At 44.1% G+C, this 72,089-nt stretch overlaps 2 protein-coding genes across 3 annotated transcripts; both read left to right on the plus strand.

Annotated features, from left to right (window-relative positions):
* The first annotated feature begins 8,437 nt into the window (after positions 1-8,437).
* LOC142589027 (cystatin-1-like) lies at positions 8,438-13,464 on the plus strand. The gene is made up of 3 exons (XM_075700821.1): positions 8,438-8,747; positions 10,369-10,476; positions 13,168-13,464. Exons 1-3 carry the CDS (start codon positions 8,550-8,552, stop codon positions 13,249-13,251), a joined length of 390 nt encoding a protein of 129 aa, XP_075556936.1. The 5' UTR covers positions 8,438-8,549; the 3' UTR covers positions 13,252-13,464.
* An 18,178-nt stretch (positions 13,465-31,642) lies between these two features.
* Positions 31,643-60,427, plus strand: LOC142589028 (uncharacterized). Of its 2 annotated transcripts, XM_075700822.1 has the most exons (6): positions 31,643-31,748; positions 31,881-31,990; positions 53,201-53,266; positions 53,487-53,528; positions 55,061-55,114; positions 60,125-60,427. In XM_075700822.1, the coding sequence occupies exons 1-6, from the start codon at positions 31,664-31,666 to the stop codon at positions 60,200-60,202; spliced, it is 435 nt and encodes a 144-aa protein (XP_075556937.1). In that variant the 5' UTR covers positions 31,643-31,663; the 3' UTR covers positions 60,203-60,427. The 2 variants fall into 2 exon arrangements, with proteins under 2 accessions (XP_075556937.1, XP_075556938.1); XM_075700823.1 differs by lacking the exon at positions 55,061-55,114.
* The last annotated feature ends 11,662 nt before the right edge of the window (positions 60,428-72,089 follow it).

A 72,089-nucleotide genomic window follows, 5' to 3' on the forward strand; every position in this document is an offset into this window, starting at 1 on the left:
ACGCACTGCTTGTATCTGAGCTACTATGTCTTACCTTGCGACCACACTGCTTGCCTCTAAACACGAGAAAAATGTTGAAAATGCATTGTTACATTGCATTGTTGAAAATGCTCTGTTACTAAGGGCTGCGTTTAGTAGGCACTCTACACTATCGCTACTTCATGTATTTATGAATTGTTGCGCATATAGTAAATAACGTTTAGGATTGGAGTGCAGGTCGGAAAATGAAACTTTGTTGCCATATTGCGGTGTTAACAATAGAATGTTCTCGCTTTGTGCGAATCAAGTTACGCTGCCGTGATACGGTAATTAGGGCGATATTGGATTGGATTGAATAACTTTATTGAAAGGTCCTGTGAGCTACGGAACGCAAGGTCCCGTAGAGCGGGCTATCCCACGTTGGGACCGGGAGTTGTTACTCCCTGGCCGCATCGTGGGCTCGCTGGACGGCCCAGAGTTGCTCCGCCAGGTCCGTGCTACGTAATGCTTCTTGTAGCTTGGCGGAGTCTTGATCCTTGTTTGCGTGAGTCTGACCACACGGCCAGAGCAAGTGACGTACGTCTAGTGTGCTATGGCAATTTTCGCAATATGATGTTTTGCATAGGTCAGTCATATAGTGATGTTGTCTGTTCTGCGTGGGGTACGTGTTTGTTTGAAGCATTCTGAACGTGAGGGCTTGAGGCCTGGTTAGCTTATTGTGAGGTGTGCTGTATATTTTGCGGTCTGATAAAAGTGATAAAAGTCTAGATTGCTAGGGGCGTCCTCGATATCTCCGAAGTGCTTAGCGCGATGTGCGCCAAGCATATATGCACGCGCTACTCGAGTATTTCCACTGCATTAGCGCAACCAGGGCACCTGATTGCATGAAAGTATGGGAGCGCCAAAACCAATTTCTTTTACTGCAAATCACCCCTCCTCTTCTGAGTAGGTAAAGCAAGATATAAATGACAAAAACAGCCTACGGTTGCTCCCCATCTCTCACTGAGCACTTGGATTTGGCGAATATTGATCCTAATATTTAAATAGCAATAACGATTAATAATAAACACTCCAACGAATTGGGAAATTGTTTTCATTTCAATTTGTTGGTTGGCACCGAATAATTATTTTCCAATTCACGCCGACAATTCGACACGCTCTGAAAGACCAATGCTTGATAGTTTCAATTATTCACCTCTCAAGTGAACGGCGCTATCCCATCAAGCTGTACTAAAATATCGATGTCGAGGTATGTCTATGGTGGTTCTATAAGCTCGTGGCGCTTGCAGAGCTGACCAAACACACCGCGTACCACATAAATAAAAAAGCACTGCATCGCCGGTGCCTGTGCACTTGTCGCCACCCCTGTATGTGTCACAGAAACTCATCCTCCTTTACTGCATTTTTCATTTATTTCATTTTATTTCACTTATTTCACTTTAATCGCATTGCTTGCCACAGGAGTGATAATGGAATGCAATACAAGTAAGCATATGTGCATGTTTCCTGCAGATTCAGCAGCGGTCATGCAATGAACTGTACCTCTGAACTGTACTTCGCAGCCTCACACCCGTAAGTTCACTTTTTGTGGTTCTCTTACCATATATGTTTTTATTCATGCGCTCATTTAATGTTATTGAAGGGTCGTGTATTCCGCAGACAGAGCCTTTTTGGTGACTAAGGATAAATATCTCCGATTGCCTTCACTTATCAGTGAGTGTGCGAGCACTGAGATTGTTCATAAATGCATCTTTACCGGTTTCAAAATACTGTGGCTTAGTCATCGGACACATCTAATGTAGACGGCGGTTATTCGCCCCTAACGCACGAGCCAGCACATAGCACAATGAACATTGCCTTCGTATGGTTGATCCAAGTACAAGTAATTGGCTGGTGTAAGGGTTGGCCCGGCCCGATGCTTCCTTTGGGAAGATTTCTTTCGTCCAACCAAGATATAGGGGAATGAAGCAGGCACGAGGAGGGACGAAGGCACGCCTTTTCTATTGGAGATTATATTCTCGGCAAATGAGAACTGAGCGGGGATTACAGGGGAAATAATTTAAAGGAGTTGCAAGTAGCAAGCAAGATTGAAAATTACAGGACAAAAGTGTATTGCCATGTTCACGACCATGTGCATTCACGGTGCTGGCGGCGATCATCACATGTGAGTACTTGAGATGTTTTCGAATTTCTTCACAACTACTCAGCGTACTTGTTACTTGTTTGAGCTGCTAACTGCATTGATGCTTTAAGTATATAAGGAAGGGAAGGCATGTGGCACATGGCAGTAGGTCATTTGGAGGCCTGTGTATTATTGAAATAGTTGCGCGAACAAACAAGAAATAATGAGCGCAACAAACAACACATTGACCCAAGGAATAAAACTGTAGACCGCAATCAGCCACTGCACAATACATCCAATGAGCTTGTTGAGAACAGAAATTCAGTAAAACGGGGAAAAGAGAAACAACAGCTGTTACAAATGAAACACGATTAGAAGCTTTCATGCCACACGAATGTTCACAGCTAACTGACGTACGAACTATTCCTCTTATATTATGACTAACAATAGGGTCTGACGCACGCGACCAGCCTTGTAACTACTCAAGTTCGCTTTGCGGTATAACTATGCGCATGTTCATTCACCTAACCTACAGCAGTCATACAACGTTTCAAGAGATTGCTGCTGTTTGGCACCCATACCCCTCTTCCAAGCTGGCAACGCGTTTCCTGGCCGTTCTGGTGCGTGAAACAACAATTCTAATTGAGACCTCTACCATTTCAAAAATTTTACTACGTATTATACAGTCACATGTCTCACAATGCTAAGATATCTATTATCTACGTACGCTCCTGCGTACGTGTTTTGGGTTAAGATTATCTTCCAATAAGAGTTAATTTTATTCTTTCTTTTGTTGTTATGCATGGATGCCATATTCGGAGGACAAATATCTCGGGTGACCTTCACTTATAGGAAAGTGTTGAAGCGCTCAGATTGTTTATCAACGCTTTTTCACATCCTTCGCACTACTGTGTGATTTAATGTGTTAACATGAACAATTATCATCCGGAGATTTCTCGCAAGACACAATCACTTAAAAGCTGCAGTGCCTAATATAGGTTTTCGTTTCAGAAACATGATGTTTTAAAATTTGAAATCAATATAGCCTTATCGTGCTATGCTGCAATGGACAGACGCACATTGGGTTCAAAGATGAAGGGTAAAATTGAAATGTTAGAACAATGGGATCTTGTTATCGTAGGGAGTATTTTGAGGTATGATTGCCTTGTTTTAAGCATCTGCGTCCTTGCCAAAATAAATATATATTTGCAGGAGTTATTGCAACACCAGATAAGGACGTTTTCCACTCAGCGACATACTTCGGAATATGAGGGTTAGCACATTATTTAAAATCGATAGGAAGAAAGAATTTTCCATCACGCCTTTTAGAAAGACTTAAAAAGAACGTTGAGATAATATGCACTTATACAAACGGAAAACAAACTTTATATCGCAACATTGCACCCGGCACGTTAATTTCAAAAGGGAGCGGTGACATTCATGCCTTATTAATAAACGTAGAAATTCGCAATTAGAATATCATAATATAACGACCTTTTTCTTTCGTACAATTTATACAAGTGGCAAACTCACGCTGGAAAAAATGTACAGCAAGCCGGTCTAAACATATAGGGGTCCCATATAAAAAGAACTATAGTAACAAAAACCAAATCAACTGATCACATTAAACCAAATATTTGCTATTAGAGCCTCTTAAAGAAGTCACCAGTGTCTTACTATTATTAGAGAACAGTCCAGTGTCGTTATTTTTATATAAATAAGTACTGAATAAATAAGGAACATTTTAACTACTGCTTTTACGGAAGCGATGTAAATGTAAAATTTACAGATAAGATTTAAAAAATCCCTTGCAGCTGTTAGCGATGCACACTACTATTTGGGGAGCTCAACTATCATTATTGCGGTAACTGTTTTACTTCAAATTTATTATCTAATTGCCGCAATATTCTACATCATTCTTTGTATGCTAGAACTTTTGAGTAGGGTATGGTTCAGTAAAGGTAATCTTTATCATTTACCGTAAATGTTGATTACTTAATCTTTCATTCTGGTTTTTCTTCAACTTGCTCTTTATGTCGGGAAGATCCGGGGCAAAGCCTATGGAGAAGAAACAAAATGAAAACACAATTGCGAACTCTGCATTGTGCAGACACTTCAGCAATGTCTCCGCAAACGTATCGCCTGTCGCCCAATAGATGTTGTTATCAGGGACGTGGGGCATCACTCTGGCTAATCTTAAAACCCTAGGCGAATGACAATCAGTAACCCTCAGAACGCCCTCAGTAATAGCGGCATTTGGCGACGAGTGCCGACGACATACATTATTTGAAATAAATCGCTGCCCATAAACTTGCTCAGAATAACTCCTCTCGCTTCATTCTTACTACAGTCGCACTGCTAGCATTACAACCATGATAGCCAGCTATTCCCTTCGGTCTCTAGCAGCGTGTCCAAAAATTCGCCGATGGAACCTATTTCATACCGTATACGGCCGTACCGTTCTTTACGACAAATTTATTATATCACCGCAATATATATCTCATCGCATTTATCATCGCCATAAGATGGGTATTCGGTTTTGTAAAACAAAAACATTTTCGGAAGCTTTTCTTCCGCGCAAAGCAACAGACTGCAATCACCTTCCTGCTGAACATGCATCAATGCAATGCTCCCTTTTGTTTTTAACGCCTCATGGACAGTGTTTTAAGGGGTTGTGAAACATTTGTCTTGTCCTACCTATATGACATCTGTCTTTTCAATTCTATTCAGTCTGTATTTTTCTCTTGAACAGAGAAAGAGACAGGACTAAAAGTTCGTAAGCTTCACAGACGTCCGGCCCCCTTTATCAACTTGGCAGTACAGTACACATGTAGAGAATTTCAATTTTTCAGATAAACACTGAAACAAAATAACAAAACACTTTGTAAAATTATATGGTGCATCTTAGAGCGGTGGCCAGCCGTGTGCGTCAAGCCGGGCTGACCGTAAAGGCCGAGACGTGTTATATAGCCAGGGCGACGGTGGACTATCTAGGTCACAACATAGGTCAGGCTTTTTTGGAAGCCTAGAGAGGTTAAAATATCAGCGGTAGCATACTAGCCTCAACCGAAAAGTAAGACGGACATCGGGCATTATTTGGGCTCAGTGAATATATTAATTATTAGATCCGGGAGTTTTGAACTTTGGCAGGCCGCCTGACTGATGCTGTCCGCAACAAAGAGCCGAGAGACGTAATCTATTACGAAAAGAAGCTGCCGTCTTAAGCCTGAAGGCTGTATTTATTAGCCATCCGCTAAAGCCAGCTCCTGATTTTGGCCGAGAATTCGCGGTCCAATGTAATGCGAAAGATGGAGGGCTAGGTGCCCTTCTCTGCCATGTTGATGACGACAGTAACGAACATCCCGTGCTCTATTTGAGATTAATAGTGAGCTCTCGTGAGATGGCATATACATAGCGTCAGAAAAAGCATACATATTCTTGAATTGTGTGGGCCACTCCGAAATTACAATGCTATCTTGGGGGCGATAAATTTAGCGTTGCGTAGAGACGGACTATTGTCCCCTGGCATTGCTGAAAACCGCGACATCAAAGAATAGTCGCCTCCTGAGGTGGAGCTTTATACAGAGCAATATCATTTTGTCCCCAAGTACAACAAGGGCAAATTGAACGGAAACGCAGATGCTCTTTGTGGCTTTTTCTAAGCAGTGCGGGGTTAGTTTTCGCCATTACTGAAAATTCCTATTTGAGTTTTTTTTGTGCGAATGTGGTTGTTTATGCTTAACGTAGCACGTCTTGTTTATCAGCATAAGCGAGTCCAGAGAGTATGGAGCACGTGAATTTCACGAACAGGTATTAAGAAAGATTGCTCGTCCCAGCTCTTTTGACCTGGTTCGTTTAGAGCGGCTGAGTGTTTGCTTACGTGCATATTAGGGTTTCACAAATAACTCGAGTAATCTGGTCGGCGGCATACCCGACAATGTGGCAGTCGAAAGGGAGTTTCTGATGTTCATCTGCAGATGTTCTCTCACCGAGCAGCAGCGGTGACTGCTACGCTCCGTGACTACTGGCGAGGGAGGAAGCTATTATGACTGCAGTAGACAATGTGCTGCTGGCCAGGCGTCAGATTACAATGCGTGAGGCACACTGGGAAGATTATTAGAGACCAGCTCCCACGCGATGCCAGGCGCTGCTATTTTCCCGTAACGAGCTCGCCTCGTCAGAGACGAAGCGCCACAGAGGGAAGAATGTTTTGCCAATCCAGGGGAGGCCCAGATGACGCGAATGGCTCATGAAAGTTTCCCGCAAGAAAGTTGCGCCGAACTGGTACCTGGTGAATTAGGGTTAATTCATCGAACCTGCTGTAAAACCACCACTACATTTGGAGAAGGGAATATGCAATGCTTTATTATTGGTTTGGATGCTACTGAAAAGTAGTTGAGAACTCCGGTTGGGAGTAATAGATCTCCTCCTTCATTTCCACGACAGGCTTCGCAACCGCGGGAACTTGGTGCGGCGGCCGGTACGATATTCCGTCTACAAGAGTGGTATTTGTGCTCCTTGACTGGCTGTCATCCTGGTGGGTTATGGCCTGTATGTAATTTGCTACCTCCACGAGGGAGGGTTGGAACAGATCTCTTGAAATGAAGACGCAAAGAAAACAAGCAGCTATGGGCCATGGAAACGAGGCTCACCCTGGCGCTTGCTGCTAAACAGTTTATTTTCTGTGTTTTTTTATTCAACGATGTCTATAGGCTTTGCTCAACTGCCAGTAAACCTGTTGTTTTTCGATTTCCCAACTTGCGAGCTTCTGATTGCTTCAGCCCGAAGCCTTCGCCATTCTACCATATGGACACGGCTTCGAGAGATAACATTGCGCCGCAACAGCGTAAGCTTTGGGCCACTTGCTTATCTCCCCCCGGCTCAGTGTCATTATATATGTTGTGGAACTTAAACCGACTACTATTCAGCCTTATCAAACCTAATCGGTCGTTAACTTATGCTAGATGGCGAACATTATAAGGGAGGTTTCGTTAGGACAGAGTTCACCGCACTCGAACTCACGATCACTGGTGTTCGTCAAGCTGAAGTTAGCCACAGTTAAGTTGGATATAGCTAATTAATACACTCAAACCCTCGATGTTTGGTGCGAGTCGAACACATGACCTGAGGTGTTAATTAGGGTGAATTAGGGTTAATTCATCAACCTTGCTGTAAAACCACCACTACATTTGGAGAAGGGAATATGCAATGCTTTATTAATTGGTTTGGATGCTTGTTTTGAGTTTGCTCTTCATTGAAACGGATGAAGTTATCTGTATTCCATATGAGGTTTTAATGTATGTATGCACATTTTGCTTCACTTTGCTGATTGCTTGCATCCTCTATACGAGGCTGGTATGAGCAATTTAATTTTTTGCTTGATTACGGGGCTATGAGCCATTGCTCAAGGGGGTATGAGCCAATAATTACTTTGCTTACAGACAAACTTCCCGTTAGGTAGGCACAAGATGCCGACCCATTGTTAAAACCTATGTTATTCTGTGTGTTTTATGGCTGATTTCAATGAATGTGAGCGTTGTTCGCTTCACTTTGCTGACCGCTTATAGCCCATGCTTTACGTGGGTGCGAGCCAACTGATTTTTTTTCCTTGCTTACGGGGGTATGAACCAATGCTTAAGGGAGTATGAGCTGTTCATCCTCCTACTGGACGGAGAACTTTCTCGTTGGGTAGGCATAGAAATGCTTGCCCATAGAATGACTATTGTAGTTCATGTGCTTTGGTTGCTTTCTGCTTTGACTACGCCACATTGCTTTCTGCTTGACTACGCCACGTTGTCTTGCACGGCGCGAATGTAGGCGCGAATCCGCTTAATATACGTTACAATTGGTTTCAAAGTGGCAGCAAAACCATCATGGGAAAGACTTCAAACTTTTGGTAATCCCCTTGGTGGGCCGGGAACCAGTCCGGGAGAGCGCATTGCCTGGTGGGCTCATCACAAACGGTATTGCGGTGAATAAGGTATTTCCCTTATATTGCTAGTGAGCAATGCAATATAGAGGCTTCTTTGTCAATACATGGAAAAATTGTTGCAATCACACCAAACCTTGTCTATAGAGAGGATGTATTATGCACAGCCAAAACAGATTTTTTCTACCAGAGGAAATGAAAATAGAAATAAACAATACCATTGTTGAGGCCCTTTATCTTTCATGTCAACCATGAAAGCAGCAGTTATTATCAGGTCATTATCTCGGCCATCCATGGAGACAATACTTTTTTTTTTCTCTTGGTTGCCACAGGTTCATGTCATCGCACGTGTAGTTTTATCGAAGAGCAAGACCAGGCACCAAAATATTCTATCAGTTGGGGGTGTACTTCAGGAAGGAGACTGCTATAAATCTAGCGCACCTTTTCGCACTTTAGCAGTGGTCGACGAAAAGAATAAAACATTTTCTGTATCACCACGATTCCTCCCACCGTATCGTGATGAAGGCAACGGCCGTGGTTTGTCTTCTAGCCATGATCACTGCACAATGTTCTGCACGCCTGACGGGCGGCTGGACCGAGCACGATCCGTCCAGTGATCCAAAATATCTGAAGCTGGCCCACTTTGCGATATCACAACAAACAACTGGTCTCGCCCATTACCATACAATCTTGAAACTGCTGAAAGTAGAGACACAGGTAAGTGATTTTTTTTTCTTGGAGAAAAATAATTTGATATTGCCGACTTGTTGATGCCCTTTAGCTTTACGTCAACGGGGAACTTCAATTATGCAAATTAGAACCTGCTATCTGGCATGTCATCTTGTTTTGGGGGCACTAAACACAAGGTTGATATTTACACGTTTAGATGTTTATCTTTCTTCGGTGGTCACTTAAGACCGGCTAACACTTATTAAACGTAATAGCTGGGCGCAGGATCCACTTGCATGTATCAGAAGTTTCTCGAATGGTATAGATTGTTCAATCCATTATCTGTTGTCACCAAAGCTTGCGTAATGTGTACGTATGAGCCCCGAGAATTGACTATTACTATCTGGAAAGTACGCGGGCACGAGTGATTACGCTGGAACCTCGCACGAGTCGTGTATAAAAGCCCACATCCTTGATGCGCTGATCACATTTTCGACGATCGCCGACTTTGCTCGCTTTTATCGTTCTGCTCGAGGGTAATATTATCTGTTGCGCACAAGTTCGTCCAATAATGAGTTAAATTTGTAACTCTCAATTTTGACACTGCGTCGTTCTTCACTGTCACTACAACGTGACTACTGTGATTTTGACGCCATGAATCGGAACCGGGCCTTCAGGGTAAAATCCAGACGTCCTAGTCACTAGACCACGCCGGGCTACGCCGAACTATGCCGCAATTTTACCAGATGTCACATAGCAGTGAATTTGAAGAGCGACGCAGGGTCAAAGCATGAAGTTACAAATTTAATTCTTGAGTGGGCGAACTTGTGCCCACTAAAACAAATAACACTCAAGCACAACGTTAGCGGCGAGTAAAGTCGGCGATCGTCGATAATGTGATTAGCGGGTTGAAGGTTCCAGTGTCATTGCGGGTGTCCGCTTGCTTACCAGAAAGTAACATACAATTCGCGTGGCGCACATTGTCGCATTACACAAGGCTTGGTGACAATAGAAAATGGGTAGAACTATCCATAACACTAGAAACTTCCAATACATGGAAATGGGTCCCTGTGCCTGGCAATTGCGTTTAAGATGTGTTAGGCAGTGAAAAGCAGTCAACAAGGAAATATAAACAACTGCAGGTGGCAACACTATTTACGTATGTCTGCTTTTCATTTTCTTGAATATTGTCTGTCATTCTTTAGATTTTCAACGTTGAGCAATTACTCTCTAACTGAGAGGTCATTGCACCTTTATATTACACAAGAAGTTCCTTCTGAAACGCCCATTTTAAGTTATCTCCCTTATTATCTGTCTACTGTCTCTTAGGAAGGATGCGCGACCTATAGTTTCGCGTTTATTTGTTCATGCCATTAAAAGCACCGAAACACTTTGCCTACGAAGCTTTCAAAAAAAGTACTGAACTAACAGTAGACGTCACCTTCAAAAAAATAATAGGCGCATATTATTTGCCATATTTACGGTGTTCATGAACGTCTTGTGAGTGCGAAACCGGAAACCGGCGTATGGATAACAATCACGCCAATTTATGTGTTTTTGAAAAATTGGAACAGTGTAAATATGTGTCACTACAAACAAATGCCATAATGACTTAAAATACGCAGCTCTGGTAACTGTAAGGAACATATGTTTTATTCACCCGCCACAGGTTGTCTCAGGAATCAACTACAAATTGATATTCGAGACTGCTCCATCGAACTGTACGATCGCTGATGGTCCATACTCCAGCGAGCGCTGCAAGCCTACAACTAATCAAGTAAGTATACTTGGCTTTTAGGAGGCTGTGAACACATCTCATATTCGCGTTTCTCTGATTACTTCGGTGATATACCTAAATATTTCACTGCCAGCTGCTTTATGAGTTTCTAGAAATGAAATTTCTTGCTTGAATTCAAATAAATATTGTCTATGCAAAAAATTTGTGCACTTTCACTTTCCTACACATTGGCAGAAATTAAGGCATAGGAATGATACCGTGTGATACGGATTACTTAGGTGGGGTGTAAAAGCAGAAAACCCGGAAACTGTTAACGCGCAAAATCTCTTCTAACTTCTGGTGCTACAAACGGCGCCTCTGCACAGTCATTTGAACTACAGGTGTTGGCTTCAAGAGAAAAAAATGCACAAAGGACGAACCTTGTAATCTGTAATCGACCGCTTGCTGTGCTGTACTACTCGTAAATTCACATGCTTTTCAAAGTCTGCATACTGCTTACCTTGTACAAACGACGTTCTGCCTCCGCACGGCGCTGTTTACGCTGTTCCAGATCCGTGGGAGAGTCCTCCTTCGGGCGACTCACAGAAGAGGACTTGTTTCGCGCTAATTTTAGCTATAATTTCCGCTATGTTGTACTTGCATGGCGCCATTGTGTCTGGGCACCTTATGATTTGACAAATAATAATCTGGCCCTTCCTGCTCACTTCTTCTTTTTCGCTATGTAGTGAGAGTCTGGAATCCGGCAGCTTTGACGCCTTGAGGAAGCCTCTTTAGGTTTAATGGCAATTTGGCCTTACCCAATAGGTTCACGTACTGTGTGAAGCACGCTGCAGATACGATTTTTCATATCCACTGTCATGGCCGTGATTCGTGGAACTGACTCACACTCGCATGCTTAGTTCTAGTACACACACGTATACACCAGAAATTTCGTTGGGAAAGAGCAATTGGTAAGAGCGTAGTATGCGCAATGCATAGGGGTTCGTATCCCATCTGCGGTCAGCTGTTTTTTCATCCACTTTCATTTCACATGTCACTGTTGTAATTCAGTTAAGAATTACAACAACGTCGTTCCTGTCTGTCACGCTTCTCCCATCTATATACAGATTTTAAACAGTCACTCGATGAGGCGTGGAGGAGTGTTGCTGCTGGGGGAGCACCAAAAGAAATGTGCAACAGGCGAAGAAAGCTTCGTTTAATAAGCGAGTGGGCATTAGATGTTACAGTCTTCAATTTCCCTTTTATAGAACTTCCCCTAAGGCACTAAAGAAAAGCAAATAATGAACTTTTAGTAATTAAGTCTATCGAAGGTCACGTCATATATGGCAAGGTACAATCACCTCATCTAAGAATTCTTCTGCGAAAACGCCATGTCCGCTACGCTTATAGCATGTTCTAAAAAAGCTTTATGGTTTAAAAATAACACTCTGTATGTGGCAAAACCTTTACTGAAGAGCTTGTTAATTATTTACTTATATACCCGGGTGGGAAAGCATTTGTAAATGTTACAATAACAGTAAGATTAATGACACAGTAAATAACACGATATTAAACGCACTACAAGTGTTATGAGGGCCTTGAGGGATATATATTTCCCTTTTTCCACGAAGACAGTTTTGTTTATATTTGAAGACTGCAAAAACAGGTGAAATATAAAAACGAAAGACGTTCAGTAGCCACTCGATAAAAGGCAAATCAGTGGCCTCAATGATTACTCGGTCAAATTGCATGTGATGTCGTTAGACAGAGTGTGGGAACTGCCAGGAACCAACGTCGATGGATTGCTGGCAATGTTCTTGGATTATGCTTTTCTAAATATATGTTGTCTTTTTAAGGAATGCAGCCAATTATGCATCGCAATATACCCATGAAGAGCGTATGTGCACGTTTCAAGCTCTGCAACCATTATGCCTAATGACCACCTGAGTAAAGACAGAGCAGGTTTTGGCAACCTGTGATGATGCACCCTAGCCGACGCTCGCAGATACGGCGGCTCGTGATGATTTCTTGTAGTGAAGATAAATAATAATTTCTGCATGTATGCAGCACGACGTTCAATATCATTAAAACAACGAATCGTTTATTTTAACGCATAATGATGCTGAAAAGTGGTTGCAGGCGAGTGTACCAAGCTATGTGTTGTCGATTTCCGAAACATGCTTAATTTTATTATAAAGTCAATGTGGTTACCTTGGTGTGATAAAATCTGTTTGCTCCTTCTCATTCTGTTCTTTATTCTTTCAAGGGAAAGGTTCTAGGTCCAAAATAATATTCACATGCTGCTGTATAAATATTTTATTCCGACCTATAGTCACAGCAAAAGTTTTTGATTTCCTTGGAAAATTCTTCAAAAATGCGTTGACCTTCAATGGCTTAGCACGGACCAGGTTGTTAACCCTTTAGTGCAGTTAGCTAAAACAGCCTGTAAGCCTATTATTCAAAATCAGTTCGAAATTAAACAACGCCGTTAAGCCGTGGCTAAAAATACTAAATGTATTCTTGCCGAGATTAAACGCAGATTTAGCTAGAAACATACTGCAGGATGATATCTGAGCTATTGATGCATTTATGTGCAAGTTCTCTATGGAACCTGTCTCTTCCAAAGATAGCGCTCCGATGTCTATGAATGAAAACTTCATTACATGTACAATTTGTTGCACACGACTGTTCTACGATAGTTATAAAGGGTGTTTTTGGAATATGACCTGTGCGCTGTCTTTGTCATTTCAGGCTTCAGCAGCCTGCACTGCAATCATTTACGAGCGTCCGTGGGAAAACTACAGGGAGGTCACATCCTTCAGGTGCCACAAGTGAAATTTCAATGCCCGCCTGTGAAACACAAGGCCGATTCGATGAAATTCGAATCCATGTAATCAGTTGTGAGAAATGACTTGAATATGAGAGCAAAAATATTTTTCTAGGACCTGATGTGCTTCATTGAGCTGCGCTACAACATTACGTTGTGTGTACGGCCCAACTTCCGATTAAAAAAAATATATGATGTTTTACGTGTCAAAACCCCTTTCTGATTAAGAGGCACGCCGTAGTGGGGGACTCCTGGACATTTCTACAACCTGGGGTTCTTCAACATGCAGCTAAATCTAAGTATACGGGTGTTTCCGTATTTCACGCCCATCTAAATGTGGTTGCCGCGGCAGGGATTTGATCCGGCGAAATTCCCGATCCGATATTCAATCCTGCTAAAACCGTGTCCATCACGCGCTGGAACGTTGCAGGCGCCGAGCACAGTCCGAATGGCATAACCTTGAACTCGTAGAGGCCGTCTGGGGTGATGAAGGCAGTCTTTTCGAAATGCCTTTCGCCGACTTCTATTTGCCAATAGCCAGACTTGAGGTCCATCGACGAGAAGTATTTAGCGTTGCAGAGCCGATCCAATGCGTCGTCTATTTGTGGGAGGGGGTATACGTCCTTCTTCGTGATCTTGTTCAGACGACGATAATCGACGCAGAAACGTAGGGCTCCGTCCTTTTTCTTCACCAAGACTACAGGAGATTCCCACGGGATTTTGGACGGCTGAATGATGTCGTCGCGCAGCATTTCGTCGACTTGGTGCCTTATAGCCTCACGTTCTCGCGTAGAAACACGATAAGGGCTCTGGCGGAGTGGTCGAGCACACTCATCGGTTATTATGCGATGCTTGAACATACATAACATTAACATTTAACACTTAACATTTACATGAATGATCTTGCTTGCTTACCACTAAAATGAAAAATTTATTTATACGCTGATGACACGGCTTTGGTTGTATCAAAGAAACTTTCGAACGAAGCCGCTAGAGTGTTACAGTATGATGTCTGTAAACTACTTCATTGGTTCATTAATAACAAAATGTTCATTAATAAATCGAAGACTAATATGATATGTTTAGAGAGCCCATATAAAGCAGTCGCGCATATTTCCCCTGGTTATCTCCACACCAGTCGCTGCCTTGCATGCTCATGTCCTCCGGTAGCTCTGGTAAATAGCACAAAATATCTGGGGCTACACTACGACGACACATTGTCATGGAATGTCCACATTGAAGAGGTCGCAAAGCGCTTACGTGCTGTGTGCGCTCATTTGTATGCCCTAAAATCTTTCGGTGATGTAAATATTCGTAAAATGGTTTACAAGGCACTTGGGGAATCGATCATAAAGTACGGAATAACAATTTGTGGCTTTGCTCCTTCTAGTAGACTTAAGATAATTAACCGCAACTTAAAAAAATTCCCTAAAGTCTCTTGTACGGCACACTGGGTCACAGGGCGGATCTCTTGCTGAGCATGTACCAGTCAGACATGTTGTTTGTCGAGCAACAAGTTTTGTTCGACGCCGTGTGTAAAAGTTAATTTTCTACTAAATTCAAAAACTTGAACGTGAAATCTCGCAGCTTACGTCAGACAGAAAAATATGTGGTACCTCGTGTGTACACAAACTACGAGAAGAGAACTCGTGCTTTCTACGTGCCGGCTAATTTCAATAAATTGAATGAGAACGATATCGCGGGGACATTTAAACAAATAAAATCACATTTAGGTCATGGGTGATACGTAATGCTCATATTCTTTGAAGTTTCCTTCGGGATTTGAAGCATGCGAACCTGATTGCGAAGTCATCTCTAATGTCAATGTGTATTTTTTTCCCTGTTGAAGCAATAATCTTTTGTTCACTTTTGCAATATCATTTTTTCCTATATTCTTTTTATTCATTTATTTATTTGTACACATATCAGTACTACCAGCTGACTGCTCAGCCTCGCACACAAGCAATGTTGCTTATGCCGGCTGGATCTGTACCATGGCATGACTGGATGTAACAAAGAATATTATTATTATAATGATCATTATTGGCGACTGGCGTTTGTCGAATCCTTGATGACGCCGAAACGCACTCTTTGTATCGTCGAAGTAAGCTTCTCAGCTGTTGTTGCTCAATCATGGGAAGACTTGGATTGGTGTCGAAGTCTGGTTCCGGAACTATGGTCGTCGGGGTACATGCGGCAGAGTCCGAGAGGACAAACGCATTGCTGGTTTTCAGAATTTCCTCGATGTATGCGATCGTCGCGCCCTTGTTGATCTGCTTCAAGTCCTGGCTGAAATTTGTCAGCAACACTTTCGTGTTTTCTCCGTGCAGTCGAGCGATTCCTCTAGCGACGCAAATTTCACGGTCGAGTAGTAGACGTTGGTCGCCTTCGATGAGGCCTTCTACGTCAGCGGGTATTTCGGTGCCGACAGAAATAACAATGCTCGAGCGAGGCGGGATGCTCACTTCATCTTGGAGAACACTCAAGGCGTGGTGACTGCGAAAGCTCTCCGGCTGTATCGCTTGATCTTCCGACAGCGTTATCGATTTTGACTTCAGGTCTATGATTGTGCGGTGTTGGTTCAGGAAGTCCAAGCCGAGAATGACGTCTCGTGAACACTGTTGGAGGATAAGGAAGGTGGCAGGGTAGGGGTGGTCGACGGAATTGCGGCGTTACGGGGCCCTGGCCCGGTCGTGCGGGGGGGGGGGATCTTGACGGCGGGTGACGGCGGCGTAGCTCATCGCTTACGGCTGAGACTGCGGCGGTTCAGGGGCTAGTCCGAGTTGTTGTTGGAGCTGGTCACGTATGGCGTCGGCAATCGAAGCCACTTGAGGCTGTGATGATGGGTACAGCTACTGTAGCTCCTCCCGCACGACCGCTCGCATAGTCTCGCGTAGGTCGTCGGTGGCCAGTGACTGAACTCCGGCGTAATTTGTCGAGTTCGTGCGGTGGTCGAATTGCCGGTCTCGCATCTCGAGTGTCTTCTCTATGCTGGTGGGCTCGCGAAGAAACTCGTCGACGGTCTTCGGTGGGCTTCGTACCATTCCGGCAAAAAGTTCCTGCTTCACACCACGCATGAGTAGGCGGACTTTCTTTTCCTCGGACAATTCCGGGTCGGCGTGGCGGAAGAGGCGGCTCATTTCTTCTGGAAAAATTGCGGTGCTCTTATTTGGTAGTTGCACCCGGGTTTCCAATAGCGCTTGCGCTCGTTCTCGGCGTACGACGCTTGCGAATGTTTGAAGGAAGCCGCTTCGGAACAGCTCCCACGTCGTTAAAGTGGCTTCTCGCTTCTCGAACCACGTCCTGGCTGCGTCTTCCAATGCGAAGAAGACATGTCGCAGTTTGTCGTCGCTGTTCCAGTTTTTAAAAGCAGCGACCCTCTCGTATGTCTCAATCCAGCTTTTCGGGTCCTCGAACGTTCAACCGCGGAACGTCGGACGCTCCCTGGGCTGCTGCAGAACGATGGGGGACACTGGGGCTGCCATTGGGGTTGCCTTGGTCACGATCTTCTTGGTCTTCTCCGGTAGAAGTCCGTGCTCCGGGGGCAGTTGTTGAAGACGGTGGCTTGCTCGATAGTCCGGGACTACGTTAGTGCTGTCTTTGCGGTCCGGGCTTGGATTACGGCTTGTCGGGGGCGTCCGGTACATGAACGAAAAGCACCTCCACCAGATGTCACGTGGGGGTGACGTTAAGAACACAGTAGCAATACTGTGAAAGACAAAACTAACGTTTATTGGGCGAACCTGTGCCCACAAAAACAGGCTACACCTATAGTACAACGATAGAGGCGAACACGGTCGGCGATCGTCGAAAATCTGATCAGCGGGTCAAGTGCATCGGCTTTTATACAGCAGTCATCGAATGTTCCAGACTAATTGTTGGGACCCGCATGCCTTCCACAAAGTTCTACAACATTCGAGTCGCGCGATGAAATCAGATAACACAAGGTTCGGCGGCAACAGACAGCGGATAGAAGCGTCGATAACTTTCCAGAAACTTCGGATACATGCAGATGCGTCCCGCGCTCAGGGATAACATTTGTTAGGCGGCGAAACGTGGTCGCCCGTTAAATATAAGTACACGTGTCAATATGAAACGTTAATGTAATGTACGCTTGGCGGGCCACAATAATCCTTCTGTAAGGGTCAGTGTCAAAAAGCTGTGTGCTAGGTAAGTAAAACTAGAAAGACTAAGCCATTGGCTCTCGGGGGTCTTTCAATGCGTTTGGCACGGCTAGGCAATGTGTCAGGGCAAAACGGCAGAGCGGACGTGAACCGGCGTTATGAGCCCAATACGGCGTCTCTCATACCCCACCGTCAAGCTTCAGTGCCAATGAGCAACGAAATATAATTTATAGTAAAACTAGAAAATGTTTCCGGCCATGTCCTTTTGACGTTTTTCATGAACGAGCAGAACTTAGCGGAATACAAATAGCTCGCGTATGCACGCGCTAACTACAAAACTTGGAAAGGCGAATACTGCAGTGCCATGCTGTGATTTTCTTCGCAATCGTGACGAGCTGCGCTGGCCATCACCCCGAACACCTGCAACTCGGCTATATCTTTTCCCTGTGACCCACAGCGAAGTGCCCACCATATTATTGATTTTGTACAATCAAAGCAAGACTACCATCCAGAAAGCATATTAGTGTTTCGATCTTGTTTGATCCAACTAAACGTTAACCACAAAAAGAGTAATGCACTTCTAATCTGTCACCACATTCCTCCTAGCTTGAATTTTTGTTGTCTGTTTTTCACCTTCACTAGACGCCTTCGTCTTCATTAGGCGCGATGACCTCATATCCGGTGACAACAGTCGCTGGGCGTGCGCGAACCAATTTATTAGTTTTCCCTTGCGACTCAGGAATCACAGCAGGATTGATATATTTATGTATACCTCACAAAAGGATGAGGTTAACGGCTTCTGCTTCATACATGCAGTATACTCATGTTCAAAGAAAAACACAAAACTACACCAGTGTATCCAATGACCATTATCAACTGCGGTACATAGTGAATTGTATATGTGCGTTCTCCCTAAGAGATTTTCTTCCAAGTAAGCTTACGATAGGTCGTAACATCACATAAAGAACGCTCGAGGTCTCGAACCTCAGGAAATGCGTCCGTGGAGAAGAATGACGAAGCACCGGTCAAATACTCTGTGCCTCTCTGAGGCGCAGCTTAATGTTACTACAGCGCAATACAGCCGTGCTCAAGCCGACAAATAGCAAGCTTTCCAGCTGGCTAACGTAAAAAGTACTTGCAATTACAATCCAGAAGCGCCCTAGCCTTATCATCATTATTGCAGTTTGACCAAACTACGCTAAAGAGCAATGTTCGGTTAGGGTGTGTTGTTATAACCTATTCCTTCAAAGGTAAACGACCACTATTACCGTGAGAGTACGAGAGCTAAGGATAGAAAAGACAAACAGCGCTCTCCTTCTGAAGCTTTACCAGGAAGCCTTGACGTCGGGTTTTTGACAGATTGTGCTCACACATAAATTGCAGTATATCACTAAAGCTGTCCTGCGTGGAAACTCTAGAACAAATGGTAACTTTGTAACCTTTGGCTATTTCTGGCTTTTTTGAAAACAGCTTCAAATTCAAGAACACACTTCGAAATTCGGCGGGTCACACTGAGCCTAATGCCGGCGATCTCAGGAAAATATATGGAGAAACATTTTTGTCTTCATTGTCAAAGTTTTCCTTCGAATATATGCAAACGAAGTTCAGGAATATCAAGCATTACCAACCTAAAAATATATCATATTCGCTTTGGTGTGCTCTTGACGGCATAACATTTCCTCGTCTGCGAAATTAGTGGTAAATATATTAATGTGTAATATTCCTTATAACCAATGTGAGCACGTAACCGTAGGACAATTTAAAAGTTTTGGGTTCTTTACTCCACATATTACCCCACAACACATTCATTATCAATCTTGGATACACTTCACCACATTGCATCTAATACACTCTAACGTTTTCTCGGGAATTCCACGTCACAATAACATTGGCAATAACGGTGGCAAAACAACTCCACTGCTTTCTTCTGCCAGAGCGTGAATCCACTATGTCATAGTGCAACAGCAGTTGAGAAAAGGCAGAACCTTCTTAAGCATCACCCGGGTTCCGGTTCATGCGAGCTTTGCGGGCTAGTGCGCTGGCTCCTGAGCCCATCTTCGGATCCCGCTCTGTGCATTATTGCTCTTGCGCGCCGGTGCTTATACCTCCTGGAGACCCCACCCAATGTTCAGCAACTTTCGCGGACCTAGTTTGCAACTTAGGTACTGCTTCAACCAGCTGCGCCCATTAGCAAGCCATGGCGCCACGGTTACATTGCCCTTACAATATTTTCAATCGATGATATTGTTTAAACTGCGAATTGAACTTGTATCATTTATATAAATATATCTATACTCGTGGACAACTTTCTGTGGCATTGAAGGGAAAGTTAAAGAGGCCAATGCGCGCAGGTGAGGGAGCTTCTGAAAAAAGTCTGGCGTGTTAATCCACGTTAGTTTAGACTGGGAAGGAGAAAACGTAAACAGCTTATTAGCAACAATGACATAAGGAAGAATACGCATCTGTGTGTAAAAATTTACTTATATTTCTGCTTTTCACTTCCGCGTCTCGGCAATGGAAGCTGCGTCGATTGAGCGTCTGTCCCTATCAACTGAAAGCACTGTCAACGTTCCCGGCCTACATGGCGCCGTCACAAATGTGCAGCAGCCACGCGCCCGTAGATTTCCCTTCGTTGCCACAAAAAGGCTGTACGCGAGCGTTGGTACTGGTGGCACAGCGTCCCCATTGTAATTTTTGCGGCGTTACTGCTGAGCTCGCGACCATCGTGCCAACGTTCAAGTTCCAACATATCAGTGTACGAATCCACAAACATTTTCGTTGTAAGCCTTTATGCGGCTGCCTTCGCTAGCACTAAGTCCGGCATCAGGATGGACTCAAATTTCTTCTGAGAAGCCATCTTTGCATAAGATATTATTTTTAATATGGGCTCAGGGCCTGTATTTAGAAAAGCATCCTTTGCTGTAACTGTTCATCAGAACAAAGGCTAGCCACTCCTGATGCTGGATATATTATTATCAAAGGCCGCTAGCCAATGTTTGACAAAACTTGCGAAAATAAAGCTTTGTTAATAGTGCCTCCAATTGTTATGTTGCCAAACAAAATTTTTACTTAGAACTATAGAAGTGTCAAGTCTCAACGCGTTCTCGGTCAACTTAAGCAGGATCCGCACTATTCCTCAACGAGCTCCGCTATTCTATGGATCACTATTTCTAAAGAATATGCTGAGTATTAGGGAGACTAACAATGGGCACCGCATACGTTCGCCAGCGCACTCGTAGTTATTTATGATTTGGTACATCAACTGTGACACTCACGTATACTAAAGCAATATATGACAGATTGAAGCTAGGCTAAAATTACTGTGCTGAATTATAATGAATGAGTAAACTGTGATTATTTAAAACTGATACCATTATTGCTAGGAATATTGCAGCCAGTTGCGCATACAATACAATTCATAATAACAAGTCACCATGCGTCACCATGCTTTTCAACAATTTGTGCACATTCAAAAAGGGTTTTCAAGTAGGGCCTTATGTGCAGCTTTTGTGTGGTCCTTCCGGTAATGGTAGTAAAAATTGTTGTTGGAAAGTAGTTCACCGAATGCTGTCGATGCTGTCATTGAGACGCTGCGGCTCAGGTCGCTGCGTATGCGATCAGAGGCCGTGGCAGGTGCTTCAGGGGGTTCCAAATGCGTGGAAGTGGCGCTCGAAGTACGCTTCGGCGTCCGGGTAACACACGCTGCACCGTAAAAGAGAGCGCCCCTCATCACAGAGGGCAATATAGTGCCGTAACTAACCACCTCTCAATAATACAGACTTAAGGTATTCTTGAAACGTAAGCGGGGTTGGTTCTTCGCAAGTTTTTTTCTTATCCATCATTAGTAAGCATTTCAGCAGCGCAATTTGAGGCTTATGCTTCTCAGACTTTGTGTTCAAAGTGTTAGTTGAACGAGAATGAAGGACGCTTAACGATGTTTATCCTGAGATTTCTGCGTTGTGGTCGACCATAGTCCTAAATAAATGTGCAGAATAAGTTTGCCGACAAGCCGGAGCCAGCACGAAGCCCGAGGCGCCATACTCATTCGTTTGCTTCTCGGCTGCAGACAGACGCCACCGATTTCACCTGCGGGACCGTTACGCTTGCACGTAAAATAAATAGTTGCCAATTTCAAGATTGTTATTTGCATTTCAATGTGAAGACATTACGCTGTTCGAGTAAGCACATGGCATAATTAGGTGCTGTACAGTTGTCACGAATTTCAGCGCTCCTGAAATGAACAGAGACGCAATTCCCACATGTTAAAGAACATTTATCTCGAAGAAAAAATAACAAAAAACAGCAAGCTACCCTGAGACACTATAAACACTATACGCACACGAGACACTCCAAAAACTAGCTATACACATAAAAATGCAAGCCCTCAACTACATGTTGTTCCTCCGCTCGACTAACCAATGCGACGTCACGAGCAAATGAACGTTGTGACCGTCGCCAGTCGTGTCGGGCTCCCGCCCAGCGTGGCAAAGGAAGTTGGCCTACGTGGTTGCGACGCAGCGTGGGCGTTGACCTCAGATGAGACTGATCAGGTTGTGGTCTTCCGCCGAGACCCGCGTGGCACAGGACGCGATCTGGGCCAGTAGGCCGTTCTGCCGCTGACGTCGCCAGGTGATTGCCGTCGTGGCACTGGACAGCAACCGGTTACGGCCGGCTGGCGTTTGACCGGGGCCGTGGAACACGGCCACGGAGACGCAGTAGAGGTGCAGGCAAAGGAGTGGTCGCTGGCGAACTCTCCGGTCCGTGGTCCCCGAAGCTGCTGCATCCTGTCTCCAGAGCACAGCTTGAGATGTCACTGTCTTGCTTCTCGACGACGTCAGCAATGCGAACTCATCTCCGCCTGCGTCTCTTTTTTCTTAATTTCTTCTTTTTTATCACGCTTCCCGTGCTTCACGCCTGCGGGTCCCTTCTCCGCTCCCTCGACCGGCGTCTTCGTCTAGTTCACATTATTTTACAGGTCTTGCCGGCGACTCATGACATAGGGCCCCATTTCAAGTTTTTTGCTCAAAAAACTGCTCATCGCATGCTTGTCACTAGTCAGGTTCGAAATGAACTTTCACAATGCCACTTCATACGTCCACTGTTCATACAACACCTCATGGTATCAAAGGATCAATCTCCTCACTACACCTAAACACAACTCTCTGTACGGCACAAATACAATTTACATTCTTTGTTGTCTTGTGAATTTACGTCTGAACCTAAGTAACTAGGCTGAAAAAGTATGCACCCACGTTTTCTATCCCTTTATTATATTCGACAGGAAAACAGTACTCCTGCAAAAGGAAGCTTAACCTCATTACTATTCCGTTTGTTGACTTACCCTTACTCAAGGCACACACCACGATACCTCACGTATCACTTCACGTCATTCTGTATTCCGGGCCAAAAGAACTGTTCTGCAATCCTTGATAGGGTGTTTTTTACGCCCTGGTGACCAGCTATGACACTATCATGTCCTAATCACATCACTAACTCCCTAAATGTCTTATGCATAATGAGCTGCTGTGCCTCTCTGCCCGAACTGAATACGTATCCGCTGTATAAAAACCATTGTGCATAACTCAAATGAAGTGCGGCTTCTTTTCTTTTCACTAGTTCTCCTATCTTCTTGTGGCACGATCTGACCGAATCCGTCTTGTCTTGCCCCTCCCTGAAATGAGCGGGCGTGATGCTTAGCCACTCAAGTGCAGGTACCTTGACGGCTGCCATGAGTTCCTTGCTCTGGGTTTGGGCTATGGCCCTTACAGCCCACGATAAAACTGAACGGCATACCCCAGTTACCGCTTCTCGTGAATTATTGATGTACAGCTGTTGCTCGCTCACTTCTTCACGTGGTTGCTCACCACAGTCATTCATCTCTCTTACTGCGATAGCAGTACTTCTCTTCCAGCTCCAATCTGGATCGTCCACTCTCCGTACTCCAGATACATTTTCTAGAATTAGATCGTATAATGGCTCTTCAATGTTTTTTCAATGTGTTTAGTCACCTGGTATAATACGGCACGGAGATTTGAATACAGGCTTCAGGTAGGTACCTCACTGTGTTGTCAGCCAAGGTAACTTGCGCTAGCGGTCCTGTCAGATCTTCATCACGTACCAGGCTCCCCTTTACTAAAGCTGTATTTGTGCCGCTATCTCTTAGCACCGTTACCCGTTGACCATGAACCTTTCCTTCTACGACAGGCAGAACTTGTTCCTCTGGGTCTCCTTTCTCCCGCTTTTCCCTCAGTACCTGTTGGCTCCCTTGAGCCTGGTTCACCTCTGTACAGCTTGGTTGCGAGTTCATTTCTCCGCACTTGCCTATTATGCATGCTCTTGGGATGTGCCAGACCGACACTCATTCGCACGGTGTCCCTTTCTATTGCATAATCGACACACTATTTCTTGGTGGGGGCTGTTGTTCCCTTCGTGACAGTTACCGGCGTGGTGCGCGGTACGATTACACAGGAAACGCCTTAACTGTGGTGGCCACACGGTTCCCTGAAGCTGGTATTTTGCCTGGTCTATTTTTTCTCTGGCTAATGTTATTGAAAGTATTTTTACACTTAGCCAGCAACAAAGCTTGCTATTTGTCAGTTTAAGCACGGCCGCCTTCCAGTGCAGTAAGTAATTGTAAGCATCGGCTCAGCCATGCACAGAGCGTTAGACCGGCGCTTCATCACTTTTCTGCACGGACGTATCTCGTGAGATACGAGACGTTGAGCGTTCTTCTTATGATCTTACGACGTATCTTGACTTGACTTGGAAGGAAATTACATGGCCTATTACCTAGATGCCGCAGTTACCTGTGGTCAATATTACACGGACGTAATTTTCTATTTTACTTTCAAGATTATTATTTTAGTGTACAAATCAAGAGCCATTAACTTGCTCTGCTCTTTTTTCTGAGCATACAAAAAATTACAACTCCGCATTGATTGCTGAGTCGAAGTGAAATCTAATAAACTGGTTCGCGCATGCCGAGCAACGATTGCCACCGGATAAGATGCCATCAGGCTTCATAAAGGTGGTGTGGCATAGATGGATGGACCAGTTACAATAAACACATCTTAAGCGCGTCTAGTGAAAGTGAAACCTACACAATATAATGAAGAGAGATATAATATGGTGACAGATAAGGAGTGCATTACTCTTTTTGTGGTTAACGTTGAGTTGCCGGAAACAGAATCGGGAGACTAATGTGCTTTCTGAGTGGCAGATAGTATTGCTGCGATTATACAAACTCTAGTAAAGAGTTAGCACTGCGATTTGCATTACAAGGAAAAAATATTGCCGAGTTCAAGGAGATCAGGATGGTGGCCAGCCTAGGTCGTCGCAACTGGGAAGAAAATTGCAGCGTGGCACTCTGCATTGTTCACCTATCCACATTTGGTAGCTAGAGCCTGCGTATGCCTTCCAACTATATATATATATATATATATATATATATATATATATATATATATATATATATATATATATATATATATATATGCGTGTGTTGCTAAATTCTGCCATGACCCTAAACATTGTGTAGCTTTATATTAAATTAGATTTCCTTGTTTACTCACACCGATGCTTCATGATACGCTATGAGACACGCCGTATAGGGCTGATAATGCCGGCTCTCGTCCACTTTGCCGTTTCGCCCTGACGCATTTTCTAGCCATGCCAATGGCAATAAAAGACCACCGAGAGCCAATGTTATTATTGGCTCTCGGCGGTCCTTCTTTGCCTTTGGCGCTTTGTTTTGCTTTCCTAGCACACATCTCCTTGACACCGACCCTTACAGATGGATTCTTGTGGGAAGCGAAAGAAGTATTGCATACACATTTCACATCATACGGCGTTGATAAGCTGCGCATGTCGGAGATCTCACAGTCGCCGACTTTCTTTAGCAGTAGCGTATGGGAGCAGTGAGCTGAGAATTTGTAGCTGCTATTACATATGTAAATGTCAATGCGCCATCGGTAGAACACATCACTTAGGTATATCTTATTCCTTGACCCAAGAGACATATTTGGAAAGAATGGGCTCTGTATTTACCAGGAGGGAGACTGGTCCGTGTGCTTTTTTTATCATGCCACCCTCCTGGTAAATTATGCGGCCTACACACTCGCTAAACTTATACCCTCTAGGTTGGATGTGATGTCGGAACGTCCTTTTTTGCATCCTATGTTTCCTAGGAAATGTCTAAAATAGACGCCTTCATTAGCAGTACAACCTTACTTAACCGTTTTATAATTTCAGGATCCCAAAGACATATTTTCTGCATAACGCACAACTTGCAGAAAATGAGGGCACTCGGGAAAACAAACATTTCAAACAAGTAAAAACCTAAAGGTGTCTATCTCCCAGCAATTTGCCCCAACTGATTGTTCGAGTACGTCATAATGTCGCAGCAAGCTGTAGCTGCCAACCTGCTGTATACTTCGTGCACGTGGCGTCCACGGTGGTGCACAGGCCAGTCATAGCTTTTTCTGTTATATCCTCTCATGCCTTTAGCGTATTACCAGTCGATTCGTTTAAGTTGTTTATTTGGTTATTTAGGCCTTCTTCTCCAAGGGTTAATAATGGCCTATTATGTAAAAAAAAGCATCTGCTATAGAAGATGAATCTTTATACTGCTGCTATCCAGTTTTTTATTGCAAAGTGCTCAAGTAGACTATAAGGAAAGCCCTGCCACTAGGCCCCTAGGAGATTAGGTTCCTACCAATTATTAACACGGGGCGCATGCCACATGCATGTTCGCATGTGGTATGTATGAACGGAAATGCATGTTCGCAGCGCTGATTGAAATGTTAGATCCGTGTGAGATAACTTACTACCCTGACAGTGCTTTCGAGATTACATTACTTTACTCATTGCTAGCGAGGCTACACACTTGGCCACAGCGAAATGTGTCCGCCGAACACATTCGCCGAGGAGGGTGCTCAGCCGTCAGCGCCACTGAGCGTTCCGTGTTGCAGCTTGTAATTGACAATAGCGTTGAAGTGCACTCGGTCACAATGCAAGAGAGTGTGCGCGTACAAGGTAGCACTTAGCCCCTGTTATTGTGTATTGAATCAATATATATACGTACCATATTCCTGAGAGGCTCGCTGGTTCGTAGGAGTAGGCTCATGGCCTGTAGCTGATATGGAGTGGCATGGAGAAACATGCAAGCAGACAGACTGCATATCTCCTCGACGACGTGAGCGACAAATTAACGTGCCTGATTGCTGATAACGACGCGTGGACGATCATGGCGCAGAATTGCATATCGAAGCATGAACGGCAAAACGCGCTAAAGCTGTTGCAGCATCTGTTGCAGCAGTTTATGCAGACCGCGTCAGATGGTAGACACGTGCGATTTTACACCGGTTGGAATTATGTGTTTGTGGAAATGGGCCTTGACAATCGAACGCAACATTCTAAAAGAGCGAGTGAGGAGGCAGCACAGGATGCAGAAGTCCTGGCGTTGTTGTCATAAGGCGCTTATAACATTGCTCACCGCCTGCTACCCTGTCGCACCTTTGGCTTTGGCTGTTACCGGTGGAACGTTCTGGAGAAACGCATGCGGCCATAGGTTGGGTCATCGAGCATGACGCGAAAAGCATGGGAGCGCAAGGACTATGCAAGGACAAGAAGCAGGCGGGCGCATTGTTCAGAGTAATTTTGCTTTTAAATATGGTCGTGAATCGCAAAACAGCATTGCCTTCAACTGTCACTAGCGGAAGGGATAAATTGCCGAAGCTGTGGTCTTGCCCCCAAGCAGTGGTGGAGCTTCGGCATCAGAGCCTTAGTGATAACCCACGTTATTTCACAAAATAATTTCACTTTGAAGCATTTAGGCATAATGTTACAAAGATATTGACCCCGTAACTTCCTTCTTCATGAAATAAATTGGTCAAGATGAGCTTTAAGGGTGTTTATTTTTTATTCTAAGAAAGCTTGTGGATGATTTAAAAAGCAGCCCTCCGGGTTACAAGGGGTGCCTCCTATTCTGCCCTGCGCTCCTGGATTTCTACTTTATGCTGCTTCTGTAGTCTTTCTAATTATTCGATACGCAGCTGCTGGTCTTCGTCCAGCGTTTGCTGTTGCCCCTGCCATTCCCGCCATGTTTGTTCCAACTGGTCCCTCTCCAGAATGAGACGCTGTTGTGAGACGGCTATTTTTCTCTCCTCTATGCAGCGCTCAGTGACTCACGTTGTCCTCTCGTGCTCTCCCTTTTCTCAATGAAGGCCAGGTTTCTCCCGTCGGCAGCTCTTTTTGCACCAGCAAATAAAGATCAAATGAGAGGGCTAGAGCTAAATTGATGTTCGTAACTAGGCTGTGACGAACTAAACCATAGAACTTTTGACATACATGTGTCGCAACTACACAGTGTATACTTGCCTTGCCTTACACGCAATGCCCCTCTTATACTACCCTGTTCAAAGTCGGGCTGTGTGCTTGGATGCTGAAGAAAGTTGCTTCGGGTGGGCCCATGAATATCGAACACACCTTCGTCACCTGGGTATACGTCTTCATACATTTGCAGCAACTGGACTGACGCTGTAGTCTATTTTTCGTCTGCATTCCCTGGACGAAAATAAAAGACACAAACGAATTCTCTAAAATTATATTCTCACTGGCATTACTTCTAGCTGCTAAGAGGCAGTCAAAACAAGAAATATGAAAGTCATATCAGCACATCTGCTTCTTCATGCTGCATATCGCAGACCCGTCCATTCACCTTACGGCATAGTTTTGTCGGCATGCTGGGGTGCTTTCAACATACTTCAACTAAATAGTATGTGTCCTTCCACAAATGTGTTCACAAAAACATGTCTCCCCTTGGCGCAGTGCCCAATTTGAAAGGTGAAGTGACATATCCTTATATTTACAGCAAATAACTTTGATGTTTAAGCGAGCGTATAGAGTAGAACATTGCATGCACATCATAGTTACTTTGTTGCAGGGTGATGGTCTTTTTCCTACGTTTGCACAAGTTCCGATGCGGCACAGCCTGGATTATTCATATTCCATTGTTTGAAATAAATGCAGGAAAATATGACTTGTTATTGTTGTCATGTTGTCATTGCACGTAAAAACGCAAGTAAACCAACGTTTCACCTGCGCGTTGCTCTTGATTGTCCATTCGCATTAGTTGTGGTGCAGTGGTGTGCGTATAATCTATATTACCTTGGTCAAGATAAATGTCGACAGGCTTCTCTTTATTGCTAGTACACTCTTCACTGCTAACAGTAGTTCATGTTGCCGCTGTGTCTTCTTCCCTGATGCTGTAGTGTAGTGCAGCCCCTATCGAGCATAGTTCTGGCTTCTTGCTGCAGTGGCCTAAGTATACATGCTTGAGATAAAACGGCACTTGAGTTAGGTGCAGTAGGACGCGTGAGCAGTATTTGAAATGTGCGTGTCTTTCACTGTACAGATTGGGACTAATTTTGCAGGAATCATTAATGCGGAACATTTTATGACAGACCCTAAAAAAGCGTTATGTATTCTGTAATGTTAACTGTATTAAATATAGAATCATAACACGCTCTTATAATGTTCGAACTTCGAAAATATTTACCACAAACACTGCTCCGAATATATGTGTAGCTCTTGCTGGTGCTGCAAATAGCAACATATCATGGCTGCATTCTGGCAAGAAGCTGTAAGCACAGGGCCAGTACCTTTCTCTTGGAACGAAAAAGTACGTTAAATGTACGCATAGGAGGCCTTGAATGCGGGATTGATGATGTAAGTGCGTGGTGCTTTCTTGCAGACCCCAGAACCTTGCATGTGAGGTCGGCCTCCTCAGCAACGGTGGCAGCTGTCGGGTATACCACGTGCGCTGGAGCGGCAACATTTCTCGTGACAGAGGCTGCACTACGCTTCCGCCGCCGAGATGGAAGAAGGCTGCGGACGCCCATAAGCCACTTTTCGTGCAGCAGCGAGCCTAATTTGGAGCCCAAAATAGAAGAAAAATTGAGAATGCTCCGGGAGTACATGATCTTTTTCTGAATATTGTTATTTAATTCGGCACCTGCGAAGCAAGCGCTATAGATAAATACAACCAGTAGACACTGAAGCACCGCAAGAAAGAAAAACAAAAGTAGGCGCTCACGATAACAGGGGTGAACAGTACTGAATTCCTCGTTTTGCCCGGTCGTCTCATCAGTACTGGACTATCAGCAGATTCAGCCTGTGGAGGAGTGCGCACGGCCTAGAGTCCTGTCCTGTCCCCGTTTTGACGTCTGTAGGCACGCTTGCCAATGCTGCCTGATCGTTTAACGGGTCCACTGCGCGAACCTCGCAGAACAAAGCGATGTCTTCGTCCTGAGTAAATCGCGTTCGCTAAGGTGCTGCCATGTTTGCCAGTGCGATTTAGAAAATGGTAGTCGGAACAAATGTGTCGTCGTCGGCTAAGACACGTCTCAGGTGCCTTTGTCAAGTTGGGCTTCACCACTAGATTTGGCCGTCTCATCTCGCCTGCTTATTGCCCAGCCGAAGCGATTCCGCATTAGGCCGACTAGCCATGAAATCGACAATACGATCGGAAATCAGTGGAATCTAATGAATCGATATTCATTAGGCACGTTATTTGAGACCAAATGAAAACCGTAGTCACTTTTACTAGCATAGCAACTACACGCGTTACCACGAATCTAGCCCAGTTTGGTGCTAGGTTATACCCGTTGCTTGGATGTATACCGCCATATTTGTTGACGCAAAACTTTTGGCAGTGCTGTTGGAGCTCCCACTAAATCGGTCAAATAGCGTGCTCGACGCAAACTACAAACGAAGTTTTCTTCTCGCGCATGCGCATTGGTTTCGATGCTATTTCTTTGGAGCCCGAAAACACTTGGAGCCCATCTTCTAAAACACTCTATTAGCGTCTAGACAGCTGTAATTATCTGTCAACCCCGCAAAAGATTGCAGAAATTGAAGCGCTTGCATTTTTAATAACGACCAAGAGGGAAGCTAGATGGAATAGTAAAGAAGATTGGGGGAGGGGAGACAGAGAAGGCGGAGAACCAACGCAGTTCCCATAGATGGCGTGAGGGCGCGAGAGGGAGAAGGTGACGTAAGAACTCTAGGAAACACGACTGCGGTTGCGGCCACACGGGATTATTTAAAATCAAACCAGGGTACGGCATGTTTCTGCTGTTTCTGAAGAATAAACACCATGCAACTTTGCCAAGCTTTGCTAAACGCACAACTCGCAACGTGCAGAAGAAGCAAACCAGATTAAAGCACACCGTAAGGTCTAGGCGACACTATGGGAGAGGTCACACGTTAAATCAATACTTCCTTGCCGCCGTGGTAGCGTTGTTGCTATGGCATTGCGCGAGGTAGTGGGTCTGATTCCGGCCATAGCATGCGCATTTCCAAGTTGCAAAAATAAAAACATAAAACGCTAGTGCACATGAATTTAGGGACGCGTTTAACAATAGTAGGGTGTCTAAATTATTCGGGAGTCCGGCACTAAGGCGTGCCTCATAATCGGAATTTGGTTATGGCTAGTACAGCCCCGTAATTAAGTGAAAGTTTAATGCATCTGCCTTGATCCGATGTGCCAAGTGAGGCGATGATATTGCTCAACTCTCTCAAAGATTATGAACAATGGCGCACAACAACGCCTCAAGCGAACATGTCTACCTGTGCGTTCTGTGTACAACGCAGACAAAAAGTAGTGGTGCATGCAAGTCACCGTTTAATATCAAATCACCACTAACGTGTTAGACTAAACATTGAATTAAACAGTTGCTGTCAATCACTGTTCATTTCCGTGAATAATTATCGTGCTAATTATCATGAATAATAAATTGTTGTAAGCTTCGCTTACACCAATTTCCACAATGTATGAGAACCGCATATTTTCACATTCGTGATAAATATTTCCAACACTATTATTTAAACCTAGGGAAAAAAATGATTGGGGACATATGTGCCGAATTCCGCTCACTTAGCTAAATTTCCATTGGTACTCCTGCAAAATTTATGTTTTGGCATACTACTCTGTCTCTAGGTTTAACGAGCATAGAATAGGCCTCGACCTAAAGCGTACGAATGCTGAGTCGCAAAAGTGCAGTGTCTAACAGTCAAAGCCAGATGTCAAAACAAGAGCCAAGGAAAGAATGAACGTGGCGTAGATATGTCCCAGTTTGCTCTTTCAGGCAGCATTACCCGAAGCAACGGGATCTGCCGTGTTGAACCAGCCGTTTTCGTATTACCTGTCCATCATTTTTTTCTTTTTTCCGAGAGAACGAGGAGCACATTCGGCTCAATCATCTCTCAATCTGCTTGAAGCATCTAGGGTTGAAGGATGTTTGGGACTTCCTTGGTCATTCTTTTCTTTCTGTCTATAGTCAACGGAGATCTAAAGAACTGCGAACCGGATCCGAGAGACGGTAAGTCTTGTTGCACCTATCGCGCCTGTGCCCACATAAGCGTGAAAATTTGCTCCTTTCGAAATGGAAGCGCAAGGAAAAGGTTTCGAATGATCATTGCAATATGTTTTGAACGTGTCTATCACTTTGCAGCAATCATTTACGCCAACCAGTTGGCTCGTGCCATCAAGCATTTCATGAAAAACTGCATGGGCATAATGGATTGCTTCAAGGGTCGTCCAAGCATCAACCTCTTCATTGAGGTAAAATTCTGGCGCGTAAGCGCTAGAATATATTAAACTTGGAGAAATATTTCATATATCACGTTGTAGTAAAAGTAACAAAACAAACAGAGCCGAAGATGTGACAGCGGATTCTCATTTTATTCCACCAAATTGTGCCTAGAAAAACCAACATCACTTGAAGTTAAACTCAAAAAGCAAAGCAGTTAAAACTCAAAAAGCAAAACAGTTAAAACTCAAAAAGCAAAAAAAAAACACAAATCGTCTGTTGTCGAAGTTGGACTCCAAAGGACAAGGGGTTCCGCTATTCACGCATCGTACTTTCCGGCATAATTATTGATGCTTGTGGATAGTAACCTGCCGGTTACAATTGTGTTCATATAATTTGCGAGAACATTCGACAAACTTCCGAGGCGCATCTTTATCAGAGCAACAATTTAATAAAAGCGATAATTGTCTGAAAACGAACACCGGCAAAAATCTACAATACCTGGCAATGTCAGTTTTAGGAAGCATCGCCCAATCCGCAACAAAAAACAAATTTAAAAAATACTGCAGGTAGCACATGGGTGGTCTAATTGGTAATGCACCGGCTGTTGTGCAGAGGTAGCAGGCTTGGAAACGAGCCTTCCGACCAACTTGGGTCACTGAGCAAGTGGTAATGTGTGCAATGTGTGTCGCTTCAACGAACCTCTTTCACGCCGAATGGGATCACAGTAGAGGCGAAACTGGCCAGGTACCGCCGTTAGAAGCTCTTTGACTCCGGTTTGGAGTACTCCGTATGTGTCACTCAGTTTTTGCTGGTCTCCAACTTGGGTAACTGGGTGAGGGACTGTAGGTGTTCGCCGTTCTTCAATGAACTTCTGTTATGCCAAGTTAGGTCGCTAAGTATTTCCCACTGGCAACGTGCCGCTCAAGAGTTACCTTTAACATGTCTTCAACTCTTTAAGTTCTCTTCAAGGGTTACTCAAGGATAGCAACCGTACGCATCAGGAGGCTGCGCCACGTTTGCATTTGGTATGAGTCGCTTTTAAATGAACGCCTTTTGCTCCACTGCTGCAGCGAGCTTCGACATAAATGCACTAAATGCCGCTCTTCAAAAACCGCTCGCAACTTGTTTCACTGCATGTGCGTCCCTGAGTGTGCATATAAGCAAGAGAACAATTCCCACAGGGCCCAGAAAGAAGTCCGAGAGAAGATCCCGGAGGCTAAATTACCTGTTTGTTAGTGCTCGCACGCCATGGCGCGAGATGCACTTAGGAGGCAACGCGCAGACTCCGTGTTGATAGGGCGAACCAAGTGTTCTCGGGGAAGCGCTTTGATTTAAATTGAATGGAAGCATCAACAGGTCAACAGTAGAGATAAACAAGAGACGTATAGAGTATTGGTGGGAAAAAAGTCGGGAAAAGAGTGATACGACCGGATCCTTTGCAGGCGTACGTAGCGGTTCATGACAGGTAGAGAATTTTTGAATAATAGAAACGAGATCTAGGAAGTGTACAAAAATATTGTTCACTAGGGCCGACAATTCAGAATTCCGGGACGTTCAGCAGCGGGCCTTGCATGTGCATTGTTTCAATGTAAATAGGACGATTGCAATACTCCATAATAAGAAATTTGAGTGCACGTGTTTGCGTTTTTTATTTTGCGATATGTTAAGGTAAATAATTTGATACCGAAATCACCGCATCTACTGACAGGGGGCCCTTGCCCTCAGCGCCTTCGCAGATGAAAGGGAAGTATGGGAATGCTTGCGTGATAAGCGACATCGGCGCCAGCTGTGCAACAAGACAACGACGAAGGCGCAAGCAGTGACACGAGCTCCTTTGGCCAGTTACGTTGAAGGACGCCGGCGCTCACCCTTAAAACGGGCACCCAGAAGCTGCGCTGTAAAATGCTAGCATGAAAAGCATGTCGAGCACACTGAATAACTCAAGCAGTCTACGCGACTATTTGTAACTGCTCTGTTTCAAATAGATGCCAATAAATAATCATCATCACACAGTGAAAGAGGCATCGGACTGCAATGCACTTTTCATATATGACTCGTTTCAATAGTGGCAATTCGTTGTGTCGCTTTATTGATTCGATGTTAATACATTACCGTCGACAATCCTCTGCGATTGGCTGCTGCCACAATTTTAAAGCGAAGCTCTCTTTGCCTCTTCTTTCGACTTTTTGGGTGCTACTGCGGCTGCTGCTGTGGTCGTGCTCGCGCGCGCAGCTTGGTTTCTTGCAACACCACCAAATGGCGCTCGTCTCCACACATCCCGGCTGGCACCAGAGATCCAATGTTTCATAGTCTGTGCTTATGGCACGCCTGTGTTTTCTTTCCCATGAGACAAAACTGCATGTGGTGGATTGTACAAGTAGCGTGCGGGGCTATGGTAGTGCTAACATTACAATCGACCATAGCCTAAAGATAATGCAGGAATCAGGTGTCTCGACGCCGTGCGGCTCACATATGCAGAATTATCACCCAAACAAGCCCCAACAAAATCCCTGAAAGTGTACACACAGGGTCGAGGACACTAAGGCCCGAAATAAGCGTCGCACAGAACAGGAGCGGCTTCGCTACGCAGCGAAACGTGATGCAGAACGTTGCTGTCACGGTGCGATTTGCCATGTGAGGCAATAATGATGCTCAATTCTCGCACAGAAGATGAACAATGACGCATAAAAACGCCTAAAAACGCGTCTTCTTGTGTGTTTTGAGGACTGCGCAGACAAACAGCAGTGGCGCACCGAGGGTTACGTTTAACTTCACACCTGTTGAGAGATTAGTATTGATGCACCACTAAATTTGGGATGCCTCTGTAGTACTCGTATAATTCAACTGGCTGACTGTGGAAGTGCCGTCAGACTGCTGTCTTAGCTTCACCGTTACACATGAATCCCTGTCCTGCCAGGAACTCCTTCAGCGAGGCACCTTTTTTCATACGTGGGCTGCATTTCCCTGGGGATTTCGATGGGCATCCATCCGTTGCTCCATAGAAAACGAATCACACTTCGTTGGTAGCACGCCGTGGATGGGTGATGCACATTCATCATCTTCAACAACTGGCAGCAGGGCTGTGCGGCTGAGCTACTGGCAGATAAGGCTGGGCGGGTCCAAGAAAGGTCCACGACTGGGAGTGGATGTGTTGACATCGCATTTACAGCCGTAATTTGGTTAAAACTAGGAGCAAGGCCTTTTTCGTACGCTATGGTATATAGCCACCATATTTATTATCCTGTTGATTCATGACTAGTTAAGCCCACTTATCTGAGAGCGCTGGTAGTTCTACTTGAAGATCGCTTGCTCGTAATAGCCATTCCTCAGTCGGTCTCTATGTCTTCAAGGTGGAGGCCTCTGGTGTAGGCTAGCCACTACAAGATACATATTTTTGTATGTTCTCGAAAACGGCGCCGCAATCATACCAACCTCCTGAAATGGTTGGCATTGAGGTTTAATAGTTTGTAGCAATCCTACAAGGCCTTCTCGGAGATGTCTTTTGTTACTGACTTCCTCGGATGGCTTGGCTAAAGGGGCGCCGTCCGCTGTGCGATGACAGCAATAATAATTTTCTTGCCTTCACAAATACTACCAGAGAAACCCACGGGCTGTTCGCATGCTTGATGTATTTGTTGCGCAGCTTTTGCCTACTTCTTCCATTTTGAATGTTTCCATTTCGTGTCGAAACTCAGCACAAATTTTTACGGGCTGGTGCAGTGCATTCCTTTATCACCAAGCGTTTAGCAAGTCACTCTCCGCAAAAATTGTTCATGGAAAGCCGCCATAGGCTCGCAAATAGGGACTAGAGAACTTTTGCTCCTCTCACCTGGGAAGACCTACATTAACGTCGAATCTAAAAAGAATCAGAGCAGACAAGCGGCACTGCTGGATGCCGCCGTTTCTTCTCCGTGGATTATGGAAACGACTTCGTTGATTTGTGTATATTTGTGGGTGGTGTTTGTTACCTTGTGCTTTGCTTCAACCCCATATTATTGCGCCATTCACTGTCCCACATAGAGTTCACGCACGCTCAACAAATGCTGACCACCGCATTCGATGACAACATCCACAACTGCTTCGCACTGCAGAAATGTCGATGCCGCTACGTGGCGAAACTGTGACTTTGTTTTCTGTTATATTCATGACGTGGTTACTGGGAGTCTTCAGCGGAAGTACAGCTTTCTTCACGGACAACGTTACCGACATAGAGTTCAGTTGAATACCTGCGCCCTATTGGCTTAGAAATTCGTTGGCGGGTAATACGTTGCGTAAGAAATTCTGCAAAATTAGGAAGCCCGAACGGTATTTATAGCTATGAACTTCCGATCTCTGTGCAGGTGCCCCCCGCCAATTGTACGATGTCGAAAGTTTGATTCTATTGCCGTTCAATGCTTTTTTTACTTTATTCAATTTGATAGCGAACAGTTCGGTGATGATAAATAGCGTTTTCTTCGCATCGAGTCTTCTGAACGCCACATGTGTTTGCTGTGTATTCGTGATTCTTCTTGAGACGTCTCCTCAGGAGGAGTATCTTGACCAGTTTGACGAATCACCCTCAGTTACTGCTGCCAATGTGCCTTACAGTGGACAGTGGTCTGCCACTCAGTTCGACCAAACTATTGGTGGCAATAGGAAAAATGCACTGACCAAGAGAAGGCGAATGCGAGATTTGTAGGGGTGCGCAATTATTTGCTGCAAGGTAATCGCCGATTCTCCCTGACTTTCGTCTTTGTCGTTACGAAACGGCGAATTATTGTAATCCTTTTGATGATAAGAAATTCGGCAGCAGACGTGGCTTGCTTCAACACAGTTATTGCAAAGCTCTCGATTTTCAGGGGCGCGTATATCTTGCGACGTTGTGCGGAGTGGCGGCAGGATTGGCGGCCCTGATTTATCATGGCTGGTGGTCGTATTGGGGGGGGGGGGGGTGGCGCTACCGGGCCATGACGTGGGCGCGGATGTGCAATTTCAGGGCTGGATGGCAGCATATAGGTTATCGTTTCGAGTTGAAGCTGAAGTCGTCACGGCTACAGTTCTTGAACACCTTGATACTGCTGCTTTTTTTTGGGGGGGGAGCGGTGTCATAAATTGATGCAACTGGAACTTTTATCCTCGGAACATCTTTTTAATCACGTCGCACACATTTGCTTAAATCATCTCTCGCAAGTCCTCCTAGACAGAGTGCTTAACTTTGGCTGAATCTAACGTCTAGCAGGAGTTATTATTTCTAGTGCAAATTTCAGCGTCTTCTCATTTATCGAAGCCTTCGACGGACATAATGGCATGCAATAGTCCGGTGGTGATTTAGTGCTCAGCATCTGGCATGAGGGCACAAAGTTTTTCTTCTCTAACACATCCTTGTCGGAGTGGTGAAAAAAAAACTGGTTCAATATTCCTTAAAAACAGTGATGATATGGTTAAGACAACTACAATCAGATGTACAAGGATCTTCGGGAGCTTTGAATCTGAGTTTGAAGTTTATTGTTTACAAACTTGTAGAAATTACGGATGAAATAAGCTATACAAGAAGAGGCCCCTCAGTGTAAACACTCCATAACGGACCTCTTCAGGCAACGTTCGCAGACATACGCAGAAAGCTGCTCTGAAAATTTTCCGGATTGTCAAAGGGCACTCCTGATTTTAAAGCCGTGTGATCTCAGTATTTTCGAAGAAGTATAGAGTACGAAATTTCTATCATCACTTCAAGTTGTGGAAAGTTGCTACCCTTTTCTAATATCTGGAGTCAGCTCTTGGGACCGGATGATAATGGTGTACAGAAAATTGTTAGCTGTCTGGGTAGTTGTTATACGATAGATGAAAGAGATACTGCGTCTCTTATTGCATTGTTTGATTTTTCTATACCTTACAGATGCTGTCAAGTAGTGCTCCTTGCTTCTGGAACAATTATTGTAGCCTGAAACTAGCTAGCTCTCCCCGTCGCGAGCGACATTGGCGCTCCCTTCACGTTTAGAGTTTGGCCCAGGGCTTCGCTGGCATTTAGGGAACATGAACGAAGCACCTTCAACGGTGACAGTGAAGAAGAGAACTGTGCCAAAATGTGGGTTAATAATCAAAGGGGGTAATTTGCTAAGGCAAAAAATTTTTACCCTAGGAATGTAGCCGGTGTGAATCAGTGCACTTACCTTACGAGTCTTATGAGAGCGAGTCTTAAGAAAGCTCGGATAAGATGACAAAACAAGGTAGAAGCCCGCCTAAACAGATAGCATGTTTACACGTCACGCGTCTGTAGGCGATGCTATGTTTTTCTGGTAAAACCCCACACACGTCTGTTGGAGAAATGAAAACATTCTGATGAAACGGCCATCGCTATTGTGAGCAACACCATACCGCATGTAATCCATTTCAAACTACATTATAGCTGAGCAGGGCCTTAGGGTAGCCGGAGAATTCTCAAGCCATAAGCTAAGGTTCGTGAGGGTCGCTATAACCCATTATTACGCTGTAAAATACAAAAAACGAGAATTTGTGTTTTAGTATCCCAATATTACTTCGAACTGAATTGTTGCTTCATTTAGCAGTGTGTGGTTAATTTTTTATTTTTTTCGCATACATTTTCTTTTTTCATTGTTGGTCAGGGTTTAAGTGTTTGTCAGGCTCCTTAAGGAGTGCTATGATTAGGAATCGAAAGCAAACGAACTATTAATTGCGTGGGCTGCGTACAATCTTTAACAAAAACGGCGTGTTCCCCTTGATGCGCATCTGCCTTGATGTGTATAATAGTGTGTGTTGTGCGTTTCTATGCACGTAATGTAGCAAAGTTCTGAGGAATGCGCTACTTGTAGACCTTCTTGCTGCACCAAGCCCACGGCCTAATGACTCAACGTAATTGAAGTATCACTAAATAAACCTAACCCTATTTATATTCCTAAATATCGTAAATGTAAATTTTTAGTAGGTTGCTCAATAAATGACAATTGAAAATAGGAGGATATTGTTACGAGCCACCTACACCGACTAACCAAGAAGACGACGATGGCGGGGACATTGAGCGTGTTCAGCCATCTTGGCCATGCCTGTAAATAGTATCTGCTTTTAATCGTGCTTCGCTTTCTTGCATTTGACGTTCCGTCACCACGGCTACGTGGCTGCACTTCACAGTTGCAGGAGTACACCTATAATTTTCTTTACAAGTCTGGCCGGATGCACCAAGATGCCGAGTGTTTATCACGCTACCCAATGAAGCTTGCCAACACCGCCGAGCCTTATACTGGCGACTTCGCTATGGCTGTTTCAGATCTGGCCAACTTAAACAGAAAAGCGACGACACGTTACTATGTGTAATAGGCTGCCTCCCGCCCGGCCCGTCGCTGCGTCTGTTTCAGCTTTATGACCATATTATTTACCGTCCTGGTACCACTCCCTACGGTCCGGAGCTTCTGCTTGTTCTCCCCATGCAACTTCGTGCTACTGTTCTCAACGAACTCCACAATGGCCCAGCTGCTGGCCATCACGCAGTATCCCGCACATACGACCGCGTGCGGCGCCGGTTTTTCCGGCCTGGTCTGTAGCGATCTGTTCGACGCTACGTTGCTGCGTGTGACCATTGCCAGCGACGTAAACAGCCCTCGACGTCACCTGAAGGCTTTCTACAGCCCGCTCACATACACAAGGAGCCGTTATACCGCATCGGTCTCGAACTGCTCGGCCGATTCCCTACGTCTGCATCAAAGAACAAGTGGGTAGCAGCTGCGACCAACTATGCTACGCGGTATGCCATCAAGCGAACTTTGCCGATTAGTGGCGCCAATGACGTTGCCGGTTTCCTACTTCGTGACGTTATCCTTCACCATGGTACTCCTAGGTAATAACTCACTGAGCGAGGAGGCTACCTCCTCTAGAAAGTAGTGAATGACCTCCTTTGTTGCTTTTCTGTGGAGCGGAAGCACATTGCTGCATACCAGCCACAGACCAACGGGTTCACCGAGAGGCTGAACCGCTTCTTAATCCATATGCTGGCCATGCACTTGCCTGATGATGATCGTGAGTGAGACAACGCTATACCGTATTTCATGTTCGCGCAGAACACATCCCGTCATGACACTGCACGTTTTTTTCAATATTGTCTACTGTTTACCCAAAACCCAGCCTCGTATATCTGCACGCTGATACCTGCTGTCACACAAGAAGAAGAGAATATTCCTGCTATGCTGGCACGCGAACCCATCTGGTACGTCACAGCGCTCATGAGCGACTATCCAGCTCGCAATAATTTCAAAAGCACCGTTCTGACCACAGCCACCGAAACCTCTGTTTTACTCCGGGATTTTTTATACTTCTCTGGACTCCATATTGTCGTCCATGTCTTTCCGAAAAGCATTTGTCGCGTTACAGCGGACGTTACAATGATTTACGGTAACTTAGTGACATTAATTATCAGATTGTGCCACTGGATAGCTTTCCACCATCGACCCTGCAAAGAGAAAGCTTTTAATATAAAGGAAACACACAGAAATTGTCTGAATAAAGGGAAAATGAGACATCCACCCGTTTTGTAGCAATTGCTACAAAGGAAACCCATACGGGTTCCTCGAAAGAAAAGCCTCATAGTTCAAGAAAAATTCGTCCTGGTCCGGGACTCGAACCCGGGACCACCGCCTTTCCGGGGCAGCCGCTCTACCATCTGAGCTAACCAGGCGGCTAGCAGATGGTAGGGCGAAGTCGAATTTGTCGACAACACGAAGCAAAGGCAAGAGTTTGACGCAGTAGTTCTGCGGAAACCCGCAAGGGTTTCCGCAGAAGCTCAGATGGTAGAGATGGTAGAGATTAGCTCAGATGGTAGAGCGGCTGCCCCGGAAAGGCGGTGGTCCCGGGTTCGAGTCCCGGACCAGGACGAATTTTTCTTCAACTATGAGGCTTTTCTTTCGAGGAACCCGTATGGGTTTCCTTTGTAGCAATTGCTACAAAACGGGTGGATGTCTCATTTTCCCTTTATTCAAGTTAGCTCAGATGGTAGAGCGGCTGCCCCGGAAAGGGGGTGGTCCCGGGTTCGAGTCCCGGACCAGGACGAATTTTTCTTCAACTATGAGGCTTTTCTTTCGAGGAACCCGTATGGGTTTCCTTTGTAGCAATTGCTACAAAACGGGTGGATGTCTCATTTTCCCTTTATTCAAGTTAGCTCAGATGGTAGAGCGGCTGCCCCGGAAAGGCGGTGGTCCCGGGTTCGAGTCCCGGACCAGGACGAATTTTTCTTCAACTATGAGGCTTTTCTTTCGAGGAACCCGTATGGGTTTCCTTTGTAGCAATTGCTACAAAACGGGTGGATGACTCATTTTCCCTTTATTCATTGCTTCTCTCCACCTTGCGGGTTTCCGCAGAACTACTACGTCAAACAGAAATTGTCTACACCGTAAAATAAGTTTTCCGTGTATGCCCTATGACAGAAGGCTGTTAAAAAACAGAAGTTTTCGATTCTCCTTGATCTCTAGCCTATAAATGGAGTCAAAACTAAAATATAACCGTTTTAAATAATTGTTATTGCGTAAAAAACTGTAAAATATAATTTTAGAGTTTCTTTCTCTTCATACACGCCATTTTTGCATATACTACGCGTGACGCGCTGTTTGCGGTATTGGTTTGGTGTCCCGTGCCATAATCAAGATGGCTGCTCTTCGAGTCAGCACATGTCGGCACTGCTCCGTTTCTTCTTTCGAAAATCGTGAGAGGTGAGTCGTTTTCTTTTGAAGTAAATTACAAACACTGCACGACTTCTTCTTTCACCCAATGTTGTCTGCTTGTTTGTGACACAGAACAGGACTACAATGTTGCGCGCAAAGAAAATTCAGGCGGGACGTGAAAACATTTAGCAACTACACGTTGCCATATTTCAGCGTACGTTGCTCTTTGTGAGGTAACGTTGAATTTCGGTATTAAATTTAGCTTTCGTTTTTTGCTATAGCATACGTAAGGGCTGACCGGTGGGCTTGAGAAATATATTACTGTCTATTCTTGCCTTTTCGGAATGTAGTTGTTTTTGCTGTGGCGGCGAGAGCGAAAAAAATTGCATGTGTGAGTTCTCAGCAAAGCTCACTTAGTGACGTTAGCTCTTAACTACGATCAAGTGTTTAGTTTGTTGAAGTGATCGGAAAGCGTGACTTTTCTTTTCTGTTGTTTAATATTTGAATTGTTTTGATGCTGGCATATGCAACCCGTTGCATATGAGAGCACACGGTATCCAGTATTGGTGTTGTTGCTTTGTTAGCAGCGGTTCGAGTGTTTTAGTGCGTTACCATCGGGAAATAGTTTTGCCTGGACACCAGCTAAGTCGCTTCAGTTTTTTAAATAGTTAGCGGGAACACTGGACTGTCTGGCTGTTTGTCTGGTGTACTGTTTGCGCATTTTAAAAGCACAGCGCGGAAAGTGCTAGTACCCGTGCCGCGAAGATATGCAGTCATCACTCTCGGGGCCCCAAATGAATCGCACCCATGTCGTCTGCTAACATCCCTTCCTGACTCTGACAAATAATAATTATATGGATGAACGAAGGACTGCGAAAAATCAGAAACAAGTGGTAAAAAATTTGCATCAATTAAACTGCAGCAACACATCTAGTAAAAAAGTGAATAGTCAGCGTGTGTCATTGTTTCGCGTAACTAATACCATACAGTTTACGAAGTGTGGCCACCACTTCAAATAATGAGGACTATATCCTACCTTTCGCTATTCTGCTAGATATCGTTATGAAAATATCTGACGCGTGATTTGTTTTGTGACTGCGCATGCCGCGACCGGGCGCAAGAGGAACTGACGGAGGCAGCGCGGCAGGGAGGGGGGGGCGATTTAGAGTCCGCGAACAAGTGGGTACTTTGCGGGCGCGACCACGCCTCGTATCTTGCGTTCCTCTTGCGTTGAACCGACAGATCGCACGAAGGTCACTTCGTTCGCTTCTGCTGCTGCGCCTGCGCACGCCAGCGTGTTCACAGCAAATGTACGCGCTCATCGACTGTGATGTGGTCGTGTTTGCTTGTGCCTGCTGACACCATGCTTGTAAAGTCAGCGAGCGAATGTTCCCAACTTTATACTGCCGATAAAACTAGTATCTTTTTATGGTTGTCTGCTAATTTGCTATCGCAATCGATGCTTCGCTTTAGGGCGAAAGTGCGACTTCTTTTTTAGTTTGAGAAATAAAAAGAAAGCACACGGAGCAATTCGGCCTATTGATATGAATTAAATCAAGAAGTGGACTTGAGCAACAGATTTCAATGTTGAAGTTGATAATGAAAACGATTCACTGAGCAGCTTCATAAGTATTCTATGTGAGGCATACATACAAATTCCAAAATTAAGGTCAAGAAGTAATCAACTCGTTGCATCCCTTCTCTACTGATCGGCTTCAATTCCGCAATTTCAACATGTGCCCTCAAGTGAATAGTAAGATTTCTTCAAGGAGTTATAAAACAGGAGCTCATGAGACAATCTGCATATTTCTTTTTTATATCACTTTCTAACTGGATGTATGGTTTACAAAATGTTTCAACATAGTTGCAAAAACGGTATGGTAATATTATCATGAATAGGTGACACGCAGAAAAACCACCAACAGAACGACCAAGATAGTGGGAGGGTGACAACTACACTTGTAGCTGAACCTGTGGAGACCAGCCTGAGGTAGTTTTCTTTCATCGTCTTCATCGACTGTTGCGCCTTTAAAATGAAGCAATAATAATTCTGAATGTGTCGCCTTTCGCATGCTTAACTGTGCTTAAAACAGGAAACCAGAGACACCTCGATTGCCCTGAGGTTCACACATCCTCTAGCTTAGTGCATATTGGCAATAATGAAATGAAGCTTATCATTGCAATTCCCTGTAAATGCTTCTACATTTTTTCAAGCAAACAGCGACCACAAACATTGAGTTGAGTGTGCGTGGTGCGTGTGTGTGTGTTGCGTACGCTATTCGTGCTTGTGTATGTTTTGTACGTGTTGTGTGAGTGCGTGCGGTGTGAGTGTGTGGGTGGGGGAAGGGCGTGTACATTTTCTCCCATGGTGAGTGCTTTTTGCTTCAAAGTGTGTACGGTGCCATGGGCTGGCCACGTACTAATATTCTGCAGTTACCTCAAACAAAATAGTCGTCTGGATGGAATAAACATTATTTGGAAATCGCCTCCCAGATAGTACTGACATACGCGCACACTGCAGGGATTTGTTCACCACTCTTCCCCCAAAAAAGTATTGTAGTAAGGCGCTTCACTGAGCTTTGTACAATCATGCTACTGCGATATGTATATTAAAACACCCCTGTTTTTTTCTTCAGGTCAGTCGCAGCATGACGCCCTGAGAAAGAAATCAAGGTGCAGCGGCCAAGCAAGCAGCACGGCCTTGCACCAAAAGTTGTCTGCATGATCAGATGCCTCCATAACCAAGACTGACTTTTAAATCAAAAGTTTCAACAACGTAATGCCGAAGCCGGGTTGAGTTTTTTTTCAGCAGCATTATGAGTCCCTATAACGTAAAACTATTCCAACATGTTTTTATTCCTCTCTCCTGAAGTCAAATTTGCGTAACCGCCAACGCAACCATCGGGTTGCGACAACCCGCAGGGTTGTTCTGAACAGACCGATGAAACGCTCTCCACGTTACTAGGAGGTCCCTTTTGTTTGCTTGAAAAACGAATATAATTGCCTACACTGAGCGGCTTGTCTTTTCTAATGGGCTGACAAGATGCGACGAGCACGCTTAAGGGGAGAGGAATTCGATGGGACGGAGTCACTGCACTGAAAATTAATAACGGCATGAAGAGGGTGGCACCGGCGTCTTTGACTGGTCCGCTTTCCCCTACTTAACTTGCGGTGGCTGGTAGAAAATTGGGGCGGCATGCAACGGAACGTTAAGAATGCCGCTAAAACGGATCATCAGCAAAGAGTTGGCAGAGAGAGGGCGTAAAGGTGCCGAAAGGGCTCGAAACCGTTACACAGCCTCGCTAAAAGTATTGTTATACGCAAATAATCCCACGCTCTCCGGCAGGTGCGAGCTGCTAGTGCCTGAGCGATCGGCGGCAGCCATCTTTTATTCCTTTCGGAATGGGGCAGCCTGCGGCTATTCAGATGAAAATTGAGTTTTGTTCGGCATATTAATGCATCTTTAACGCGTACACGCCACTTTGACGCGGTGAGTTCTCGTGGTTTTGTGAAGTCGCGTGACAGGCAGGTGAATTGGGTGAAACCTGAAAACTTTTGACCAATAGCCGGGGGCTAATGGTAAAAGGCGTCGAATCAGAAATAACTATTTTTTTTCTTTTGTTCGGTCAAATCATGTATAATCAGTGCGTGCGCATCATATAAGATAGGGAGCTCTCGCGGTTTTCGTGACGTCGCGTGAAAAACAGCTGCAGTGGGGGTGGTCCAAAAAGTTTTCGACCAATCGTGGAAGGCTGATTGCACAATTGGAATAGAAATGTTTGGAATAGTTCTACGTTATACCACCCGTTTTATATATAAGTTTTCTATATATATTTTTTATATATGGTTTTCTTGTGCTGTTGTAAGAAGTTCGCTCTTTTGTTTTCATGTGGCCTATTTTGCCGTCAGTTTTTCTTGCTTTTAAATAAAACACTTTTCCATTTTTGTACGGAACAAACTTTAGCTTGGCTCTTCTTGTAGGATCCCTTACCGCAGTGTTGGTGGTGCCACCTGCACTTTGTCACACGTTACTCCATGAAATATCTGGTTCCTTGTTTTATATATAAAAAAACACTTTTCGCGGTGGCTAAGCAGCTATTATGTTGCGCTGTTAAGCACGAGGTCCTGGGGTAGAATGCCGGCCGCGGCGGCCCCACTTCGATCGGGGCGCAAGGCAAAAACCCCTTTCTACCATGCAATAGGGGCACGTTAAAGATCTCCTGGTGATGAAAATGAATCGGGAGTCTCTCACTACGGCGTGGCTCATAATAAAATCGTGGTTTTCGCACGTACCACACCAGAATTCGTTCATGAAAAAACAAGCGTTAGAGCGAAATTAGATGAAACATTTTTCAGGTGAGGGCAGTTATGGTATTTTGCGACTTAGCTGCGATGGTGTAATCAATATCTGTCTTTACAGAACATTTCCTTTGTACATCAAATGCATTCGAGTCTCTCAGCATTTTGAAATTAGGCACATCTCTTCGATGTGCACTTCACAATATCTGCACACTGCGACGTAATGCACGCCTACCATGATGCCTCATACACACTGCGCACCCATCTTGATGCTGTTGTCTATCGCAAATTTGTGCATGAGTACATGCCGGCACAAATTCAAAACAAACTTACAGGCAGCGTCTGGTGTGTTCTATAAGTTAGCCATCAGTGTCTAATAAATGCAAAGAAGTGCGTATTTATTTACTTCGCTTGCGTTGCTTCGAAAGGGTATGTACCTTTTCCTGTTCCTTCTCTACGTACGGGCGTTATCCATCGCAATCGAAAGTTTATCTATAGTGAGGAAAATTTACTTTGAAGCTGTTATAACATCTGGAGGAAAAGCGATGCTGCTTCTTTTCTGAACCTAGTTAGTATTAGTATTCCCGTTTTTATATTTATCTTTCGAACGATGTTATGATGTAAAATAAAACCACAATTCATTTTCTCCTACAATTTCCTAAATTACAAATTATTTCCAGCCACTGAGAGAAAAGTGCTGACTATACTTAACAGCAGCACAAGAAAACAGACGAAAAATGCAGACAGACACGAGCCCTTCGCGTGAACTTTGTCTTATTGCGCTGCAGTTGAACATTTTTAGCTTTGAGCACAGAGCGTAATTTCGTTTTGAGACCAGCTGCATATTTACATGATATTTGTTATTTTGTAGTGATTATGTGGCACGCGATAGAACAGTCAATCTTGAAAGAAATTCATATGAAATTGGAGGATACAACTGATAAACAGTGGTCGAACAAGGGATATAGACTGCAGTGAACATTTATGGAAAGAAAGTTCTCTTCGCGAGGGTGGCAACAGGCCTCATGAATAGAAATGCCCTTTCAGAGCGTTGGCTTCAGCGACAGTCCTGGTTCGCCCATAATTCATCATGAAAGAAAATTGTCCTTAGACATCAAACTTCTGTACAGTGGAACAGAAAAATAAGTGAAGAAAAAATATAAACAGAAAACTGGATGTATCTGTGCCACAAAATGGATAGTTTCAAACTCTTTTACACATACACTTCCTGTAATATAAAAGGGAAAATATTATCAGAATAACAGCAAAAATTTAAGTTTTAAACATAAGTTTTCTTGTAATACAAAACAGATAACTGTCTTTAAACACAAAATTTTTCTTAATGTAAAACAGAAAGAACTCGTTAAATAACAGAAAAGGGAAAAAAAATAAAAAAACGGAGCTTTACAGCAATTTTCTGGGAAGACAGCTGGCAGAAAATTTCTGTGTTTTAAGGAAAGCTTTTATTACAGTGCACTCTGTCGTCCCGTGACGTCGTTGCGTGTATGTTGGTTGAAGCCATAATTTGGCGCCACCTCCTTCTTGTGTAATTAGTCTGCGCGCACAGGCCGCTCCAGCTGGCGGGGAGGTTAGATGTTACGAGAGCCACCTTCACTCGATTAACGAAGAAGACGTTGACCGGGAAGTTGCGCGTGTTTAGCCATTTTGATCGTTCCTGTAAATAGTATTTGCTTGTGTTCGTGCTTCGCTGGCATCTATTCGGCGCCCCGTCACAATATTTCTGTAATTAGTCGAATGTAATAATTATTGTACTTTTTACAAACATGTCTGCAGCTGAATTGTATTACTGCTGCCAAACCTACACCAATACTAACTTTGCTATTTCTTAAATATTTTACACTAGTTGTTGCAACTGTTGTTTATATTTTTACTTATACGATGTACCGGAGGCACCATTACAGTCTTTGACCTCGTGACCTCCTCCTGAATATTTTTGCTTGTACTGTACCTCGTCTATTAATAATAAAACCTAATTCATTCATTCATTCATTCATTCATCTTGTAAACACGCATATGTGTGGTATGAGGTTGTATGAGGCATATGAGGTGGTATCCTCCTGGGTGCAGTTCTTTTATACTAACAGCCCCTCAAGGGATTGCGGCAAAGAAATGTTGATGTAATGTCCAATTTCTGGTATTGGTTCGCAGGAAACTTTATTATGCTACCCTGCTGATCTATTCTGGGACGCTTCATGGCTAGATGGCACTATGTAGTCAATTAGAACCGGAGAGCATTATCCAAGCAGAAAAGTGTTGTTCGCACAAAAGTTGTTATCTGCCCGGAAGAGCATTCAACGCTTTCTTTTAACATGCTTGGTTGTAAGATGGCTCATACGAAGAATATTATAGTGTTCACGAGGTGCATTTTATTTCCCAGCATCACACTTCTTCCATTAGTCCACATTCTTTTCATATCATCGATGGTACGAGAGTTTATTCGTCATTTATTTTTTCATGTTTCATCGCATTAATATACCGTTTCATATCGTGGCAGGGTTCATGTCCGTTTTACGCGCGTATTTACTCAAACCGGGGGATGCAGGCTGAAGAAAACCGCTGGCACAGGGATTACGAAGCCCAATTTAAACAACCGGCAATGTAGGCGAGGTGAAAACACCCAAGACAGAAGCGAATAGCCTCACAGCAACGAGTTCTGCGGATTATTGACCTTTAGATCTTTTTTTTTAGTTTCGCGTTAATAAGCATAATCCCTAAATTCTCTGCAGTAATAATCACCCGCAGCTTTATCAGCGTGGGCAAGCTGAGTAGAAAAAACAAACAAAACAAAAATGACTATAGGAATGCCCGAAACACATCATTGATAAACTTCACAGTTTTCGTGGACGAATAACAAACTTCTATCGGCATCTATATCGAGGAGAGATAGGCATTTATAGCATATAGGGTAGTGCTGAGTAGGAAAAGCCACGCTGTTGAGTGATAGAGAAACATAGCCTCTCAGACTGTAAGCCAGAGCTGGTAATTATTAATTAATCAATTTATGTTTTGCATACCTCCTTCGGTGTATGGCCATCACAGGAGGGGGGTGCTTACATTATAACGAGCGAAAGCAATGATCACATAAATGAAACTTGGTAAAAGGCAACGTTGTTTGCGATATTAACAATGTCACGTGAAGGAACATTGCATTCTCTTATGTGCCGCTCGAAAAAAGTATGCCGGAATACGTCACCCCTGAAAGTGAACTCGCGGACTCTCTGTGAATTGTCGCGTCACGTGGACATATATGCCGGCGACATTATATATATATATATATATATATATATATATATATATATATATATATATATATATATATATATATATATATAATTCTCGGTTTTGCAATAATAAAGAGCATAAAAAATTAAACGGTAGACTTACTTCCCCGGTATATTAATTTTTGCTACTATAGTTTATTCTTACTTGCTGTTATAGTTAACCATACTGTTATATAAACTATTAATAAAAAACCTTGCTGCCTTATTCAGCACTCTTTCAAGCGGTTCTGTGACTTGAGCCACGTACAATCATAATCAAGTAAACTACGAAAATCAGTGAAGTACAATTGTTCTTTTAATATATCGGGTTATTTGCTGAAGTTACAACTCAGAAACCCAATGAACCTACGGCCTTAATTCAAATGAGCATAATCTGCCTCTTCCATCCTAAATCAAGTATAATAATATTTTTTTAATATTTATACTCGCCAGCCTTCTTTAAGGCCATATTATTGAAAGTACAGGTACAGAGTCGTCCACTTTTCAGGTGAACACGGCTCAGCGTAGCCATTCTACGTGTAGCGCCAATGCGTCCGGCGCAGCCGCGCATCGAATCGAAGCCGCACTGCCATACACTGGCCTAGGGGAGGTGCTTCGCGTTCTCTGATAGAGCGCCGAAGCGTGCCGCTCTTGATTTGGCGTGAAGTACACTTCACTAAACGTAGAACGGCTGAGCGCCATAGGTGACTTCGCAGGAATCAGGAATACTGACATCTGCACCGTTCGTGTACCAATTGCTTTGTTGAAACGCTAAGGCATGCGTTACTCTCCTTACCAAACAGGTCTCAATTATGTCACACCTCGATTCGCCAAACGTTAAAAAGTTCGCTTGAGAAGCTTCCTTTATTAATTTGTTTATGCATTCTTCTATACTATTTGTTTAGTATTGAAGACATGTCAGGAATGTTCTGCATTTCCTCTCCAGGTAATTATGCAGTATGTACTTTATCATGAAAATGTTTTTGTAATATGATCCTTCGCTTTTCTTCTGTACTGATTTTTTTCTGCGTACTGCGCTACTGATGTATATATGGAGATGGGCAAAACCTTCAAGCCGCTGCACGGAGGTTTTAGTGCCCTACTTCTTAGCAATGTATATGTAAAAGCATGCCTGGAATTTATTCTCACACTGAGGCGAATCCTTAACTTCTGCCCCTGTCTGTAGACCGTAAGACCATTATTGGTCCTACTGCTACAATTGTTGCCCTTTCTACTGCCGATTATTCGCACAAGCACGGTGAAGTGTGGACGAGCAAGGTGATGAAGTCGTGGTGGACGCTCCGTATTTGTTGAGCCGATACCATTGAGCGGGTTGCCTCATTTCACTGGGGAACAAGAACAAGAGTTGAGACTGCCCCGTTTCCCTGGTCTTCTGCTAGATGCCTTGCGATTCCACTTAGAAGAACACGCAGTGGTATTTGGTGATTCACACCGACATTGACACGTATGCTAGCGGTGCGGGACTTGGCACTATTCTCGTCAAGCGCCAATACGGCTTTGCCAACTGCGCTGTCGTATATGCCAGCCTTATCTTAACGAAAGCAAAATCAAACTACTCTCTGATGGAACACGAATGTCTAGCGATTGTTTGGGCAATCGGAAAATTTCCTGCTTACCTTTATGGGCGCCAATTTGACGTTGTATCTAACCACCATGCTTTATGCTGGTTATCTTCTTCCAAAGACTCCACTGGCCATCTCGCTCATTGGCCTTCACGCCTTCAGAGTATGGCATACGTCTCATTTATCGCTCTGGTCTGAAACCTTTACGGGCGGATATCCTAGGCCGTTCTTCACTGCTTTCTCACACTGTTTGCTGACCAACATCCTACTGCGATTTTTATCTGTCATCTGAAACGGCATGCCGACCGCACAGCGTAAAGATCAATGTATGTCTTTAGCGCTCGACTTGCTCTCTCACCGCTCACCTGAATCTCTCACACTCCCTTCATCGTCCAGAACAACACTTTGTCATTCGACAAGACTGGCTGGTGTGACGTAATTGCCTTGCCGACTGCTGTTGATGGCTCCTAGTAATTCCCTGTCATCTTTGCTCAGACATCTGTGGACCTTTTCGCATAACTACTAATGCGGGGACGCCGGCGCCTCGTCTTTGTATTCGATACTGCTGGTGAGGCACGTACCGATACGTTCGCCAGTACGTCCACTCACGCGCTATGTGGCCACATCACAAAACCCCTCCTCAGAGTTCCGCAGGTCCCCTGCTTTCTTTAACCTGCACTGCCCTACCATTCGACCGCGGTAAAATTGATATTTACGGCGCGCTTCCAAGCCCTCCAAATGGCAACCGAGGATCATTGTTGCCTTAGACAACCTCACACGTTACGTCGAAAGATATACACTGCTGCCTTTCACCGCGAGAAACGTCGTTTGCTTTCTTCTTTGCCACCAAATTCTGCGACATGGTGCACCACGAGAATTATTAGTGACCGCGGCCTCGTCTTTCTCTCCTATGCCATCTAGGTATTCCTGAAGGGATGCAACATCGTTCATCGCAACACATCCACGTACCATCTTAAAACCTGAAGCAGCAGAAGCTTGATGTGGGCGAGTTGGTTGAGCATACTTAATGAAAAAAGAGAGCGCTACGAAGACAAGGACGAAAGAACAACGAGTACGACAGACAAGGCGCTTAAAACAGCATCTTAAAACAAATGACGTGGCGGATTGCTTCAATTGTACGCGTCACGACGTGCTTGCGATGGATGCATGCTGCGATCTGTTTAACTGAGACCGGTTTCTTCTTTTTGTCGCTTACGCTTATAAATCTGTGCACTACGCTGCCAACGGTTTTTGTCCTTTCTTCTCTGTGGACGAGAACCTTGCTGCTTCATGGACACCTCACTCACCTACCGCACCGACGCTTCTGAAGTGACGCCTGTCTTAGAAGCGGCTGATTACCTAATAATGTCGGCTTCTGGCTCGCTCGTTCACAACCGAAGATCAACGGTGCCACAAATCTTGCCACGACGCATCTGCCTGTACTGCCTGCTATTCCACCGGAAAGCTTCTTTCGCTTCTGGTCATGACCCCTCCTCCTAGCCTATTCACCAAGTTTCGGTCAAACTACCACGACGCTGCCATGTACTGCAGCAAGAATCACCTGTGAGCTATGTCATCAAGCCTATTGGGCCGTTTCTCGATCACTTTTGCCGATGGCGCGAAACAGTGCTTGTAGCACGGTTTAAACCATGACGACCGACCGATGCTTTCGTTTTCCAGAGTTGCCAGGATGGCTCCTTTTCAGGCGGGGCGTGTTTGTGTTTAAGATTATCGGCTCCAACATTGTGAAATGTAGGAGGGGCAGGCGACCAACTCGGGCTGCACGCTTGGCCGCTGTTTAGCTGGGACTGCTCTGTTTTCGTGGTTTTCTTTGACGTTCCCTGCATACTCTACTAAGGAGAACGTGCAGCGGCACCTTCTTTCTGCGGTTTCACTCACGCCTTTTTTTTTTCTTGTTTTACAAGTTCTGCGAGCGTTAAGAGGCTAGACGACAAAAAAAAAAGAAAATCAACCAAGATAAACCGCAGAAGTTATACAAAGATATACCAGCACCATCATCATCATCATCATCAGCCTGGTTACGCCCACTGAAGGGCAAAGGCCTCTCCCATACTTCTCCAACTACCCCGGTCATGTACAAAGAACATATACATGTCATGTACATGTCATGTACAAAGATATACGAAACACATAAAACAAGGCCTGAGTAATAACGCTCGCGTCGTATTTTGACAGTATATGTCAATCGTTCTAACGCTATCTTCACACCTACGACGATGAACCAGCTATACTAATGGCACATGCCTTTCAGGAAATACATATAAGCCGAATGTGGGACAGATTCACTGCTTCTCAGAATAATTTAAGTGGGTGCTACCTCGAAACAGCTTTACGAAATGTGAAACAAAATGTCGTAGATATGTCTTATTTTCTTACGAAATGTTACAGTAATATTATTTTGAATATTTCACCTGCAGTTTTTTGGAAATGGCTGTGACATAATGTTGGACTGCGCAAAGAAACTTGGAACAGAAGATTTGCGTGTAAGTTTGTTTTCTGGTTGCTTTTTTGATATACAAATCTTATATAGAACAAGTGAACACGTAATTTTAGGGCTGCACTTCTCCCATCTTCCTGTGTGATTTAAGGCATTGCTGCTCCTGGCTAGTAAACTGTCATAGTATCAGCCAAGCATGTACTCTGTTACAATTAGTGCTTTTTCAAATACACAATTCTGAAGAACAATTTTCTTTTCAACTGCAGCAAGTTTCCGAATGCAGTTTGCCTATTTTCTGGTCCAACAACGTGAGTCTTTTATTCTGTTTTTGTTTTCTAATAATTAGTTGGGTAAGCCAACAAGCACCGTATGAACCATTTGAAAGTTGCAAGTAGAGAGGAGCGTTATACTTTACTCGTATATAATGTTACTATTTTTTTTAACACGCCGACTTACTGCAGAATATAGCCGTATGTTAACCCCTTGAATGATTACAAAGGTGCAAGTCAGGATCTAATTAGCTTCTATTTCACCGACATTTGTGCAGCAAGATTGAAGCTGGATATATTTCTTTTCTTCATGGGCCTTTTAAAAGATCGTTCGGTTTAATGTTCGCAGATAATGGATGAAACTATTAGGTATAATTGTTGGAAAAGTGAATATTTATATTCATGCAGAGTACACAGTCAATATATTCACTTACCTAACTCATTACATCAAAATGATAGCTGTGGTACATGTCCTACACGGATAACGAACATATCAGCATCGATTTTGTGGTTCCTAACCTGTACGTAGAAAATAAGTACCGTACTTTTTTTACACTGAACTAATCTCTGATCAGCTTCCTGTTTAAACGCTCGCGTAAATGGCCCAGCAAAAAGAAAAAAAGAGGTTTGAACGATTGTGACACGGAGAATGGGCTTAGCTCGTCAAGGGCAAGGTTATAAAAGGACGAATGCGGACGGAAGCTCCTCCAGCGCTTCTTGTTTTTCTTGGTGGACTGATGAGAATCTTGGCTTATACGTAGCACCGCGTTCCTTCCGGATAGCGTATTAGATTGTGCTTGTGGTGTACATATATATTTATAAATCTGTGTGAGAGATAGTTCCCGTAAGCTTGCTTTGTATGATTGCGTGAAAGCAATTGCCATATTTCTTACAAGGTTTTTTTCTTCATTCATCTTCCTTCCATAAAAGGTTAAAGGGCCTTTGAAGAACCACTAGGATAAACTATATTGAACTGCAGAACCATCATTACGCCCCCTCGAAACTATAACATAATATACATTTGATGTCGCTACAGACTTGAGAAATGAATCAATTTCGTGAAAACCAAGTCGAAATAAGCCGTCCAATAAAATCATTGCGTTCGGCTTACACGTCTTTTGCTTGCTGTATGTGTAAATACATTCTCCTACCGCCGTTTAATATTCAGCCTCATCGGGACAAGCCCACAAAAAGGGCTAGACAAGAAAGATCGCGGATATTTGCCGATAAGGCAAACGCCGCTTAGAGCTCCATACATTGGTATACCACGTAAGTCTGCATTCAGAAACCGGAGGAAATAGCATCAGTGGTGCTGTAAACTATCATCTTGTAATACTTAAAGCCAAAGGCGTCCTCAACGAAATTCTGCATAATAAAAGACTCTAAACTTTCACTTCAGTGCAGTATTTTATACTAGCAAGCAAATAGCGAGGCCAATTATTTTAAGAAAGGAAGACGGTAACACTAATATTGGTGCACTTGATTTTTTCTAATGTTCGAAAGTTTATGTCGACATTGCATGAAAGCTGATGGGCGTGCTCTTCCTTGTGTTTCCCCTCTATTGATTACAGAATGTGTCGGGTGTGTTTACACAACAAGAAATGGAATGTATCAAAAACGCAGCAGTAAGTACAAGGATATATTTAAGGGGACACTGGTTGTAGCTGTAATAAAGCTCAGTTAAAATTATAGTCCAGCAATCTGGTCAAGTGCATGGTTGCACAATAATTCGGAGCGCGACGAAAAACAAATTTGCAGGTCGACGCTGTCAGAGTGTTTTGGAACATAGTAGTTCCTGATGGTAGTAGGTCTCTGGAGCGCGGTGAAGACGCCATTTTGAATATACTGCGTACTTCATCCTACCTACTGAGCGTCTAACGTTCAGTTTGCGGCGTATGTCTAAAGCAAAATTTGTTTTTCCGCTTCCTTCGGCTTCTCACATGCTTTGGCCGCTGTGGCTGTCTTGCAGGGCGTCTGAGGGAGTTGTTGAGATCATGCATATTCTACACGATAGGAGCGCATGAGAGGTGAAAGGTGAATGTGATGATGATGCGGGTTAAGGCTTCAGACATGCACAAGCACTCAATGAACACAGATGGACTTTATCCCGCACCAAAACAGGAATGGACGATTATGTGAGGCGTACATTACACTGGGCAAAGAAATAAAGCAGAGAGAATCTGTGGTGAAGCTCAGTGTTGCCCTTTAGCAATAGTGTCGCCTAATTTGCGATCCGCGACTTTTTTCAGCGACGCGACAGAAAAATTGGCCAGATACTAACGACTTCCAAGTTCGAAAAAACCCATGCTGAAGCAACGGCAGCCCTCACAGGATTCACAGTGCGATCACAAAAGGCGGTATTCTTGACAAAACTTATTGAATTACGTCCTAAAGCTCAGGGTTGAGCACTTTCACTAGATGCGTTCGATTGACGGATACTTACAATCGTTATTGTGAGGTTTAGAACACAACACATAAATAAGATAGGTCGATTGGAGAAATGCATAAACATAGGAGAGGTTGGGCTCATTCCGACGAGCCTGAACCCACTTATTTATCACCTGGATTTTGCGCAAACAATGGCTTTTTTCGGGCATACTCTATTTAGAACCGCACAATCTGAACTTATAGGCTAAATTTCACCTATCATCGTTCATGATTATGTAAGTATAACAGCATAGTAATAGCTTCGTTACATACTGCCAGCAACTTCGCTGTTTATTCCTCATTCACACGAGCCGTAGACAAACGTAATATGTTCCGCTGAACCAGGTGCGCCATGTTACCATATAATAGGGTGGTCGAAAGCGCCTACGTTCGCTAAAATTTACTGATAAGCTTTAGCGACACTGTTAGTGACGTTGATACAGATTTTAGCGGCAATGTAGTGACTTTTCTGTCTCGCTTTCCCAGCACGCTCACAAGCAATTGTGCAACACTTTGAAGCTGCTGTCCTGCAAGCCTTCTTTAGCACAGAAATCAACATCAGACGGAGGCGCGATTATAACACACACTCAGGGCTCATCGAACCGCACCTGTGCGACCACCTGAACTGCAGTGGGTGGAGACCGGGTCGGATGCCCGGCATTGTAGAAGCCAATGAGGCTGGCTTCAGTATGACCATCCTGCACAGACGCAGACCGGCTCCACAGAAACAGGTCAGAAAGAGACCGCGCTGCCCTTGAGCTGGCCCGAAAGCAAAAGCATACGGGAACACTAAAGGTTACTCAGCGTGCCCAGGTGTGAAAGCCTAGCGCTAGCAGCTCGAGCTCGGGACACGGCTGACAATCAAGCGCGAGTTGCAGTTTTGTCGACATCTTTCACTTCCCCGCACCGCCAGAGTGGTGGAACTGCCTCCCCCCCCCCCCCGAAGTTAAAGCAGATTGAGTCCCAAAAAGATTTTCCACCGAATTCTATAGATGAAGGAGGCAGGTAACAATGAAGTGTTATGTACGGACACAGAATCGCAAAGAGTGCGACGTATATGCACGTAGGACCACAATGCACCCTCAATGCGCAGTCATGTTACTAATGTTCATGCTATCCGTATGAGCCGGTAGTGTTTCAGCGCAAATATACCGCGCTGAATTTATCGCAGACATAAATTTACTTTACGTAAAAGTTATAATTTATAAACAGCAAATTCCAGCATAGCACCAGACTTTTTTAGGTGTTGCGCGGAATGAATGTAGCGCAACGGTCGATGTTCATCACGGCGTAAAAGTAATATGAGAAGTGTAATAATGGCGCTCGTCCCAGCATATCAGTCTTGTGTGCGCTTCAAGCAGTTTCCATCAGATGGCGCGCTCGTGTTGGGTAATTGACGAAGGAGCACAGCAAGATGAAAGAGCGAACGCGGAGTCGCAGATGGACGACACAAGCCCCGAATGGCGGATGCTAATGAGAGCGTTCCCTTCACTGACGTGCGCGCGGGAAACTGGGAACGTATTCTGTAAGAGTCAACCTAATCAACATGTCCATTTTGTTTCTTGCTGAAATGCTGATTGGCTGTGGCGTCTCGCGGCTGCGGACGCTCAGCCCAGCCCAGTCAATCAGAACCTCAGTAGCAGACGAAATGGGCATCTCCACTAGGTGGACTCTTACAGAATACAACCCCTGGTGTCATTCGGACCCACCCGACCGCTCGTTTCGCGCTATCGTCTGCAGGCTTCAGCTCTCGCTCGCAGTGCACGCGCTTGTTTGGTTTGGTTGGTTTGGTCTTGTTCGCGCCTGTGGCTTGTATCATCTCCAACCGATCTGCTTTGCGAGATGCCATTTCATGCTTACATGTACTCATTATTACGAGAGAGCCAATAATTTGTATTCCATCCTTATCATTGTGTTTCCTGCATAGTCATTTTACTGTCCAAGTGAAATCGTTACCATGCAGATCTCAAAGCCTCGCCTCGGCACTTGCCATTGTTCATAAACGTTTTTGTATAGCTAAATCTATGCTTGGTGGCTTCGCTTTGCAGAGCAGACAGTGTGCTCGCTGGCCGTGTGACCTTATTCTCACATAAATATGTTTGGCGTGTGACGTTCGCTGACCGGCAGCACGGCTCGAGGAAACGAGCGTTTTCACAGGAGACAGGGTCTGGCCATCTGTGCCTGATACACATTTCGCAAAGTAGATGAACCCTTCATGGTAGTGGCACTCATCTGACCTATTGTACGTTCGTCTGACGACCGTGAAATGTCTGGGTCATTTGGATAACAGGCTCCTTCAATGTTTTCGAGTACAACATTTTATACTGGATCTCGCATGCACTCCAACTCGCGCTACACCCGAAAAAAAACGGGCGTGTCTAAATAGACCATTACACCGCCAAGTAGTAAATCAAGTGGTCGAGCAAGTACACCGGGCATTTTGTTGCCTTCATAATTTTCTTCGACACCAAACTGAGCAGCACTTTACAGTATTACAAGTAACGCCTCCTAATAAAGACACCGGTGGTGATCCGAAGGTTTTACTTCTGTGAAGGAGTGAGCATTTATGATGCTGGTACATTGTATTCTCTTCTAAAACATTCACCGCTTCGTTCATTTTTCGTTGGAAGACATTTCTTGGCACAGATTTGTGAAGCTTTGTTCCTCAAGAGGAGAAACAGCATCCTTTTAGCGTTTCGCAGCTCATGTCTTTAGGTAGCACCCGCATTTAGCGCACCAGCATCTCAGAAACTGCTCAGCAATCGCCGCCTACCTTAGAGAGTTATTGGAATGCATCGTGTAACCGCGCAAACGACAACGGACGAGGAAAGAAGCACCAGGACAGGCGCGTAGCTTCAACTGAGATTTACTCCGGGCAAGCCTACATTTATACATGTATCATAATCGCACTTGGCAATCATCGGACAACCATTACTCGTCATTGGCATGCGGGCGTGAGTGGCACACATTTGCGTGTAAATAATTCAACTCTTTATCACTCAGCGACACTGAACAACTGCTTACGCAGCTGCGAGATTGCATTTATACACAGTGAGCTTCATAGATTTCGCGGCTCAATTGTTATGCGAACATCTTCAAGACGTTGGTGTCACGGAACCTAGGCGTGCAAGAAACTGGCGGGCATGTGCAACATGCTGCAAGGATGGAAGAAAAGAAATGTATGCACTACCAAGCACGTTGGCCGGTTAGTCCCATGCAGAATAAGGGTAGTGTACCAGATACCCCCTTCTTGTGGCAACATCTACATAGGGCAGACGGGACAGCGGGTAAACGTCAGACTGCAGGAGCACCGTGCAGGGGTAGAAGGATTGGCGGGGGGTGGCCAACTGGCTGACCATTGTCACCACTGTCGTAATTGTCGCCACTGTCGTAAGAAGTGGCAGGCATAACATGCTTGTCACCTCTGCTCTTGGCATCTGACATATATGGAAGAGCGCTAAAGAGGATAAATGTGATGTCACAAACCACGCCTCATTTTGTGTCTCCTAAATAACGGTAGTCTATTATTTCTGAAAATATAAACAGTGCGCTAGTTTGTTCGTGCAGGCAGCTGATGCTGGGCTTGCAGAAGAACAGCCAGAATAAGGTATGCATGTGTCATGGCAAAAAGATGCCAGCGGCCGTCTTGCAACTTCGCAGTTCGGCGTAACACTGCCCCGTTTCAGGTAATGACGGGGCTTGCCCTCTCGCTGGCTCTGAACAATTGCGCAAAACAACGAATGAAGCAAGCACGTCTAACTGTGTGTTCCGTCTACTGCGCACACCAACAAATCTCATTTACTCAAAGTAACGTTTGTGATCACATAGCTGCTTTGGAATTTCATCAAGCGCTGAACGACTTAAAGATTAGCCGTACGCATCACCGTCTACTACTGTCAATCAACGCAACCGACGAAGAACGTTTCGCTTACCGATTCTCATAGTGTATGGGAGCGACATGATTCTTAGCTTGATGTACAATTATTATTTACACCAGCGTTTAACGGCATGAGAAAAAGTAAAGGTGGTTAGCAAGAGGAGACTTGAAGATTAGTGAGCAGCTCTACCCGACATTGTGCCTTTGATCTCGGTGGTGGGTTTGTTTGCTGGTATGCATTATTATCGAACGTCCCATAGTCATGCTGCTCTCCAACCGATTATATGTGGACAAGGCCATCATCTATTGTCAATTTATTCATGTTTTGCAGGAATGTGCCCAGAACGCAATTCCGAACGTTGCTGTCGCGAAGCTGGTCTTGTCGTACTTCCGGAGGATGCTTGGTTAGAAATTCTATGGTTTCCTTGTTTCGGCTGAAACAATGTTTCCAACATGACTGTTGTGTAAAACTGAAGCCCGGAATAAATAGTTTCCAGTGCAATGGGGTTGAAAGTTACGCCTACGCGCTTCGTTTCAGTCATTTAGGAGGCAATAAAGAAACTGCATATTATTCGTAAATATACCGAAACAGCAATAACGCTTACAATGAACTTACGAGAGATTGTGTATATAAAACAAGCGCAATAAAGATATAAATGTGGCGGAAATCTCCGTCCCATATATTGTTCTGCTGACCAACTGCTAGGTTCATTCGTAACGTTATAGAAACTAGCTGGTGCTAGAAAACGTGGTAGTGGTGCTAGATAAAATCTATGAAGTGGCGAATAAAGTGTTACCTTTAGTGTCAAATACACAGGCGTTATGCCGACCCCAGTACTTGTTGATTATCCATTGCTTTTATGGCAATTTAATAAGGCAAAACCTGTTTCTCAGGTAACAAACACCGAATTTATTCAGTCTGCAGTGGAGAGGTGACAGTAACTGACTAATATTTACAGTATCTTCAATAGGGCATGGCTGCAAGATAAAGAAATCCTTTGTGCGATCTGACAGCTGCTTGGTTTGTAGCCTTAAGCTCAACTGTATAGAACGAATGCGACTGCTCGCGAAATATTTAGTTCAATAACCCCTTTCCCCCCACACATATATATATATATATATATATATATGCGTGCGTGTGTTTGTGTAGCAGGAAATCCCAATAGCCCAAGCATATGTGGATGAAGAGCTCCGCATTGCTGTTATCTTTCGTTTATTTACCCTAATACACCATAGATAACCGAGCAGTTCTGCTTCCTTATCTCTCTCTCTCTCTACATATATATATATATATATATATATATATATATATATATATATATATATATATATATATATATATATATGTCAGCGACGACAAACGTTTAGTTTCGACGTTTCGGCCAGGGTCAGCTGTTCATCATTAAACTTGATGACCACTGAACCCAGACCCAAAGGTCGAAATTCCCGTATAGACCCGTGCGCGGGCGCCACTTGAACTATTTTCACGAGATGCAGCCGTCAGACGGTGCCGAACCTATTGCTCAAAATGGTGGCGGCGCAACCAGCAAGATGTGAACACCGCGGATCTCTGGATGTACCACTCCGTCAAATGTCAACGCGCAGCTCTCGCCATCAAGTAGCGACACGTGGAAGCACGCAGAGTGCTAAAATCCGCCAATGCGTGCATGCAACAGCGGGGCGCGAACGCGATTGCATTTCCCTTGGCATTTTTTTTTTCAAATTCTGGGTTGCGAAATTGGGGCTCCGGCCTTACCGATGCCTGTTTGGTCTTTTGTATTTCTGCGTGCCCCTGTGATTCTCTCTCTCTCTCTCTCTCTCTCTATATATATATATATATATATATATATATATATATATATATATACACCATGGCCCTGTTTATGTTTACACTGGGACGAAGGCTTCTCCGAGTGATCTGCAATTACTCCTCTGTAGCTCTTGCTGATTCCAACTGGCGCCTGCAAGTTTCCTAATTTCATAACCCCATGTAATTTTCTGCCCTCCTCGACTGCGCTTGCCTTCCCTTGGTACCCATTTTGTAACTTTAATTGTTTAGCGCTTATCTACACTACGCCTAAGACGGCCAGCCCAGTTCCATTGTTTAACTCTTAATGTGAACTATTATATTGGCGATCCCCCTTTGTTCTTTCATCGACGCCGCCCTCTTCCTGTTTGATAACGTGATGCCTAAGATTATTCATTCGATCGCTCTTTCAGCTCTCCTTCAAATGTCCTCGAGCTTCTTTGTTTAAGTGCAAGTTTCTGCCACATATTTTAGCACCGGTATAATGCTATGGTTGTAAACTTTTCAACAACATAGGTAAGCTCCCATTCAGGATTCGGTAATACCTCCAGTTTGCAGTTATACCCATTTTACTGCGATAGTAAATACACAGACACCTAAGGCAAATTTTTTTGGTGCCGACATCGCCATGATGCTAAGTAAAATTCCAAGGGTGATAACACCATCGCATAGCGCCGTAGCCTCTATGTGCGAATACAAGTGCCCGAGGGAAGCTGAAGATTGAGGCTCCATCTGGCGCGTGTAAGAGGGGAAAGCTAAGAGCAAATGCGCCATCTTGTTTTGCACGAAATGCGCGGGCTGATAGGAGAGTCCGAGGGGTAGCGGTGCTGTTCTTCAGCAGCAACTGCGTGTTTCACAGTCGCTAGTTGCTATATGCTAGTTGGCAGGTTAGGAGAGGTGCGATAGCGGTGACGTCGAGTGATTCACTAGTGTCCTAGTCGAGTGATTCACTAGTGTCCTAATTATGTCACTCAAGATTAAGCCGTTACACTCTCAGAAAGATTTCGTTTGATATGCATGTCGGTAGCATAGGAGTGCGTGCAGGGTACAAGCTTAGTGAGCTATTATTAGTCGCTTAGGCATTATGTCAACGCCGGAGTAACGGTGAGCAATTTTTTACCCTTGCGAACCATTTCGATCGATATGCATGACGATAGAGAAGGAAATCACATGGCATAATCGCAACCCAAGCCACATAATAAGTGTCACTACAAAACGCGACTCAAAAAGGAGGAAATGAACGATATACCACACGCCAGTGTTTCGGAAGCTGCCATGACAACACTGGTAGCGTGGAAACTGTGCTCCTCTAGAGTAGCAGGATAGAGCGCCTTAGCTCAGGCCTACCTCTCCGCCTTCTTTCAATTAAATTATCTCTCTCTCTCTATCTCGTGCTTCTCAAGGGCTGACACCAATACAGTGACGACATCAATGAATAACCGGCATTGACGACGCTTGCTGACCTCTTTTGCTGAAATTATTCATTCGTCAATCAATTCATTTAAAATTAAATATGGGTTTTGCGTGCCAAAACCACTTTCTGATTCCGGACTCCGGAAATTTGGACCACCAGGGGTTCTTTTACGTGCACCGAAATCTAAGTAGACTGGTGTTCTCGCATTTCGCCCGCATGGACTTGCGGCCGCTGTGGCCGCGATTCAATCCCGCGACCTCGTGCTCAACAGCCACTGAGTAACCACGGCGGGTCCTATTCAATTTCCAACTGGATTAATTCAACTGGCCTGGGATTAAAATGTGGCGTGCTTGGATTAAAACGACTAGTGCGAGGATTAAATCAGCTGGCATTAGGATGGCGCTAAGAATAAATGTGGCGGCGCCTGGATTAAATAATTGGCATTAGATTAAGAATACTGGTGCTGAGATCAAATTGACTACCACATGTATTATTTTCATTGGCGCTTGGAGTAAACTGAGCGGGATAACCTGCAGTTGCAAAAACAGAATTTAGGTTCATATGATGTCATTTATTTATTTATTTATTTATTTATTTATTTATTTATTTATTTATTTATACATACTGCAGCCCTTAGGGTTATGGCAGGAGTGGGTGTACATGCGACGAAAACTGATTATCATATGACGAAACAAGAACATAGAAATATAAAAATGTCAAGGAAATATACATCAGCAATAGCGTTTAAAAATTGAGAAATCGGGAACCAACGAACTTTGCCAGGTAACAAATTCCTCTCTTCAATCATGCCGGGGAAAAACTGTATTTGAAAGTGTTACTGCGTGGATGGAGTGGTCTGATGTTACAGGCATGATAAGCTCTAGTTTAAGTCGGGCAAGCAGGCATTAAAAGGGAGGGATCTGATAGGTGACAAAGAGAGTTGTTATAAGAATAGAAAATATTCAGAGATTCTATGTGCCGCCGTCTAGAAAGAAACTGGAGGTTTAATTGCGTAAGAGCAGCTGGCGGTGAAAAGTCTCGGTCGAAGCGACGGTAAACAAAACGAATAGCCTTCCTGTGGACCGCCTCAATACATTTAATTTCACATTGTTTATATGGGTTCTATACGGAGGAAGCATATTCTAAAATTGGGCGAATCAGTGTTTTATACGCTACTAATTTAGTGTCCCTCGGAGCAGGAGACAACGTCCGGCGGATGTAACCAAGTTTTTTAAACGCTTTACTACAAATGTAATCTATATGTTTAGACCAAGGCAAGGTGGGTGTAAAAAAGGCGCCTAAATATTTGTATTGAAAAACACGTGTTAGTGGTACACCGTTGCGTATATAATCATAAAGTACGGGCATGTGTCTGTTGGTAAAAGACATTATAACAGTTTTATCAAAATTTATGCTCATTTTCCAAGTAGCACACCAGTCACAAAATGAAACAAAGGCATCTTTAAGGCGCTGATGATCAGCGAGTGAGTCAACTGGGCTGTACATAACACAATGATCTGCATAGAGGCATATTTTTGAAGTAACATGGCCTGGAAGGTCGTTAATAAACCATCATCAGGCGATTGTTCACAGCCATAAGGGAATGACGAGCAAGGAAAGCGGTCACGAGAGTATAGAAGTGTGATCCTTAAATATATACAGTACCAAATGTACGTGTGTTGCTTCCTACTTCGCGAAGGAAATTAACGACCCTGTCTTTCGTTTCATTTCATTTATTTACCCTAACGTCCCAAAATTGGGCATTACATAGGGGAGGGGGGTAGCAACAAGAAACTTCAAAATGGCTTATAAGCATGAAGATCAAAATTACAAAATGAAGAACTGAACTGTTTTGAGCACTAAGGAGATGCAGTACCTCTATTAGCAGGATGGCGTCATGATTTCTTTTGCAAAACACAAAATCGAACTACAACACTATTAGAATACTGCAATAAATTCATGGCAGTGATCAAAGGTAAATAAATAGCCGGCAAAAGGAACAAAAGTTCAGGATCGCCAGTTGGCCTCTAGAGTCTGTGAAGGAGTACGTCCACTTAGGTGAATTAACCACAGGGAGCCCTGATCATGAGAAGGAAATTCACAGAAGAATAGACATGGGTTGGATCGCATATGGCAGACATTGCCAGCTCCTGATCGGAAGTTTACCATTATCATTGAAAAGGAAGGTGCACTACCAGTGCATTTTACCAGTGCTGACATATGGGGCAGAGGCAGACAAAGAAGCCTGAGAACAAGTTAAGGACCGCGTAAAGAGCGATGGAACGAAGACTGCTAAGCATAACGTTAAGAGCAAGAAAGCGAGCGGTTTAGATCAGAGATCAAACGGGTATAGACGATATTCTAATTGACCTCAAGAGAAAAAAAGTGGAGCTGGGCAGATGATGTAAGGAGCATGTTAGATACCCGGTGGACTTTTAGGGTTACAGAATGGGTACCAAGAGAAGGGAACCGCTATCGCGGTCGACAGAAGCTAGGTGGAGCGATGAAATTTGGAAATTTGCGGGTGCTACTTGGAAACGGTAGGCGCAGGAAAGGGGTAATAGGACATCGCAGGGGGAGGCCTCCATCCTGCAGTGGACATAGGATAGGCTGCTGCTGCTGCTGCTGCTGCTGCTGATGATGATGATGATCATCATCATCATCATGATTAGAAAGAAGGGAGTTCCTTGTTCATGATAATGGATTGCGGAAGGGCGTTCCACACATTCATTGATAAGACTAAAGGTGAGTGTAAATATTTTTAGGCCGTACGAAAGGTGGCTATACCTCGAGTTCGTGGTCAATACGGGCGAAGATGTGGACAGCTGGACGAATGAATTTGTGTTAAAAAGCACTGTCACAGTAATAGACACTGTGAAAAAAGGATAATAGTGAATATTTGTTTTGTATTACGAGAGGTGAAATGCAAATTTTTATTTTGATGGATGACAGATTGCGATAACGAGAATATTGTCACGTGACAGTGACGGTGAGGGAAGCTACAAAACTGAGACATACGAAGCTAGCATTTTTTTTCATTGCGAACTTGTGCCCTCGAAAACGGGCTACAATTCAAGAACGGCGACAGCAGCAAACACTGTGGGTGATCGTCGAAAATCTGATCTGTGGGTAACGCACGCCGCCTTTTATACATCAGTCATCGAAGGTTCCAGAGTAATCGCTGGTGCCCGCGAGTCTTCCAGAAAGTGCTACACCAATCGCTTAGCGCATACATGAAATCAGATTACACAATGTTCATTCAAAAAGAACCATCGATAATATTCGAGAAACTTCCGGTGCATGCAGGCGCGTCCTACGCTTTGCAATAACATTTTTGTGGGTGAAAAGCAGTCACCCTGGAAGTAAACGTGTAAATATGAGGACTACATGAATATAGCAGCTTTGCATTGAATTGATTCCTTCATGTCAGTAAGGTAAGCTTGATGTGGCTGCCATATGTTAGAAGCGCACCTAATGATGGTTTAATTACCGAAATAAATCCCTGAAGTTTGGTTTCAGTATTGGCAATGCGTAGGCGGGATTTTAGACCGCCAACCTTTCTAAAAACTTTGCTAGTGATAAGTTCGATGTGATCAATCTATTTTAGATTCTAAATTAACAAGACTCCTAAGTACTTATTCGACGAAACTGCTTCAACTGTGGAATTGTTAATTAGGTAGTTATTAGGCAATAAATTGTGACTGGTACCACATTCAACGTGTTTCGTTTTCTGGCTGGTAATTTTCATCTGCCATTTGCTGCACCATTTTGAATGAGTCGTTAAGTCGGACTATGTCGACTACATGTTAGTCGATATATCATTTACATCGATTAAAAATAAAGTGGTCCCAAAACTTACGCTTTTGGGACTCTCGACTTCACATGCGTGTGGCGAAACACGTACTGATCGACTTTAACACTGAAGTTGGTTGGTTGGAAAGCCCTTATTCAAAAAAAATGTTTGTCATATAGCTGTAGGCTGGCCAAACGCATACATATAAACATACATAAACTAATGCCTTGCCTTCTTGGGCACGGAGTGCATTTTCTGTCAGGGATTTGTTTGAACATTAGGGATATGCAATTGTGGCTTCAACAAAAGCAATGAGCCACATTTTATAGTGTTTCTGATATTTGCAACTGAACACGACAATGTCCAATATATTGGACACAGCCAGTATTACAAATACAGTCTAGCATTTAGAAGCTACACCTTATTTTCCACATATTAATTTAATCAAGCCAATGACAGAGAAAATATTAAAGGCACATTTTCCCTTACCCAAATAAAGGTAAGGGAAAATCTCACAAATATAGGCAGGATATAACGAAATGCTGCATATGGCTTCCAAAGGGAATTCCCTTTGGAATACTCAGAGCCATTCATATTGCCGCACATGCAGTGTTACATAGAACGAATAAAAGATATATCAGAGTTATTCTTGCTGCCTCTCTGCTTATTTATAACGAGATTTTATTAGCGAAGCCTTTGCGACCAAAAATTTCCCTAGTGATGAGAAGTCAGCTGTATTACCTACTTTTTCTAACCTTGACTGCGCGGCTCGCAATAGCGCTTGTTACGAAGCAAGACCTTTTTTCGCAATAGGTAAACAAATGAAAATGGTTTTCAACATTATATTACCCTAAATGTATCACATACTAGAACTTCTCCAACATTTCGTCTTCCGGAACCAATCACTTACATGCAGCGTTTAAGAAATTGGCAACACTACTTTTGCCATGAAGAAAGGAACCACTTGTCCTTCGGTCTTGTGAGTTTGCGGATGCAGCTGAGGCTCATGTATTTGAAGGGGCATGTGATTGCGGCAGCACTTTCACACGTACAATAAATAGAGGTGAATCATTCAAAGTTGTTCCTTCATCATGTGATGGCATGTATCGTATTTCTAGCCGGTCTCGTAAAACACGCCAAAGGACACGACCATAATTACGGCATATACTGGGCTATTGCTTCAAGTGACGTCGGATGAATGCAGGGAGAGTGCACCTAAGTGATAAAATATTTTCGCAACCATATCCTACAGTAGGATATAAAGAGGGCCCAGGAGGGTGCGCTGCACGCTCGGATTCTGAGGTCCAATAACCGTCGAACTCAACAGAAATGTGACCACTGTGATATGTTGGGCACATTATCTGCACTTATCTGCACAAGGCAATTATAAGGAGCAGATTGTACACACCTTGCAATATGATGTCACAGACACGTACTACAGCAATACGACGAACAAACACGTATTCGGAACTGTACAGTTCGAAGATTAGAAACGACGCTTTTTCTGCCTACTATGCCGTGGTATTGCCTTGGTCGGTCGGGCAGTCGGTCGATCTAATGGTCGGTTGGCCGCAAGTGGAGCTTTTGTTCTGTAGATACTTTCACACAGTTCGAAAAAAAAGGAATCCGCGTCTGGCGGCGGTATATAGACGTCAGCCGACACGTGCAGCAGCCATACGCTCTAGTAATATAGCCCGCAATCCTTTCTGTCTTATATACTTTTTTTTGCATTTACACTTTGTTCGCTTTTATACTAAACATCCCCGCACCCTCTCGAAAAAACCACGTCGTCGTTCCATGCTCGTCCCTCTCGCTTCGCCATCCGACTATTACCTGGCTTCTTCGCACCATTTTCGTTGCGCGTGCTTAGTAATACATTGTGCGTTGCCAGGCTAGTTGGTAATACATTATAAAGAAAGCACAACAGCGAAAGGAGGAGAGCGAAAAAATAACGATTGAACTAATGCAAGCGCTGATCTAAATGCAGGAACTGAAGCGCTGGTTAGCGCTTGTGTTTGTTAATTTGTACTTTCATTCCTGCTTCCACAGCAGCGTTGTTTTTACAGTTAGGGAAAAAGGCGACAAGACGCCATTTTCGCCCTAACATTGTCGCCATCCCAATGCTATCATACTGTTCTCTTGCCATCGTCCTCATTGCGTCTTCGTCATACCGTTGCCATCATGTATTCATAGCCATAACTTGCCCGTGATTCCGTCGTGATCGCTCGATTGTTGTCGTTCTTTGTCATCCGAGTCTGGTCAAGTCATTGTTGTCACACCGTCATCGTCATAAGAGTGCTGGAATTTTGCAAGGATTATCTGTGAAAGATATGGTTCTTTACTTCGTTAAAAGTTGCATGTCATTTGATTTGTAGGGAGGAAGAAATTTAGTTACATGCTCTAATACCAGTGCTTTACCTCTGCCCAGTAATCTTTACAAGATGGTGAAGATATACTGTGAAACCCACAAGAAATAATGCACCACAATTGAATGAGAGATTCCGCTGGAAGCAGCACATTCACTGATGCCCACATTCCAGATGAAGTTCAGAACTTCCTATATTGTAATGTGAACGTGATTAGTTGAGTGTGTTCAGCCATGAGACAAGGACGGAACAACTGAGTTATCTCTAGCGAAGGGAGACTGAAAGTACGTATTGAAAGCATTCGAAATTATATATAAACAAGGTGATGTTTCACTGGTTGAGATTGAAGTCCCGAATTTTAGAGGGTTTGCTTTAGGCATAGCACGAAGTGAGGGCCATTGAAGAATTCTTTGGCGGTAGCTGTCTAGTTACCCAGTTCTTTGTTTCTTTGTGGGTTACTAGAGTGTTTTCAAACTGTCAACCTTGCAACGCGGCATGCAGTGCCTCACGATTCATTCGAAGTATATGATTAGTTTTCTTGTTTTGTTTTTATTGGCACCGACAGATCGATGCAGCACCTAACGGTGTTCTTAAAGGAATTAAAGAATTAAAGTCACGGGGGCCAACGCCACCTGGCATACTAAGCGCAAGAAATGAAATAAAGGCGCTTGTTAATTCATGAATAACAGAAACGGCTTAAGCTCTGTCAAAGTCTAAGACACGGAAAAATTAAAACGCTGCTTCAAAACTTGATGGTTGACAGAAACAAGGACAGCGTAATGTTGAGATATTGAGTATTACATTTCATGACCATAACCTGAATCAGCCATGTGTGCGGCTATAAATGCTTTTACTATGATAGCTTTCATTCGCGTTGGATTGTGCATAATATCTTTTAGGCCGAGAGACGACTAGAAATTAAATAGATCTGTATGACATGTATTACCCAGCTATGATAAGCACATAGAAGGCCAATGAATACCAGGGCAGTTCAGGATACTGAGGAAGTCAAAATTTGAAGCGGTGAGATTGCATTTCTTTATAAATTGCTCGAAAAGATTCAGCAATACGACAGCAAGGTGAAAGCAGGAGCCTACGGTTTGACAAGTGGACTAGTCTTCTTCAAGGCCTTGAAGAAAACAAGTCCACTTGTCGAAACGTTGGCTCCAGCGTTCAGCTTGTTCTCGTTTTGCTCATCGTCTTGAATTTCCTTCTCCCGCATTTCCCGTGTTTTCCCTCATAAAGATTAAGCAATTTGAACCAACTATTGGGGGGGGAGGCAGGCAGTAGAGCAGACATACTGTCAAACACTAATTTGCAATGCCTAACCTACAATAGTGCGATTCGGTTTAGACGGCAGTACAAGATATATTGATCCAAAAGTCCGACCAAAATAGCAACGCAACGCGACCTCCTCTCTGTCTAAATAATCTTTTCTAACAATGATCCAATCTGGTACTGTTATTTGAGATTGGCAAATTCCTTCCCTTAACCAAGTTTTTGTGATAGCCGTGTTATGCGGGTTATATAGGTATGAGCAAACAACTGACATGAAATGAGGGAATTCATTAGTCACACATTTTGCATTGAAAGTTAAAGCAACGAGATTTCCGGGAAGCAGCAAACATGGTCAACAAGAGTATGTGGAGTTCGATATAGTAGCGATTGGTGTGTGATCACAATTACCAGATGCTTCGTGAAGACATTACCAAACGGAATTCCTGTTATAATGAAGATTATAAAAACACGATCAAAACGTAACTTTACAGTTCACCTATTATTCCCATCCATTAAAGAAGCTTCTCGTTGATTTTTTTTTTGAATGCTTGAACTCTAGTCGAAGGCTATTCTGTGAGATTAAGGTTATGATCCCTTATCGTAAACGCATTTTAAGCACTCTAAGCTCATCGCAGAAATTGAACATTTTAATCACAACAGGATGAGGAAAGTAATTACACACCCTGCCAAATCTGTGGAACCGCTAAATCCGTTGCCAATAACGACCACGTTGCTCCTGGACCGCATCCGAAATTTTCGAGCGTTAAATCACGAGCCTCACCGGAATCCTCCTAAAGACCGTGTAGGACGTTGTTATTGCGTCTTGAACAGTTTTACAAATCATCGTTCTTTGCAATTACACAGCATTTGTTTAGATGCGACAGCCTTGCATGCACGTCCCGGCGCATAACTGGGGATGATACCGATTCGAGAGCAGTTTTGATTCACACAGCTACGGTGAATCAAAAAGAAATTACAATATTCTCCATTTCAGAAATATCACAGGATATCTGTTTCAGGTTCGCCAAGAGATTGATTCAGACTTGTACAAGCACCAGGTTTTCAGGAGTTGCTAGAATAGTCTCGAGCGGAGTCTCATGAGCCGTAGTATAATCATCAAGTGACCTAGCAGGGCGAGAAAACGATGTACCTGTAGCTTTTGTATATTTAGAAGCACACGTGCGTTTAGGAAGGACCAGGTTCCACTCGACGTCACTGCCCAAGCGAAGCTGACAAAAACAATTTAACGAATCTAAGCAATCGACGAAAGCATTGACACTGCTTGTGAATAACAGCAACGTCAAAAAGTGGTCGTTACATCAAGAACAATCCGCATTATTGCAGTAAAATGGCGGCACCAGCAAAAAGCACCGATTAGATGTCAGACTTCTTATATGAACACATCAATCAAACAACGGCCCTCAGTCCCCAGCAGCTGCGAAGCGACTGACAACGGCGGCAGTCAGACCTGCGACGCAGCAGAGCGTGCTAAGAATCCCTGGCTCCGGACAGGCTGCCATTGGAATATGAACCTGACAACGTTTAACGCTGGAACGTTATTTAGTGAGGCAGGTCTAGCAGTGCTATTGCAGGAATTAGAGGGCAGTAAATGGGGTATATTAGGGCTCAGTGAAGTTA

Source organism: Dermacentor variabilis, chromosome 7 (assembly GCF_050947875.1).
Source record: "Dermacentor variabilis isolate Ectoservices chromosome 7, ASM5094787v1, whole genome shotgun sequence".
Classification (NCBI taxonomy): domain Eukaryota; kingdom Metazoa; phylum Arthropoda; class Arachnida; order Ixodida; family Ixodidae; genus Dermacentor; species Dermacentor variabilis.

Bases quoted from the DNA above. Each gene is read 5' to 3' on its own strand.
- LOC142589028 (XM_075700822.1), top strand. From the start codon at position 31,664: ATGTTTGGGACTTCCTTGGTCATTCTTTTCTTTCTGTCTATAGTCAAC. The intron at 53,267-53,486 runs GTAAGTTTGTTT...TTTCAACTGCAG, and splicing joins TTGGAACAGAAGATTTGCGT to CAAGTTTCCGAATGCAGTTT. The intron at 53,529-55,060 runs GTGAGTCTTTTA...TATTGATTACAG, and splicing joins CTATTTTCTGGTCCAACAAC to AATGTGTCGGGTGTGTTTAC.
- LOC142589027 (XM_075700821.1), top strand. From the start codon at position 8,550: ATGAAGGCAACGGCCGTGGTTTGTCTTCTAGCCATGATCACTGCACAA. The intron at 8,748-10,368 runs GTAAGTGATTTT...CACCCGCCACAG, and splicing joins TGCTGAAAGTAGAGACACAG to GTTGTCTCAGGAATCAACTA. The intron at 10,477-13,167 runs GTAAGTATACTT...TTGTCATTTCAG, and splicing joins GCAAGCCTACAACTAATCAA to GCTTCAGCAGCCTGCACTGC.